Source organism: Stegastes partitus, unplaced genomic scaffold, assembly GCF_000690725.1.
Source record: "Stegastes partitus isolate 25-593 unplaced genomic scaffold, Stegastes_partitus-1.0.2 Scaffold1579, whole genome shotgun sequence".
Classification (NCBI taxonomy): domain Eukaryota; kingdom Metazoa; phylum Chordata; class Actinopteri; family Pomacentridae; genus Stegastes; species Stegastes partitus.
In genome coordinates, this window is record NW_007579310.1 from 18,864 (window position 1) to 78,644 (window position 59,781).

Sequence of the window (59,781 nt, forward strand, 5' to 3'; positions counted from 1 at the left end):
ATAAAGTTTGCATTAAGTGTCTATCTCTGGTGCTACTGTTGATTATTTTCAGAACGCTGATGATAGCAATCTCTGGTATAATCAAATTGATCCAGTCAAAGCTGTTACAATTGTTGTCATGTTATTGTCACCTACTGTGATGGTCAATTTGACTCTGTCCTGCCTTTGTATTTCTGTATGCCTCGAAATACAGGGAAGATACATACATTTATACAGTCTACGCTATACTGAGAAGACAGCGGTGAGGACTGAATATAGTCAGAGCTCCATCTAGTGGACAAATGGTGCAATGACAGCATTCTGTGTCTGTAGCACTGACACTTAACAGCATTTACAGTTTTATGAGAAAACAACTGGATGGCATGCCAGAACATCACAAACATTTAATAATCTATTCATTGTGCCATTATCAACATTTTCTAAAAATTTCATAAAAATCTGTTCATAACTTTTCTTGCTAACGATCAAACAGATAAACGCCGGCTAAAAGATAACCTCCTTAGCGCAGGTAAAAATATACTATAGTCATTAAGAAAGAAGGACTGCCCCACTGTCGTATCCCCCCACCAGTCCACATCTGTCCAGATTTGACCTTTGACCCTTTGGAGACAAAATGTCGTGACTTCATTTGTTCATGCTATCAGACATATGTGTGAGGTGTTGGTTTTGTCCCCAAGTTCAGTTGAATCTGAGAAACTATTGACACATTTGCATCTGAAATCCTAGCAAATTTCAGGTTTCATGAGAAATGTATTGAAATATTTTGTACAATCCTCACAGTTCAAAGGCACGGCTCATCCAGGATTTGAAACTGGGACCTCCTGCACCTTAAACAAGAATCTTCCCCCTAGACCAACAAACCATTTATGTACAGCTGTTCACATCTATGATTCTGTCCAAAGAACTGTGATTAAACTTTAAACTGGCAATGTGGCGACTTGGGGCTCCACATTTTGTCAAGTCCAACAGCTCTCTCCAGTGGTGAAAAGGTTTATCTTGCTTTTTTCAGAAGCTGCAGTTTAAACAGGTTTAGTTTGAGAATATTAGTATATTAAGTGAAATGAAGGGAAAAAGAACAAGATATTTCACAGAAATATCTACCTATCTATCTATCTATCTATCTATCTATCTATCTATCTATGAGGCCAGTGCCAATTGTTGATGTCAGCATTGGTTATTCATGTCATATCTTTGGCCATCCAGATTTGACTTGTGAACTTTTGGATATAAAATGTTGTCACTTCTGTACACCAATGACTGTACCTGCTCACATCCCTCTGTGAAGCTCCTGAAGTTCTCAGACGATACCACTGTTATTGGGCTCATCCAGGACGGATGTCACAACAACTTGGAGCTGAACACGCTCAAAACAATGGAGACAGTGGACTTTAGGAGGAACTTCCCTGCATCCCTCCCCCTCACCATCCTGAACAGCACTATTGCTACTGTGGAGTCCTTCAGGTTCCTGGGCACGACCATCTCCCAGGTCCTGAGATGGGAGATCCACATAGACTTTGTGGCGAAGAAGGCGCAACAAAGACTGTACTTCCTCCGTCAGCTGAGGAAGTCCAACCTGCCACAGGAGCTGCTGGAAGTTCTACTCAGCAGTCATTAAATCTGTCCTGTGCTCATCTTTAACTGTCTGGTTCGGTTCTGCTTTTTTCTTTTTGTTTTTTGTAAATGATTTTAGATACTAGATATTGTAGTGTGATGCACGTGACAGCAGTTGGTGTCATCTTCGGTCACTCATGTCATATTTTCAATTACCTTGAACCCTGTGGACTAAAAGCAGGGCTCATTCAGGATTTGAAGCCAGGACCTCTCACACCCAAAGTGAGAATCATACTCCTAGACCAACAAGCCAGTATTTACAGATGGAATGACATCCATGTTTTATACGACCTCCAGGTTATGTTACAAGCGGACAGATGAGTGATGTGGCAGAGTGGAGGCCAGGACCTGATCAACTGAACAACACCTACCAGTGGTCAAGAGCGGAAACACATCCTAAACAAAAAACACTATTATACTATGAACAATTATCTTGTCTTACATCTAAAGCCAGAGGTGTGTATTTTTGCAAACAATTTTTGTAATTTGTGCTAATTTACCAATTTGAGGCACTTGCTTGAGAGAGTTAATTGCCATAATTATTCACTATAGGCTTGTGTTTATGCTTAGAAATTGATCATTAATAGAAAAATCTATACATAAAGGCTGCTTGCACGTATCTGTGATAAACCATATCAGCCTTATTTGTACTGATTTAATAGATTTAATTTCTTGAGCTTGTACACTTAGCATTGTTTATAATACACACATACATTTTTACCAGCTTGTAATTTTTTTTTTAAATCCCTATTGTGAGACACCCACATTTTCATTTATGTTGATACAGGCCGTTTTTTTTACGTACACGCTTCCTCCCTGCCATCATGTGTTGCGTACGAGTCACCGTGAGGGTCAAACTTATCAACAGGTTTTCTTCGCAGTGCGCATGCGTGAGGTAGCTTTGCGGCTAGGTAACTAGCATTAGCTCCTGCAAAGTTTGGGGTTTGTAACTACCTTTAGAAGATGGCAACAGAAGCAAAACGAGTCAAGGTTACAGCGCTTTTCAGATTTAACCGAAACACATTGTTTGTGTTGATTTAGCTGTTTGAATCTGTGTGTTTTGCGTTTACAGTAGCCACACTGTACAGCGTGGCTAACGTTAGCTGCTACCGGTGCACGTTGTGTTTACTGTGTAGCAACATTAGCTCAGCTTCAGCTACTTTATCTAATCTATTCCCCGTGGTTAGTGAGTTTTTAGCTGTAGGTGCCATTGGTGTTATTCCTCTTGTATTAGCCGTTTATTCACTCAAAGTGTAAATAATTTTTAAATATCATGATTCGTGTCATGACAGAGTTGACTAAAGCCTGTGCTGTCATTAGATCACACCTTCAGTGATTGTAGTAACAGCCTGGGTTGTTACCACAGCTGACTCAACACACACCATTGTAAGAATGTTGTAAACCATGTAGGCTCTCAAACAGGTTTGACATCCCTGAATACTTTGTTAATGAGCAATAATAGACAAAAGCTCTCTTGTAATTGTAAACATGTGGTTCAGTAGAGGCAGTAATAGTAACAGGTAAAGCATGCCTGATCATATGATTTATGTTATTTTCCATGTGATCATGTTGTTGACAGGTGGATGATGGTGCAGAGCTCACCCCCCTGCAGAGCTTTCTACAGTGGTGTGACAGAGTGGGTCTGGTGCTGAGCAGTAAGGTACAATGAGACAACCTGCAGTTACTTCACACACTTGGAAAGTATGCAGCATGGGTCGGCCAAGGTGTTACCACTGATTATTGTTGTCAAGCAGACCAATAACTGATACACATCTGGAGTAAAAATGAAACTGTCAAATTGTTGAATGCTTTTGTTTTTTATACTTTACATATGCTTTCTTAAAAGAGACTTTTCAGTATTTATCCTCCATTGCTGTTATACTGTTAATCATGATACGCGACCAGTCAGGTAGTCCTGCAGAGGGACATTGCTCAAGATCAAGAATGATGATTACAGATAGATAGAGAGAGGCAGCTGCTTTACAGCCAAAGGAGCACATTTTTTAATTTATTTATTTTTATTGGCAGTAGGTTAAAGGAAATAATGACGCTGCTGATTGGGAAAATGGCTTATCATTTGTGGAAGAGGTCAGTCTTTGAGGACCAGGATGTCATCTTGGGCTTTGAGAAACACTGATGGACATTTTTCACTATTTTCTGACATTTTTTTGTCTAACTAATTAATCGAGAAAATATTCAACAGATTAATAATCAACAATGGCAATAGTTGCTAGTTGCAGTCTTAGTCATCAGTACTTATTAAAAGTTTTGGAGTGATATTCACTTCCTACATTTAGTTAAATTGATCCTATTCTCCAATCTATTGGCAAGGAAGTTCAGACTGGATGTTTTCATCGGCAGGTGTATGTGAGTAAAGAAGGGACAGCGGCTGAGTATGGGATGCTGGCGAAGGACAACATAGAAGAAGGAGAGGTTTTATTCACCATCCCCAGATCAGCTCTTCTCCACCAGGGAACAACGAAGGTTTCTGCTTTGCTGGAAAAAGGTGAGAGTTAAAATTACAAAGAAGTTTCCAAAAGATCGCAGCTGCCTGTATCACCCTTCTCACTTCCTCCTTTTTCCTCCACAGAGAAATCATCTCTGGAGAGCTCTTCTGGCTGGGTTCCCCTGCTGCTGTCTCTTCTGTATGAGTACACTACGTCCCAGTCCCACTGGAAACCCTACCTCTCTCTGTGGACCAACTTCAAGACGCTGGACCATCCCATGTTCTGGTGGGAAGCCTTTTACAGCTCTCATCCTAGAAATCAATGAACTGCATTCTTCAGTGTAATTTTCTGTTCATCCATTCAGGCCTAAAGAGGAGAGAGAGAGACTGTTGAGGGGAACCGGTGTTCCAGAGGCGGTGGACACAGACTTGAACAACATCCAGCGGGAATACACAGACGTGGTCTTGCCTTTCATGATCAGACATCCTGACCTGTGGAACCCCAACACACACACCCTGGAGCTCTACACAAAGCTGGTGGCCTTCGTCATGGCCTACAGGTTAGCATGCATGAGAGGAATACATCAGTATTCCATTCCATGCTCCGCTACACTACCCTCATTCTGTTTTTCTTCCTCTCTTTAGTTTTCAAGAGCCGCAGGAAGAGGAAGACGACGAAGAGGATGAGGAAGAGGAGCAGGCCCCCAACCCTCCGATGATGGTTCCCATGGCCGACATGCTCAACCACGTGTCCAATCACAATGCCAATCTGGAGTTTACACCGGTGAGGAGATACATCAGCTTTAATAGCGATAAACTTTTTATTGTTTCAAACATTTAATCTGTGAAAACACACAGCTGAGAAGTGAGGAAGTCATTTTTTGTAGAAATAAAAAAAAAAATGAGCTCATATTTACTTGTTTTAACTTGACCTCATGTTTTTGTATATTCTCTTCTACATTCAATCTTTTCCAGGACAGCTTGAAGATGGTTTGCGTGCGTCCTGTTCGCAAAGGCGACGAGGTGTTTAACACCTACGGACAGATGGCCAACTGGCAGCTGCTTCACATGTACGGCTTCACCGAGCCATATCCGAGCAACAGCAATGACACTGCTGACATCCCCGTCACCAACCTGTACGAAGTCGTCACACAAGGTGATCGACAACGTGACAGATTGTTCACGTGTTCAGACACGACCAGAGAGTGTCCAGAAGAGAAACAAGAATAGCTAGTTGGGTTTAAGCTCCTGTGTTAGAGAGTTTATATGTCAGCCATGTGTAGACGTCAAGGTTATACTAGAAGCTGCACCACAGCTCCTTAAAAATAGATCACATGTCAGCGCTGCGGCAGCTGTGGTGAAATGAACTGTCACAACTTTCTGATACCAGCAAACATTGTTGATTAATTCAGTGCTTTTTAGTCATCTGGCTCACTAGCTGTAGCTGTCAGTAAGTCTTCCATTGCATGTCTCACAGCTTCCTCCTTTTTTCGCTATCTATGTGTTATAGTTATCAAAATCCTCGAGTTTGAAAAACAGCAACCTACCACACTGAAAATTTCAACTTTTGAAGAAGATTAACAGTCAGGCAACCAAACTCCTTTTTTCAGTGAAATGACAGTAATTGCCTCCCTGCGTGCAAATATTCCACTAAAACAACTCCAGCAACCTGTAATTTGGGGCGACACTGTTGCAGAGGGTTAAAAATTGGGCTCGTCCGGGATTTGAACCCGGGACCTCTCGCACCCAAAGCGAGAATCATACCCCTAGACCAACGAGCCAACATGTCTATGCCAAGTGACATTCCTGTTTTGTACAACTAGACAGTCTGGTGATGTGGCAGGGTGGAGGGAGGCCTGGAGTTTAGTGGCCAAACAGCACCCACTAGTGGTCATTTGGAGAAAAACACCTCAAACACAGAGGAAGAACATTTTATGAACAATTATCAAATATTACATAAACGATTTGTATTACTACAAACATTATTTGTAAGGTTGATGTTTAGCATTTGTGCTAATCCACTGATTTTATTAACATAACAGAATGATAATGAGATGCAGCACAGTGACACACTTCTAGCAAAGTCATTACGTTGAAGACCTGCTCACTGCGATCATTGTTTCCTGTGACTTAATGACCATAAACACAGTGATTGCAAAAGAATAGTCTCCTGTTCACTAATGAAACTTGACAAACTAATGTTACAAGTTTCCTGGATGTAGCTCGTGTGTGGATCAGAACTATTAAATATTGTAAAAATCTGAATATGGCAAGTGCAACACCCAAATCACAGGAGCTGCATTTTTTTTGATAGAAGTAAAATATGTCACAACATATCATTATAAATGACGCATTGTGGTGCTACAGAGGGCCCTGGGCCTATAAATCTGACTCTCCAGATGTAAGGGAATGTGCAAGTGAAAAAAGATTCTTATTAAAATCTTGACTTACCACAATATCAGTCAAAATTAGCACAATGTGATTTTTTTATTTTTTTTTGCATATTGTTCAGCCCTACTGTGGATAATTAGAACCGATGGCGAAAACAATTTGCAACTAATTGGTGAGAGGGTGAAATCTGATAGTCAATTCTGTATCCCAAACTACTCTGCAGGTGTCTACAGTGGAATTCTGCTGCATCAGCTATAAATCAAAACTTTACAGATGATAGAGACAGTTTGAGGGATTACAGAGAAGGTCTGAGAATGCAGTACGCTGAATGCATTTTTGTAAAGGAAGCATCTTTCTACTCAATTCATCACTTTTAGAAACTGTCAAGTCAGACTATCAGCTGCTGTTTTGCCACACTGAATGTGATTGCCAGTGTTTACAGGTTTGTTTGCTAAATTAGTTAAAAGAAAAAGACTTGCAGACGATCAACAGTGTTGCTGTTGATGGTACGTTACAGCTATGTCCTATAAGTCTTACTGTAGTTGTCAGTTGCATTTCTCGGGGTTGATTTCTTGCGTTATTGACGTTGACAAGAGATTTCAATCAAAGAGTACAACCTCTTCAGATTAACGTCACATTGTTTTTGTTGTCAACCGTTGTTGCAGACATTGCCCTTTAATTCCTTAGCTTTGATTCTGCTCGCAGGTATTCAGTCTGATTTGTACCGGCAGCTGAAGGAGGAGCAGTGGGAGACGCTGTGTGAGATGATGCAGGAGAAAGCGGCCTTTATCTTCGGTAAACAGGGCTGCCTTACAGACACAGAGCTGCATACTGCGCTCAAGGTGAGAGACAACACCACTAATTAGGGTACATGTGTGCACGTGTATATTGACCAAAGCCAGGAAACAGACATTAAAGAGCACATAGTAGAGATGTACGATTGGCTGAAATCTTGTGCGTCTCAGGTGCTGTGCATGTCGCAGGAAGAGTTCTCAGACTTCAAAGACAACGAAGGATGGGAGGAAGATGATGAGGACGACGAGAAGATCTCCCAGGCTTTCTCCAACGAGGGTCTTCCTGAGTTAAAGGCCCCGTGGAAGTGGTTGATTCATGAGGCGGCACGTCTGACTCTGAGGTCCTACGGAGACGAGGAGGGGAAGCTGGAAGACAACATGGTGGACGGCGACCGGGCACTGATGGAGGACAAGGCAGCTGCTGCAGGACTGAGCTGCAGGCAGTGGAGAGCACTGCAGGTTCGCTACGGACAGAAGAGCATCCTGCACAGACTGATGGAGCTCACCAAGTCATGAGTCTGCCTGCAACAAAGACTGTTTCTTCATCCTTTGTTTCTTAAAACACACATTAAATAAATATTTTTCTTGAAGATGGGTTTTTGTTTTGCACCGCTGTTGATAATATTAAGTGCTGACATTTGAAGTGTTTTTACCTGCATATGAAAATAGGTGTAGCTATGACAAGCTTTATTATCTGCAATAGTCTGCTGCCAGCTTTGTGCTAAACATTTAGGCCCGGTTTCCTGCACAGGGATTAAGCCCTAGTTCTAGATTAAATCACGTTGTAAACCAGGATTTGCTGAAATGGCTTTCTGAGACATGGATTAAAATAGTCTCAGAGTTGTCCCAGTCTTGAGTTAAATAATCTCCTTTCTTGAAGAGAGACCAGAGCTAATCAAGGTCTAAATCAAGATTTAAATTAAACCTGGCCAGAGGCAGGTTACTTTTTCATTTGAGTTATATTTATAAAAAACTGCAGTCCATGCGTTCCTTTTTTTGGTTTCTGTTGTTGAATCATGATGTTTGTCTTCAGTTATGGGGTACTTTGAAATAACTAACTTTAAAAGTGTCTTTTTGCTTTCACTGTTTTTTGAACACTTTTTTTCTTTCTCCATTCTGGTTCAGGGATCAAACTGCAGTTATACACACACACTGCTAAAATGTATATTGGAATATTCCACCCAGGTTTGTAGAGCACCCTCACCTTTGCACCATGTGCACATTGTTAATCTGATTCGGCTCCCAAAACATGACCTGAGTTGCCCTTGATTACCTTAGTCTGAGACTCTGTAGGCTCGAACTAGTAAACCTGAATTTAAATAACACCTCAGAAAGCAACTGGATAAGTGGGACTAACTCAAACCGGATTAATTTAGTCCTGGTTTTATTTAAGCCCTAAACGCGAAACCGGGCCATAAAGTATTCAGGTGCAGGATACAAACCACCCAGAGCACAGATGCACCCACATTCATCTGCCTTCAGACTACGACACAAACATCTACAAAACTCAGCCAGTGTTTGGAACTTTTAAAAACTGAATCTGCTTTAAGACAGATGCTGAATGGAGACAGCTTAATGCAGTGTAAAAGAGGGGAAACGACGACATTTTCCTAGATATGCAAACAACTGGTTAGCATCGAATGAAATCTTTAGCAGAAGTCATTTGCACATTATATGCATATGTTGTTTTTTCAAAAAGGCCATATTGTTTACATTTACAGGTTTCTAACTTTATTTGGGGGCTTATATGCTTTAATGTTCAAAAACACATTGTCCTCATACTGTACATTGCTGCAGCACCTCTTCTCACCTTCTTTTTGACAAGCCCAGTCTGCTCTGATTGGTCGAAAGCGAGCTAAATTTGATTACGTGCTGCAAGCCCAAATCTTTCAGACTGAAAAATGCCGGGGGTTTTCATGATGCCAGTGTGTCTGATGGCTTCCCTTGATTGTATTTTTTGCTCCTGACGCTGAAGCTGCCAAACGAGAAGCCCTTCATTTAACAGCATCGGTCTTATACAACACAAGCTGTATCACCCGTCAAAGCAAATCAAGACTCGTGAAGGTACAGCACTTCTGTCACTTCACTTGACAAAAGCGTAGCATACACCCGTTTCCTCACTTCTTCCAAAGCCTCTTCCATCCTCAAAGCGCATATGAGAAACTGGAAGATCCTCCCTGATGAAATGATTTTTGGGCGAGAGGATGTGAAGAAACATAAGTTACCCTAATTAACAGAAGAAGCTCTAGTGAAGGAATAATGCTCATTTTTGGAAGGCGTACCAAACTAGCTGCGAGGCAAGTAGTGGAAGAAAGGCCTGGGCTTAAAACACAGTATTACAGGCAGGCAAAGAACAGTGATGTCTGTGGGAGAGAATAACTCATTCTGGGATGGACCCTGCAGACCTTTTACATGTACAAAGAAACCCCTATATAACACACCAAAACAAGGAAGTTTTAACTAGTGTAAACATTGGCTGTTGTCACATCGAAGAGCCTCAAATAGTTTCAAAACTACTACTGACTTGTACATAAAACACATTACTAATCACACATTCTCATGTTTCAAAATTAGGTTTTCAGGCATTCAATAGTTTATAAGCAGCACCTTTACCTAGAGTGACAAAAACTAGCAGTAAAATATTTTTTAGTATTAACTCAGTTTTTATAAACATCAAGGCTTATAAAACCAAGGCCTACCATGTGGTACACTACTGCCCTTGTAGTGCTGAAAGAACACAGATGCAGTTGCAGTTTGAATGCTTTATTTCCTGTATGTATGCATACTGCAGTTAAGTAGCAAGAACTAAAGGCAAACTAGAAAGGACTACAAAATACAACACATGGACCAATACATTTACAAAACATTCAAAATGTTACAAAATGGGCTGTATTGGTCCTTCTATTGTTGTTCTTCAATTTGGATCTTTATACAAATTGTCAAGATTCGATGTTACCATCACTTTGCACAATTTTACAAGTGCCAGGGAGAGACTTCCAGAGCCAGTTTCAAATGGAGAAACCATCAGCAAACCGTCTCCACCAACACACCGACACACCATGAGTAGACCCCCACCCCCACCTGGGAGACTTAACTATATCTTTCTGTCCCACTCAGGGATAAAAAGGAATCAAATGAAAGTAGCAGGCAGCTTTTTTTCTTCAATCATCTACCATTCAGCCTCTGAAAGCCAAAAAAAAAAAAAAAAAAAAAGTCAGAAAAAAAAAGGATTTGTGTGGGAGGGAAGCAAACCAAGGACTTTGGTAGTGAGTGAAAATATGTTTAGATGTCTTTACATGTCAGGGTACATTTTATTTGACATGTGCATTGCTCTCCACTTGTCTACTCCCCTGTTCTCCCTTTTTTTTTTTTTTCAATATTTACATCAAAGCATCAAAAAAGTATATTAAACAGCACGTCCCAATCTGTTCTCTCCATCTCAATTCCGCCCCCAAAGGGATAAACAAAAATCTAACTCCTTAGATCCGTGAGCAGTAGTCCTTTCATCCACATTTCAAATGACTGTGGTTGCCAGTTTATCCAGTGCCAACAGTAAAGAGGGAGGTTGTGTGTATTTGTGTGGTGGGGGGTGGGTCAAGGCCACGGCATCTCTCCCAAGGGCTACAAGCTGGCTGGTGCACAGGCTAGCTGGCACCGGTGCCCTCCATCACCTGCTGGGCCTGCTTCTGTCCCATGCAGCACTGGGCTACCGACTGGAACAGCCTGAGGACACACGGGAAGGAGAGACGTCAATGTCACGGACATGACTTGGTTTTCTTATCATGACTATGATCGAAATCAAGTCCAACAGGGAACCTACTTTTCAATCTCAGGGGCACAGTGCACAAAGTCGTGGCTCCAGAACTTGAAGGCGGGATTCTTGATCAGCTCGATGAAGGTGATGAGGAGTCCCCATGGGTGAGGCCTGTTCACTATCAGCCTTTCCAACAGGACCCTAGGAGATGAGAAGACAGTTTTAACTAACAGAACTTGGAGCTGTCTTCATCTAATAGTCGCCCAGACCTCAGATCAGACTGTCTCACCTGGTGATCTGCTCCTGGATGGCCTCGGTGTTGGCCTCAGCGAACAGATAAAGCATGGTGCAGCTGAAGTAGTGAGTGTGGCTGTTGGGGTAGCGCAGCTGATTGGCGATCGCGTTCAAGAACAAGTACCGCCCTGGGAAGACATGAGGCCAGAAACCTGATCAGTGTTCTGTTTTTGTTTAGTGCAGATGTTGTGCATCTAAACTGCTTTTCTGTGTCGCCCATAAACATGCAACACAACGGGGTCAACAGGCTTTTATCTGGCTCTACAGAACATGTTGCGATCAAGTAACACTCGTTAAATGCACCTCCAAACCACATACAAGTCACGACAGCTCCTGCTATGTCTATAGAAGGCATGGGTTGCTGGCCACATGTTTTTTTTTTTGTACTGGCTGACTTGGAAAAAAATCCTCTGCAGAAACCTTTGCTCATTCTGTCTGACAGAAACAGATGCGGTTTTTATGCTCCCCTACCTTCAGTGTCCAGGTCCACAGCCAGGTTCTGGAAGATGTCCATGTGTGCAGAGTGGGTGATGGTGCTCATGGACGGGGTGCTGCCCTTGTTGTGGATGTGAGCAATCGCCTGTGTGCCTACATACAACACCAGAGCATTGATCAGCTGGATGTTGTAGCGGTTTCCTGGTTCATTAGACACCTGGGAGACAAAAACAGATAAAGTTAACAACTAACTTAAACCAAATGCATCTATTGAATGCATCTATTGAATGATAAACACATCCAAAAGATTTATTCATACTCCTCCATTTAGTCTAACCTGCAAAAATAGATTGATTGCCTTCCTTTTCAGTGCGAGAGCATCAGGCAAAAAGTGGACAGAAATCTTTTGGATACAACTATGACCTTAACAGAAATGGAAACTGGTCTTACCTGCAGGTTACTGCGCAGCTCGGACAGGAAAGTGACAGGCGAGCGTGTCTTCAGATACGAGTCCAGATCCTTCTTGAACTGGGAAGGCATAACGCCTGTGAAGTTGGTGAGGATACGAGGAGCAATGTTGATCTCGCTCAGCATGTCGACCTGCAGAAGGGGTGTTGATAGAAGACAGATATATTACATGATTTGTCTGTCTTCAAAGACAGTGTCACTCACACCAAACACACTCTGAAGCACGGTTCACTCAGTGTGTGTGTGCGTATTCTTACCTTCAGGTTGGGGGTGAATGGGTCAGGAAGCCTCATGTTGCGTGGGAAGGCACTGAGGATGAGGTTGCGGAGCTGGATGCAGTTGGGTGGGATAACATCACAGAAGCCATAATGGTAATCACACAGGAACTCTGGGAAGTCGTGCAGCAGGACCAGGAGCACTCGCAGTGTGCCCTGAACAGTCAATAAGAACAAACGGCAAGGGAGCAAACATTAGCTTCGGATTTTGAAATCAAAGCAATTCACAGCAAACATTTAGACAGAAACTAAAGAGCATATAATCCGCTCTGACACACAAGCAGACAAGATGTGCACTTTTTCTTGTATTCCCTTTTCATTTCTAAGGCTAGTGACATGATATTGCCACTGGTCTCTCACTGTCAGACGAAAGAAAAGATCACAGTGCATCTGAATTTTAAATCCCTTCACCTAGTTCAGTTGTAAACATTTTCAGTCACTAACAAAACAAATTATTATACACCAATGTTTAATGGAAAATGGTTTGAATAATAAACACTATTTAGAGAATCACCTTATAGAGGATTTGCATAGGTTTGTTGAGCTCTACATTCCTCAGGAATGGGGCCAGGTACTTGAAGAGATCAATCAGCAGCTGTGCGTACATGGGCCAGCCCTGGAAGACAACATCAGTCTATTAACCAAAGTCCATAAATATGATGAACAGCACCAGCATTTGTCTACGAACAATAGTAGACTACAGTTATTTATAGTATTTAAAAATATTCCTATTCCTGAGTACCTTCTGCTGCGGTGTGTGTGCTAGCATCCTGGCAATGAAGATGCGATGGGAGATGAGTTCCAGCCAGGCGTACACGAAGCCAGGTGCTTTGGTGGGTCTCAGAATGTGAAAGGTGTTGCTGCAGATAAATCATACCAACAAAAACATTTAAAACCTGCTCAAGCTCAACCTTCTCTTTTCTACAAACTGAACACAGCTCCCTAAAAGAAGGAGACCATTTGGACTAAATAATGTGTCCTACCAGAAGGCAGTGAGCGTCTGGAAGTTAATGGTCTCGAGGACATGTTCGGGGGCATTGAGCTCCAACAGTAGCATGATGAAAATGCGGTGGTACGGCAGCTGCTGAAATTCTGTCTGACGAACATCGTGGTCCTGGATCAACACGCCAACTACAATACCAAGCACCTGGAAGAACAAAGGAGGGTGCAATCAGTATTAAAATGCTGGTAACGTCTTTGTCATTGATCCTCGATGTAAGAAGCATCCTTCAACAGATGTTATCATCTGTCAAGAATACAACTGAGTAAAGATGCTCTAAAAACATCTCAGTTACACTTGAACTAGTATGGACAACAAGACTATCACATCACGATATGGTAGGAAAACATCATAAATCACTGTTGATACTAGACAGGAGTAATATATCATAAAATAAAGATATAATTTTTTAAAAAGTTAAATTGTAGGCTCTACAAATTATAATTCCGGAATTTTTGATATTGGGCTATCTAAATAAAACAAACAAAACAAATCTGACTAATATTTTAATGTCTTGCTGCTGTACCTTATTGAGGAGGTTGATTTTTGTCACTGTGTTGGTGGCCTCCCCAGAGTGCTTCACCAGCAGGGCTATGAGCCTCACAAAGGCATCCAGGTTGTGGTAACACTTGGCTCTGATGATGGCTGCACTGGCTGCTGGGTTGTGCTGCTGTTCAGCTTGTGCCCGATAGCTGATCTCCACACACATTTCTGTGCACAGCCGGAAGAACCGTGTGATCAGGTCATCCGTCTTCAGGATGCCCTGCTGGTGCATCTGGAGAAAAAGAAAGAGAAACATGAGAAACAAGAATACTTATGATTTTTGATCATTTGCACTGAACTGATAAATGAGTTTTAACCTGGCCAACGAAGGCAGAGAATGCTTTGGTGCTATCCCTGCCGGCAGCAGCTGAGTGATACAGGTTAACCCATTCCCTAAGGAGGTATTCTGCCTTCTCCCTCAGGCCGGGAGGATCATCATATTCTGAAGCCTGTGAAATCCCAGAGTGCATCATGAAGTTGGGTCCACCGTGTGCCCGGTCAATCATGGCTTCATAGTTGGAGCGAACAACGTCCATCAGCTGGGGAAGCCTGGGGATGAGGAGACAACGAGTGCAGAGAGTCAGATTGACCAACATGGCTGCAGACAGCAGCAGAGTTATTGCAGAGTTACAGCCACTCAAAATGCCAGAAAATTTGTTATGTACTCCATACACTCCATCCTGTATGGCTCAAGAAATCCAGTCAAACGTTGCAAACCAGGATGTACGGGGGGGTTGTGGTGTAGTGGTGCCAATAATCAATTATGATTCTATCTGCACCAGGTAAAGGTCAGTGGTGCAGATAACCATAATGGAGTCTCAGCACTTTAACTAAGACCCTGAACTATCACTGTCATTGACCAAAGTTTCTTGCTATCGTCTCTCAGAACTAGTTCTGAAGACATGCTGTTGTGTGTAACAACAAGCACAATGCTGCACATTGTCAGACAATCTCACTATGGACACAACAAAAGTACTGCACTGGGTTATACACATGTAAAGTGCTACAAATCAACTTAAAATCTTGAAAGTAAAACTAAACTTTAAAAAAAAACACAAACCAAAAAAAACAAGCAGGACCTCTACACAGATGGTCAATCAATATGTTAAGGGGTGGCTGAATGTCAGATTGTCTGTCTCAACATGTTTGTAGACTTTTCCGTTCTGATGTCAGAAAGGTGGCAGGGTTGAAAAGTATTGTTGTAGTTCTTTACCCCTCAGGTGCGTTGGCTCTGGAGTGTGCACAGGTCCTCATCAAAGTCTCAATTGTGTGGAAGAGGTCAGCTTCTGTGACATGGCTCACACTGCGTTCATCTACAAGCAGCAGCTTCACTAACTGCATGGCAAACGCAACTGCCATGTAGTGCAGTCCATTTTCCATTGACTGTAACAAAACAAAAATACACTTATTGACTGACTGCAACTGAAATTCTACTTGATCAGACAAAATGACTTAAGGGAACTTTTGCAGAATGAAGAGCGTCTATGTTGATCAATTACTGTTTGTATAAACAGCTGGATTATCAAAAATGGATGTGATGAAAAAAATCAGTGTTGAACAGGAAAAAGAAGACTCAACCACACATCACAGTAATAAGCTACAATATAAGAAAATAAACCTGTAAATGACTAAGTGAAAGCGTGTACCTGTGCCAGGTGCAGGTCATACTGCTGCATATTCACAAGATGGTTCCTGATCAGAAGCTCCACTGCTTCTACGTTGTATTTATACTCGTCACGGCACTCAATCAGACACCTGTAAACAAACAAAGCAAGCATGTTAGACACACCAAATAGGTCTAAATGTCCATGGGCAGCAATGCATAAACCAAATCAATTAAATGTTTATATTAACAAAAGACAGAAACATGAGTATTAAATGTGTCCTTACCTCGTAATCTGCTTATTGCACCACTGTGGTCCATAGGCACGTCCATCCTGCAGGGCTTTAAGCACCAGCAGGTGGCACTCTCTGTAGCGAAGCAGCAAGTCAGCATCAGCCCCACTAGTGGCATCCAGAAGACCTTCCACAGCCTGGAAAAACAGAGAAACCCCACATTAGACCAAGATTCTGTAACTCTCACAATATTTCAAAAGACTAGAAGCCTGACCAGTATGGCTATCTGATGTTTACTGGTAAAGGTTAAATGCCCTACCTTCTGCAGCAGGCCCAGTGCAGCGATGCCATCTCTGGAGTTCCTGGCCAAAGCCACAGCTTCCAGCAGGCTCCGCAGGGCCTGGGTCAGAGGGTTCATAGCGAGGGCTGGAGGGATGGCATGAAGATGCTGCTCCAAGTCTGCCATGCACTTATCGTAGATCTGAGCAACATCATCTGTGGCCCATGCCTGTTGCTGATATACAGATGGAAACAAAGTTTATTGGTTAAAAACTGCAACACAAACTTCTTGGCATTATCTTGGTAACCAAAATTCATTTGAGTCATAGTTGGCTGTTTGTGTGCCTTATACACTGGATATTAAAAATACAGATCAGAGAAATAATGTTGGTCAATCTTTCTTCTTTTGGTCAAGACTGGCAAAAATGAGAAAATAAGAATTTATAATTATTTGACTATTAAGCACTGTGACACCTGTTAATGTTACCCCTGTTTTCAGTGAATAAGTTTTGGTTTTGGGGAGTCACAGGAGGAAATAAATTTACCTTCATGGGTTGAGCCAAGAAGCCAGTTGGCTGAGAGAGGTCGTTGCTCGGTAAGAAACCTGGAACGTTCCTAGCAAACTCCTCATATACAGCCAGTTGCTTAGGGTCCACTCCTCCCACCTGAAACACAAACATGCATTTTATTACTCAAGAGACAAAACAGACAGTTGACAATGGAAAACTGCACTGATTGTTATCTAATTGGACAAATTGATCAGATGCAGCAACTGAGGCAAGAGTAAATCATGAATTGTTCTATGCTGCACCTAGTCATCATAGAAGTCTTTTTTCAGTTACTTTCATGACTGAATGTCACAGTGATCATACCTTGAGTCTGATCTGCTCAGGCATACGTTCAGCCTGGTAAGTCAGAACAACAGGATCACAATAGCGACGTCCTTCTTGGCGTGCATGCTTCCTCAGCTCAAACTCCTGGAAGAGTAGAGACCCAATTAAGAAATTAGCCAGGAAAAATATAAACGACATTCGGATGCGAATTAAGACAAATTATACATTTTACAATTTGCAAGAGCAGTCTTCATATTAATCAGAGGTATACCAGTATCATGTATAGTCACCATGCTGATAAATATCGAAAGAACTCAATCCAGTAATATACCTATCTCTGCACTATTTGTAATTAGCAGAAAAACTTCTCTGGCTACATTTATCCAAGTACTCTGCTTTGGGAATGGCACCAATAATCATTTCTGTAATTAGTAACTGCCCTCTGCAACACTCAATTAAAGTGGCTCATCTGTTTGAACATGTTTCATGATTAGGTGACACTAGTCACAGAGTTCATCCATGAGAAATACATTTGTATTTACAGTTCATTCAAGTCTCACCGTAGCTAGTCTTTTGTCCATTTCAGGGCCAGCCTTCTCAACAGCAGTTTTCTGAATGAAGCAGCAAGCCAATTCACAGTTGTCTTGAGCAATCCTAGCTGCAGCCTCTTCCATCATTTCCCTCTGCTGGGGAGTTGGCGCCTGAAGGAAATAACAGATTAAGTTAGAAAAGGAAGCAGGATATGTGGCATCAGACAAACAGAAGAAAGGATGGGTGCGTGAAGAAAGAATGGAGAAGTGCTTTGATGTACTTTCTTCACACTACTTCAATGACAGAACTCTCTTTGCTGGTGTGTCTTATATCTTAATTAATACTAGTCATTAAAGACAAGCTCTTATGTTGACATCAAGCTTACCCTAAGTGCAGCAGCAAAGCTGTTCTTAAGATTGGTGGCAATGCTCATGAGCAGGGGCTCACGGCAGGTGATCATGGCCATGCCAGCAGTCAGGTTTCTCATCATATGGTGGGCAGCTACACGCATGCGGGACTCCTCCGAATCCAGGGCAAAGTCCTTCCTGATGATCTGTTCACAAGTTGTCATGGCAATTTTAATAGACCGATCCACCACAGGATGCACCAGCTCCTGGACTGCCCGCTCCACTGACTGCCGCACACATTGCTTCAGCTGAGGATGAGCCTGCAGCAGTGGGATCTGAAGAGAAAATACAGAGGAAGCATGAGCGAAAACATCAGAAGGAAAAATAAAAAGGAAAAAAAAGAATAAAGCACATTTCAACAGGAGATGATGATGGTTGACAGGTTACATTGTAAATGTAAATATAAATTTTGTCATCTGCTTTAGTCACTGAGGTCCCGAGGCAATGTCTCAATAGCAAGAGTGCAGAGGATGCATGTGCCACTTGTTTTGTGTAACATGATGTATGTACTGCATTACACATCTTTGGAAATGTTCGTGTTAAGCAGTTGCAGTTCTTATTTTCCCTTCTCCATGTTGTGCTGCCACACACAATAAACAAAAGGAGCTCTTGTTCTTGTTGGCAGGAGGTCACCATCATGTCTACTGTGCATGTGTGGAACGCCTCCATGTTCGCATACCCCCGGCCACATTATTTATAGAACCATGTGCACGTCCACAGCTGTCTCCAGACACTGAAACCATGAACTGGCCTTTATACTTACGTTGACATTTATATTGATGTGTGGTGCCAGGCCTGCCAAGGCATACACATTGATGTCGTGGTAACTGAACTGTGGAGTGGGAGGCCCGGTTGTTGTGCAAGTGGTGGTGGTGGCTGCCGGGGTTGAGGGAGGAGCTGCAAATGGAACAAAGTCTCCTGTTGGTCACAAAACGCTAGTTTGATTAAAATCACAAGAAAAGGCAGATTATGCAGACAAAATTATGAATGAGCAGCATACAAACAACAAAAACAACTACTAACATAAACAAAGAACAAAAGAAAGTCATGACATGACAAAACAGGGGCAGGTGATGTCATTAAAATTATTACTATAATCATCATCAGTATTTTTAAGATTCTGGTATTTAAAATTATGTACTATACGTTAAAAAATACATCTAATTAGGATTAACTCTTCATCCAATTGAGTCAAGTAATTGTATTTCATCAGTCATCTAGGAAAGGTAAGGCATTACTACAGTTTTGTTTTCACATAAGAAATAAATATTCAGACACATGACTCTACACATATCTCTACAAAACAATCAGTACTTGTTAATATTTTTAGCTTTCAACCAATTATCCATGTTTAATCTGAATCATAGCAGAAAGCTCATTACTTTAATATTTCACATGCAGGTTTAAATTAATGAATAATAAAATAAAATGACAAATGTGAAACAACTACCTGTGGTAGAGACTGGTAGCATTTCCTCTGGAGGCTTTGCCTCTTTCTTTGGTGCAGACAGCTGCTCCTCCAGGCTCTTTAGCTTGTCCTTGTCCTTCAGCAGGTTTCCTGGCTTCAGGTCATTGATGTCCAGAGACAAGTTCTTACACAGAACTTCAATCTCAAACTTTAAATTCAACTGCAGCAAACAAGAAGAGAACATGAGCAAGATCTCACAGATATTTACTGATACCTTTTCATTTTATTTTTTAGTTTGTTGCTTTGTAGTTATTGGCAAATATAATAATATTACTAGATATTAAGTGACAAAATGAGGGTGCATAGAGCATTAATGCTTACAGTCTTTACATATATTAAACATAGCCAAGTTACATTAACAAGTTAAATACTATAATGTAGCTGGGCTGGTCTTTACACTCTGCTCCAAGAACAGCTTGTGTTTCCAAGCTTCTCACAATGAAGAGTAATCTATTACCTTGAGGTCATGTTCCTGATGCAGCTCTGCAAGAACATTCATGATGGCCATGGTCCAAGGATTCTGGGGCCTAAAAACCTGCAGCATCAAGGACAAACAGGATGAAAAATCCAGGAACATCACACAGTGGAATGAGATATGTTTTGGCCTCGTCTCAAGTAGAAAAATACAGATTTTTTTGTCTGGAGTATACTGGGCACTCTAGGATTTTTATTTTTTTTTTAAATAGCCGACAGGAGTAAAGTAATTTTTTGTAATGTCAAAAAGGTGGAGAACTCCCTAAGTCTACACCTGTGTTGCTTACCATGCTACGTAGACTAGACTCCAAAACTTTGGCCACAAAGGGAACCACATAAAGTAGCTCCTGCTGCCCTTTCACATAGGCTTCCAGTAGCAGAGACTTGACTTCCAGATCCTGAAAAAGGAGAAAGTATTTAGCTCTGAAGCAGACAGGAGAAACTCCTCTTAATTTTAGAACAAAACTGACAAACGTGTTACAAAGTCTTACTGTATAGAGGATAGGCTTGTTTTTGGCCAGTGTAATCATGCCCAACCAGTGGCCCAGGTTCTTCAGCAGGGAGCGATCAGAGAAATTGGCAGCTGCCTTGTCTGAGGTCAAAAGCACCTGAAAGAAACAACAGGTGGAAGGGGAGTGTTAGTATTTTGCAAATTCTGACTATGCTGTGTCTGTGCTAAGTAAGAAAACATAAACCAATTTATCAAGCATAGCGGCGTGTAATCCAAAGACATGCAGTTAATGCAGAGACTCAAATGAAAAATAACCAAACCTATCGCCTAATATGAACTGGATATAGTAATGTTGGATGACCCATATGTGTAACAGATAATGTATTTTTTTACATGAGACAAGTTTTTGGCAAGCAAAACACTTCAGGATATCAACTCAACAGTTGTCATTTAAGATAAAAGAATGAAATGCTTGTGCTTTTGAAGTCCAAAAACTGTCAAGTGAACAAGTTCTCCCCCAAAAATTCTACCTTTATATTCCTGTAGGTTTCATTGAGGACCATCTTGACAAACTCTGGGTTTTTGAGAGTGTCCAAAAAGTTCGAGTAGAGACTGTGGAAGTTGGGCTCAATGCTGACACGCTTCATCACCAGGTACTGAGACACCCAGGGCATGAACTCCTCTTTCACCGTCTCTTTCAACTCCTCAACCTGAGAAAAAGCAAGCACCACTTTTAAAACAACACATCTCGTAATATTTAGTTTCTTTACATTTAGTCAAGTTTTGTCCATTTCCTTCTACCTTCTGTGTCATGTTGGACTGAGAAAGGTTATTGAAGATAAAAGCAATCTTCTCCTGGACATTCTCTGGAGGCTCTACAATCCGTTCAGTTTGGTCAGTGGCCACTAGCAGAGTGTCGATGTTGGTAGTGTTTATGGAGGGCTGCAGGTAAGAACAAAGAAGGTTATGTACTGTATAGAGCTGTCCACACACAGAAAAACAAGCAGTTCTGGTCACTGACTGGACATCACATAGTGTTTGGTCATCAGTCAAATCAAACTCACAGGCACATCCTTCTTGAAGCTGCTTGGTGTCGGTCTTGTGATGGTGGTGGTCTTTGCTGCTGTGGTTGTCGTCGTGGTGGTGGTGACGAGGGTGCTGGGCTGACCAGGCTGGGGGGCTTTGAGGCCTGCAGGCGGCTGCGACTGGGTCTGCGCTTGAACTTGTGCCAGTGCCAGGCTGCCAGGTGTTGTGATGGAGCCCTGCATCTTCACCGGAGGGTCCCGTGACTGTTGGCCATACTCGATATACTGCACACACAGGATATTTAAAGGTGCAGAGCGACAGATTTAATTTATCTGAATGTGAGAAGCCTTCTCCGTAGTCAGAGACTTGACAAAATAAGACTATGAATGGTGAACAATAAATTAAGGAAACCTGATTACCTCTTGTAAATGGTGGGGGAATTGCAAGAAGTGAGCAATTGAAGCCAGGTGTTGACAATATTGAGGGTAGTCCTTTAGTCTAGAAATTTAAAAAATACATCAGCTTCACATAAGATGACTGCTACGTTAATACTTATTTTGCCAAAGGAAATATTTCAATACCTGTTTTTGAATCTATCTAGGGCAGCAATTCCAAAGTAATACATTTTGGATCCATATGGTTTTCTTAAGGCTTCAAGAACATATCGGAGGGCCAAGCCAAGGGCCATGTAGGTGACAAGACCCTTCTCGATAATGCCGCCAAAAAGGCAGGCAGTGATGTGCAGCTCCTTGTCTGGGTATTGGGGGAAGAATCTGTATTCTTCAAACAAGTTTCGAAGCATGCAATTGAACACCTCTCGCTCCCGCTTGATGGTTGAATCCTTGAACCTTTGCAGCATCTCCAGCACCTGGATGGAGGCAATAACGTAGTGGAAGTTGAGTAACGTTGAAAGCAGTTAAAACATTAAAAATGTAGAGGCCTCAAACTAATCAACCAATACAATTCATATTTATTTGAGCAAGAAACAATTAAAACCATGTCACGACTTACTTCATCCACAGACATAGTTGGGTGAGGTGGGTGGTTGTAGATGCGCTGGAAGTAACTATTTGCTTCGTCGTCTATCTCCTTACTAAAGTGCTGGTTTGCCTCGGGCCACACCTGAGAAAGGTCAGCTGTAAGAGTAAAAAATCATTATTTTTTTATTCTTTTATTCATTGTTGTAATTCAATGCTGGTGGTACACGGGGCAAGTAATTCAAAAAGCTGCAAAAATCATTGTGTCATCAAGTGATACACATCAGGCATCAAAAAGGTGTCTTCTGAGTATTTTTTTTTTTTCACCCAAAACAAAGCTTTTTTCCAAACAGCTTTCCAAACGTCTAAATCTGAAAACTCTACTGGTGTTTTACTGTGTACAAGGAAAACAGAGAAGTTGCAAAGCAATGACCTACGTCAACCCAGTTGAGGGCTGTGTGACAGTGACAATAAGATAATAATTCTTAGTGACCTCACTTTTACTCTGATGGTTTATTTGAAATGTTAATATAGCCAAAAAACACAGCAGAGCTGTTTTCATTACCATGGATTTAAGTTTTGTTGAGGGTGATGAAAAACAGACTTGCCTGTTGCAATCTTTCAAAAAATGATCTGGAAGCACTGATGTGGTGAAAAGTCACATTTGAAGATATAGATGGCTTATTGCATGCAGTCAGGTTAGACCACTTTTTGATGCTGAAAAAGTACACCAATTACAATAAAGTGTGGCTGTCAGCATAAGCAGACAAGGTATGGAAGACTGATCTGTATTTCCTCTATGATTAACAGCGTTGAGTTTTGTCACATGAATGACAAAGAAAATCAATTTAAAAATTGGATGAGTCTTTAAAATGCTCATGGCAAGAACTTGGAAACCGTATTGGTGTGGTACACCAAGGTGCATTTTAAATAAATCAAAACCAAATGAATTAATGAAAAATATGATTATTGTCAGTGTAGAGGAAATACAGTGCTGAGCAGCGCAGGGCGGGGCTCTCAGTCACACCACTACCACCACCACTTACAGGCCTTCATCTTACTCTGCTGAAAGGTCGGCGGGTTCAGGCCTGGTGTGCTCATCTTCCTGGTGCCAAAAGGGTCAGTGTTTACTGTTGCCATCCCCAGACTTGAGCCAATGCCAGAGCCGATGCCTGAGCCCAAGGGACCTGTAAGTAACACAACACTTCAATCACTTTGATCAACACTCACTTTACATTTTGACCTGCTGCGCTTTGTACTCTGAACTTGGTCCAGTTCAATATGATAAATATTGAGTGACCAAACAGGGTGTTCTGCCCAATTGAATTCTTCCAGAATGTTTTCCTGGTCACACAATATTTACATAAGCATTTAGTATAACTACAAGTAAACCTTCTGGTCTTATTTTGCACTGATGACAAAGAACAGAGACAAAACGCATTGATGGTGCAAGTATGGCTTGTTGATTTGGTGTGAGCATGTTTGTATGAAAGGAAAATAATCAAATAGCATAGTACCAGAGTCCATACCAGGGAGCTGCGAGGTGAGGCTGCCAATGCCCCCAAAGGGTGTGCTGGGGTTAGGGTTGGACAGTGGTGGAAAGGCCTTTGCTGGGGACTGGGGATTACTAAAAGCTGAACTCAGTGAGGTTGGGAAACCTTGCATGCTCTGAGTGTGGGAGGTGGCTGTGCCCCCCAGGTTTAAGGAACCCATGCCAGTCAATGGGTCCATCTGGAGAATAGCAGGAGGAAAAAATATAAAGAGAGCAAGGTAGACAATTAGGTAGAGTCAGTCCTACAAATACAAGGTGCTTTGCAGCATCATTAAAAGTCTAAATTATGACAGCACTGTTAAAATAAGTCACTACATATGCAGTTAAGTAAGTTGAGGTATACAGATTAACTTTGCTGACATTAATTTAAAGTATGAGGAAGCATTTCCTAATTTGCCTACAGAGGTATGATGTGGCTTTCACATGAAGATACCTGTACAGGAGAGATGGCATCCAGACTGCTGGTGCTTGGGGCGCGTCCCTTTGGCATAACCCCAGGTGGTGGCTGCCGGGCTTTATTCATTACATTGCTGCAATTGGCAACCATGGTCAGGATGGTCTCTGACAATTCCTGGGACACACTCCTAAGGGAAAAGTTTAAAAAGCATCACTTTGTGGAATGGTAATAATGGTGTCTGTCCCAGTTTAACTATTTATGAACTACACATTGTCAAGATTGGCAGTCTTAAATGGCCAAATCGCCATCACATACAACCATTTCAACTGTCACTCGACATTCATTCAAAAGCTCAAAAGTCATTTAAAAGTACAGAGCAAATTAGCAGTACAGTAATGAAGATCACACAAGGAATCCACTCACCCAGCACAGGACTGCAAGCAGGCCAGCATGGTGGCTAAAGTTTCTGGGGGCAGCTGGGCGCTTTTGGGCTGGTCCTTGTCAGGGGCCAGACCCCCCATAATGGATGGGCAGCGCCTCTTCAGGAATGTCACACATGCCTGAATGAAAGGTTCCTGACACAAGAACAAAAATAATAATAAAATCATTGTAGAATGCAGTGTTCTTAGGGTAATATGCTCAAAATAAAACTGGCAAAAACAAGACAACATCCATCAATAACTGCATCTAGATCAAATGAAAGACTTACCCCATGCTCTCTTATTTTGTCAGTCAGCCATTTATCAAGTTTGAGGTATTCACGGCGAGAGGCAAGTGCAGCAAGGTCAATAACAAAGGCAAATGGAGTACCATTCAGCAGCATCGATAGAGACTGGAGAAAAGAAAAACATTAGCATAAAAAGATTATACCTATTTTGAAGACAAAGCGCATTCCATAATCTACCTTTATTAATATTTATTACTAACATTCTAAGTTTTTAAAAACTTATTAGCATTTCAAAGATGTTTGACTACACAATTCAGATTGTACAGGTCAATAGCGCTCGCAATTGCTACAAATTCACAGTGCGTTGATTCTTTAAAAATAGATAACTTTATTTTTAAAAGGTTTTTGTTATAATTTAACACCCTCATATTTAAAAAAAAAAAAACGCCAAAGGAGATACAGTATGTCCCTGTAGCTTCTAGATTGATTCATTGTCAGTAAATCAATAAAAAAAAAAAAATAATAATAATAAAAAACATGTCAGGGACAACATTGGTCAGTCAATGAATTTCAACAAACCTTCAAGTCCTGGGCCACGTCCAGGATGCGAGATAGCTTGGCCTGGTCATACTGCTCCCCTCTCATGTACCACTCAGCCATAGAATGCATAATTAGCTGACGAATGGAAGGAGACTGTCCCTGGAGAAGAAAAACAAAAAACATGCTTTGAAAGAATACTGTTTTTTGAGTATGTCATCAAGGGGAAAAAAAAAAAACTAAACTTATTGACGAAACAAATAAAATTCAGAGTACCAAATCAAAGAAGGCAAAATATGATCTCTGGCCTTGAAATAAGCAAACAACACAAACCTGTCCATGCCAGGCATAGTGCAGGATAATGGCTGAGTTGGGGTGGTTGCCCAGAAAGATGGGCATTAGGGTAGAGATGAGCTCATGGCGCAGTGTGTGCCAGGAGGTGGAGATCTGCAGTAATGCCAGCACCAACATGTCTGGGCAGTGCTTGATTGGGAAGCTGAACAGCTGCTTCACTTGTTCGTATTGGCCCACCTCAGACAGCCTAAGCAGACTCTCCACCAGGTCCAGACTTTTCCTGTGAGGAGTTACAGACACTCAATCAAATACATCCAAGCATCTGCAAGGTTTCCTGTGAGTGACAGAGCCTCTTACAGCGAGTCAATACTTCAGAACATTCAGGTCAATCTTTGTCTCTACTATAACAGGCCATGCCTAACGTACATACAATGCATACTATTATCACATGATATATGAAAAGAATCAAGCATTATTCCAAATGAGCAGTTGAATGACATGCATGGCAACAGCAATTAAATATTGAGAGTTTAAAGAACAAAGCAGGTACATTTCAAAACTTAAAACCAGTGCCAAAAAAAAAAAAGCTTCAAAAGAAAAAACTTCTACAAAGCAGTCAAGCTAAAATCTCCTTACCATGTTGCAATCTCCCTGTTGTCATCCTCTGGTGGGGCCTTAAGGATGTCAATGGCCACAGTGTGACAAGGGAAGTCAGCAAAGCAGAACACTTCTGGGTTCATCAGCGAGTGCTGAATGAATGACAACTGGAAAAAGGAAAGACACAGCCAACCTTAACCACTCACACTGCACTGTGTGCACAGAAATCAATTCCCATTTGACACTGCAATTAATTTACCACTTTTATTTGACCGCCATAATTCCTTTCAAACTTGCCACTATACTTTAACACTTGAGAAATACTATAAACCTGTTAGAGCAGACATTTGTCTGTTACCTGTCCCTCAGCGTGTTTCCATGGTCGATAGATGAGATCAACAGGGAAGACTTCCATGCCCAGCCCCCTCTGGATCCCATACACCACGATGTGCAGGCCTTTGCTGTCCCGGATTATAAAGCCTGGGTGGTCCAGTTCATATGTCACCTCTTTGAAGTTTAGGTTGGGATTCTGGGGTACAAACACAAACAAAAACAAACACTGAAACCTCAGTAGCTTTGAACATACATTTAATGTCAGGTTTATGACAGACTACCAAACAGAAAAACTTATGTACTGATGCATAAAATGAAAAATGTGATCCAAAAGTGAAGGGCACAAGCTTACAGTACTCTTTAATACTCTGGTAGTATTAAGGCATTGTGGATTAGATTCATAAGCAGTGTAGGTACAATGCTATTGAATTCTGAGTGATCCCTAAAGTGGAGTTAGCATGCACCAATGTGGCTGAAATTGCACAAATCATTCAAATGCATTCATTTGTATTTGTGTCGCTCAGTTTACATGGAGAAAAGCTGATAGCTCACTTACCACTTCTTTGACAATGTCAATGAGAACCTCAACATTCCACGTATGTGCCTGCGAACCATCGTTCTTGTCCTTGCCATCACTCCAGATACCACTTCCTGGAGCAGAGATGGACTATGGGAGAAAACACAAACACACAGAAACTTAAAGGTCTACTGTATGAGAAGTTAAGAATCCAGGAGCCAAGTCAAGGCAGTCAATATCTTAAATATCAAAATTCTTTAATCATTTCCAGCACATGGTCGTGATGAACAAGTTGTCTGCTACACTGCATACCATCATGTGGTACAAAAAAAGTTAATGCAGCAGATGTTGGTAACAAAACTGACCCTCCATCTTATATGAATTTTTTCTTTTTCATAAAAATAAATAAATCCAGAGTAAGCAGGACTAGCTCTACTTGATCAAGTTTGCACCTCTTGGCTTGTGGAAAGTCAGTGTGAACACAACAGGAGTACAACAGCAATAAACTAAAATGTTTTATTTCGTTCTTATCCAGTAAACCAAACTAAAGAAGTCAAGGTGTCTCACCTGTAGTGGAATGCCATCGGTTAGTCCAGAGTGGGTGCGAGCCATCATGCCAAGGACTCTGGCTACCTGGCTGGCTGTCACCTCTCTCACCCCATATTGGAGGATTATGTTTCTGCACTCATCCAGACTGAGGAGACAAATGGGACAAACGGGTTGTTGACTGTGATCCAACATGTTGAAATTTTAAACATCAATTCTGCTAGGTCAGAGACAAGTCAGTCAGAAAATTGAATTCTTTGATGTTGAAAATGACACAAATTCAGATTTGTGAAATAAATGCTTTAAATTAATTCTGTATTCAGTGTCTCAGTCACTTCTTATGCATGCAGCAGCAGCACCCTGGTGCCAAATGTTGCCTAGTATGAAAATAATTTGCATAGCCTTTCAAGTAATTATTTGGAATTTACTAACATTACATTAAAAAATGATTGCAGACACAGGGGCATTTTAAAAATCTAGTTGAATGAGTTAGTTGTTGATACAACTTAAAAGAAATCAGAAATTCACCTTGCACAGAAGCCATAGCCAACTTCTTGAATGAATTCTGCAAGAGAACTCTCCATTATGGTCTTAGCTAACTCCCCCGAGTCTGGTAGGATCCTGTCCATGAGAATGTCCCGTTTTTCAGGGTACAGCAGTGGTGCGAGCACCACAGGGCAGCGCTCCTGGGGGAAATCTGTGAAACACGCAAACAAATGTGGCAAATTGACATTTAAAAGAGTCATAACCTTAAAATTCAGTCTGACAAACCATTTATGTTCAATTATAGATATTTATATGATTCACTATCAGATCCAGACAGCTGCAACAAATTTTAACCAATCCTCCATACCTCGGCAAAGTGTCTTGAGGAAGGCGTCAATCTGCTCTTGCCCTACCCCACTGGCTCCCTTCTGGCCAAACAGTAGATGGGAGAGCAGTAGGTGTAACACCTCTATGGCAATGTCTTGGAAGCCACCTTCCTGGTTTCCTCCGAGATCCGCGTCAACGTATGATCGCAGGAGGTCTGGAAGTTTCTGCTTGATGAACTGCGCAGCTGAGAAACAGTCAAAAACAAACTAGTTAAGCCAGCAGAGGCAAACATTTCTGCAAATGTGTCTATGCTAATGAGGCAGCATCGAAAGCCCAATTACACTGTTCTTTGCACACACAAAGGGACATTGCCAATATTATTACAAAAAAAACCCCACATCAGATCATTTACACAAACACCTCTTTTCTCTATGACCAAGACTAAGCAATCTTTATCACGATATGATGAAAAGAAGCACTCACTTAATTAAAGGGACACCAAATATAATTGTGAAACGCAACTATAAATTAATACACCTGCAACTGACAATTTATGTTTCCCAAGCCAACCACAATCGTAAACACAATGTTAATTATAGGCTTCTTCTTTTTTTTAAAGCAGCATTTAACTGTTAGCAATACTCCGCATTTATACAGACAAGCTTTGCTGTAGTTTCTATTGTAGGTGCAGACTATTCAGACATTTAAACTACTTTAGATATATTAGCACATGTGCAATGATGTTCTCAAGAGTCTGTGGGATATTTATATAATATGCATATTACAGCCAATGCTCAAAACTAAATATTTCCACTATAAAAGCTTAGAACTCACCATTTTATCTTTACAAATCCCAGATTTATGGCAAATATGGAAAGCGTTTACATACATTTTAGTACTTTTTAATGTAACATGTGTACTGCTACTTATACAGGATTTCACATCAGGTTTGGTACAGATTTAAATATGTGAGGCTCTATGAAAATAACTTACCAAAACCACGAAGGTCTGCGTTGCTGGAATTGAGCAAAGCAAGGCCAAATATCACCTGGAAAACGAATGAATAATTTTAAAATACATTCTAACATGTTTTCCCATATTAGATTGACATGAATGAAGCCTTGTGCAGAGCTGGCTTACCTCTTGAACCTTGCTGAGCTTAAGAACTTTACTGAGTTGAGTGAATAAGTGGGCCGATGGCTTCAAACTCTGAAAGACAATTTAAGTCAAACACATTACTGAAGAGAAAATGTAATGCCTTCAGTTTTCTTTTTTTTTATTCAAAAAGATGATACTTGCATTAAAAAAAAATGTAGCATCTGCTGCTTACCTTCTGGTAATGCAGGGGATTGTCGATGGCGTAGCACAGAGTAGAGATAAAGTTTGGCTTTGATATCAGCGACACACACTCCTGGATCAGAAACTGTGTCTTGGGCAAGTTGAAAAGCAAAATATACCGAGAAGAAGTGGAGAGTAAAGAGAGCAGAAGCAGGTGAAGTTTAAATTACGACTATAACTCAAGCATAAATATGAAACAAAAAGCAGTAGAAAATTAGTGACTACTAAATTGTGAAAAATATACAAAGTAAGCAAAGGGGTTTATGACATATTGGTTTCCCACCAACACCGTTTTGACATGTGCACGCAAACAAAGGGAAGAAAACACATGACATCACACAGATCTACGTCAGCAGGACTTAAGGAGTTACTCCTGAGCAAATGATGGCTGCAAAATTATCAATATCCCAGGAGGTAACCGCTTTCAGTGCAGAGAACATGGCTGTATGCATCTAGTGATTTACAAGCACAGATTTATCTTAAGAACAGAAATTAAGCTTCTCTTTCAGGTTAAACAGAGTTTGACTGACCCACCTATAAAAGTTTCCAAATGCTGCTCAATACACAAACAACATCCTAAAGTAGGAATCAGCTGTGCAAGGTGTGTGTGGTTTCAACGAGTGCACTACTATTTGGAAGGATTTTAGGAACAGCCAACCAAAATAAAGAAGCTCCTAATTTGCCGGGTCAATTTATCAGATTTCGTGATGATCTTACTATTTATGGCATGACTTCAGCTGAGCTAATGAGAAATGTTTGTATTTGTCAGGCTCTCTGATCAGTGCTCAGCTAAGCATGAAGTGAATCTTAAACAGAGAAGAATTTCTGTGCTCTATGACAGCTACCAGTAGTGGTAAACTCGACCTCAGCTGAACTGAGCTGAGAAAATGTTCTGATATTGCAGGAACTGTTGCAACAACATATTTCCAGTTCCTAGCATGTTTTGCTGGAGGGGGGTACTTTCCCATTCATTGCCAAGGGCAGTTTTTAGGAAATGGCTCAGTTTAATATCAAATATCAATGATAAATTTACAAAACTGGTGGGAGATACGAAACAAAGATGTTCTTATTACCACAATCTTCCTATTCATTTAAAATAAACGTTTGTTACTACTGGGTTTCCCGAAGACTAGACCAGCTGTAGTAGTCCAATCCTGTCTTGAGTGTATCTCCTGTGAAAGGAGATGTGAAACTACAGCAGTATGAAAAACAGATGCAACTGCCCTAAATTGTTGCAAACACGTTTATTTCTTTCTCATTTTACTGCGGTACTGCACCACTAAATGAAACAATGATGTATTCAAGATTCAACATTCTATCAATGCAAATATATGTGTACCATTCTGTGTAGCTGAATGTTACACAGAATGAGCATCTCATCTTATACCATTGTAATTCTAAAAAGTTGTGTTTCTTAATCTTTAAAGTAATGTGTTTTCTGCCACCTTGATGGGTACACATCATTGATAGTAAGTGGGAAACCTAAATACATTTATCTTCCAAGAACATTGGGAAAATTTCATCTTCAGTTTCTAATTTGTGAGTAAATATTAGCCAAATTACTAACAAATACTGGCCAGGAAAAGACCTGTCTCCATATATATAGAAAAAAAAATGCAACAACACCACTAAGATACAAGAAAAAAAAACAATCTATATTGTTAATGTTTCTAATCAAAAATTACCTGGTGAAAGTCCTTGCCACTGCTTTTACCATCGCCACTGAAATCCACATGGGAGAAGAGACAGCGTAATAGATGCCTGTCTGCCTCAGGACCGTGACGATTTACAATCTGGGAGAGGACATGAAAAATATCAGAACATTTGGCCAAAAGATATTTTAAGACCCTTTACACAAAAACTTCATGACTACATGTAGCCCTCTATATTGCAACAATGCACAATTTGTGTCAAAACTATTGGAGCCCACAAAAGTGTTTCTAAGTCAATTTATAAATAGGTTTGTCCATGTGAAATATCAGAACACCAAACAAACAGTGACATGTCTTCTTTTCTGTCTCATCTTTCACTCAGCAAACAGCAAAACAGTGTGTGTAACAGCAAACATTTAGTAAGGTCTCATACAGAAGCTGACCAAATCAGTTTTTCTTGAAAGTGAGTTGATGAAAGGTGGTTTTCACTTTACTGCCTCATACTCTCTGTCCATCAATGGGTTGTCTGAGGACTCTGTATACATTGAAACACTACGCTATGTTGTGAAGTGTATAAACTGTCAAGGCTGTCACAGCAAAAGCTCAATTTTGGGTCAAGAAAAGCACTGTTTTAGTCTGAGTGAAAGGTTGAAACAGAGAAAAACATGTATTTACAAATGTAACTGGTGAAATGTTCAAGTTCCAAGGAATCTGCTGGCAGATGGGAAAACACATTTGACGTCATTGCCATCACTTACATGCTGTATTTCTTGCTGGCTGGCTCGGTAGTTTTTCTTTGTTAAATTGTCCACCAGATAGCTGATTTGAGACAAAGCCAGCGAGAGCGAGTCAAGATTCATTGCTGGTTGGGGCGGAAGCAGGCGGCCGAGCACGGCGCAAAATCACCATTATTCCCCTTTAGTCACTTCAGTGATAGGTTACTTCTGCTCCCCCCCCCCAAAAGGCGTGAAAGATGTTGGCTTCCAAATGAGTGTTCCGATCAGTGGCTCCCAATGCTAGTAGGTAGAGTCCTTCAGTTTAAAATCAAGTTCAGCATCTGTAATGAAAGGACAATGCATATAAAATTAACGTTGAACAAATACATAAATGGTTATGCAATGGAAACTGAGAGGAATTTTCTTGAGCGCTGCACTAAACTTGGGAGTGTAGTTTGCTTGACTATAGGGCAATATTTACTATCCACTGACAACACAAACTACTTTGACAGGCTTTGAGGCCTACTTCGATGACAGACGCTAAAGTGCAATTAAATATACTTTAACGTCTGCTGCTCGGCCATTTATTTAGTAGTACATTACCGAAACTACGATCAAAGCGAGTTTCAGCTACGTAGTTTGGTACAATATCCTCACTGAGATATTGCAGGGTTACATAAACTTATCGTGCCTGTGGACTGTACTAGGCCTCACTAATATCTCGCACACAGATACAAAGCGCGTTTAGTCACTCGTCGAAACGGCCAACAAAGTGAGTTGCATTAAAAGAACAAAACCGTGAATTTTTATTGAAAAATAAACAAAAATGGATTTTTAGTAAACACTGAAACAAAGCCCAAGCTAGCATAAGTTAGCAACTCTTGACAGTTAAACACTCTCAAGCAATATACACGATACTGAGCGTTAACCGGAGTCATAATTTTAACAGAAATCTTAATGATATTTGATTCAGTTAACGTTTGCTCATGGGTTTATAGCAAACGTTACCTTTCAGGGACCAGACTCTGTGGTAAGTTGGATAACCAAGCTAACTACTTCAGCTAACATCACCATGACGCTGATAAACACTTGCTAGGAAGAAGTTTAAGTTACCGTTAGCCAACATGTTTACCGAATGATGTTAGCGAGCTTTAACATTAACCGTTAAATTCATAGCACGCAATCGTTTACTATGCCAAACGTTAGACCTATGTTCTACATTTATAACTCAGCTTATCTGTATAACCTGACCGTAGTCAATATCTAACATTAACCTATGTGAAATGTTACCAACTCCCTGTAGGCTACGAGCTAATGCTAATAAATTAGCATGTACGAGAAGCTAACGTTAGCCGCATGAGCCCGTTTCAAGCTGAGGAGTATGTAATGGGGGAAAAACAATTAAAATTGCACATTTTCTCATTCTTTCTTATACGCATGACTACCTAATCATATACTAAGGCTTTAAAGCCCACTTTTTGCCGTGAGTCTGAAGGCCGTGAGTATTGCGGATGGATTTTCCGCGATCGTGGCAAGTAACGTTAGCATTAACCTTGCTAGCTTATTTCTTCGGGCTCCGACTAGTCTGTGGAATCGCTAACACTACAGTTACAAACGCTAACTATCTCGGAACAACGCTTAAACCTTACACTGAGCTAATGTTAATATTGTCTCCTGCATCACTTTAACCAATACAGTAACAGAAAAGTACACATACTGCACGTAAAGCGTTGCTAAACTGAAGAATTGTTACTTTCTCGATGTGACCAATATGACAGCTGCTTCTCAGCAAATAGACCGCCCCCGCGCTGGTGGCTAACGGCCATCCTCCGTGTTTGTATCGCTACTTCTGCGGTCTGCGTAAACCTGTCGACGATTGTTTTTCTGAATGCGTTAAAAGTCTCACCGTGCTCCCAAGAAAGTAAATTCAGATCCTCATCCCTTCTTGTCTCACACAACAAACTTGGACGAAATGGAAGGGTTGCTGTGCCTTCTGTCCAGCTTGATTTTCAAAATAAAATGGCGACTGTCACCGCCGCGGCGCGCTCACGTTGCGAGACGGGTGCGTGAGATTATTCGCGCGACACACAAGGCACCCGCTGATGGACACCTGGTTCCTCGCAGATTCCCATCTATTATTACTGTTTTTGTGTTTATAATCCCAGATGAGGGCACACAAAGAAAATCACTCATGTTTTCTGGTTTCTTTATGTAAACGCTGCTTTTTGGTTTCATATTGAGGGAACAATACCTAATGGAAATTCATCCCACTGGAATGTACAGCTGTTCTGGCATCTGTATTAACACGTGGAGGAGGCTTTAAGGGGTAGCTTTTATATACGCCATGCGTTATTTTTTTATTATCTAGATCCCTGTAAAGTAGGCCTGCTGCTTCCATGTAAAACAATTGTATAGAATAGAATAGAAAAATACTTTATTTATCCCAGGCCTGGGAAATTACTGAAAACACCAATCACAACAGAAAAGGGCTAAAGTGAAATACTATTTAAAAAATGGAAAATAAAAAATAAATTGAAATTAAAATAAAATAAAATAACTGTACAAAATGTGCAAATTGAAAAAACAGTGCAAAGACAAAGGATTGTACAGAGCAGAGAGCTGAGAATGCTCTGTGCCAGACAGAGGTGAGGTGTTGTACAGGGTTATTGCTCTGGGCAGGAAAGATTTCCTGGACTGGTCCTTGTGACAGCGGAGCTGAATCAGTCTGTTTGGGAAGGAGCTCCGCTGCCTGTCCAGAAGGGGGTGGAGAGGGTGGTCGGGGTTATCCAGAATAGATAACAGTTTGCTCAGAGTCCTCCTCTCCACCACCGCTTCCATGGTGCCGATTACGGAGCCAGCCTTCCTGATCAGTTTGTTCAGTCTGTTGGTGTCTCCGGCTCCGATGCTGCCTCCCCAGCAGACTACAGCAGAGAACACTGCACTGGCAACAACAGACAAAGATAAAAAATGTTCAACATCTTGCTGCACACGCCGAAGGATCTCAGCTTCCTCAGGAAGCAGAGTCTGCTCATCCCCTTCTTGCATACAGCCTCGGTGTTGATCTTCATATGTTTCCTACCTATGTTTTCTCTAAAATCTTGTGAAAATGACTCAGATTATGTAATTTAGGTTTTCAAATTGAGGATGTGGAATTTGAAAGACAGACATACCGAGTGAAGGTATCTCACATAAGATCATACACACCCTGGACCTGGTCATAACCCATGGCCTGTCCATTGGTGTGTCCTCTGTTGTGGACCTGGCTGTGTCTGACCACTGCTGTGTGTTTTTTTTAACATCACCAGTTTTAACCAGAGGGAGGCCCCGTTGAGAACAGTGAGGAAATGCTACCTAACTTCTGGAGTGGCTGCAAATTTTATTGAGATTTTCCAGAGCACTCCTGCTGAAATTTTACCTGCACGCTGTGATTTTATCTGAGATCATTTAAACAGTAGAATGAAGTCAACCCTGGACTCAGTTGCTCCACTCGTAACCAAAATAACAATAAGAAAACCTACACCCCTGTGGAGAAACACTGACAAAATCATTACATTAAAAAGAAACTGCAGGAGTGCTGAGAGGAGATGGAGGAAATCTAAATTAACAGAACATTATGAGATTTTACCTCAACAACTCAAAACCTACAATCACGCAATCAAACAGGTAAGAACTTCCCATTCCTCAAAACTCATCACAGACCATAAAGACAATCCCTGGTTCCTCTTCTCTACTTTTGATATCTTAACTGGCACTAATTTTAATAAAGCTTTTAAAATGCCAACAGACGCTCTTTGCGAGAATTTTGCAGACCACTTCAGAACCAAAATCAAGGACATCAGATCCAGCCTTTTATCCCAACAAGTTTTACCTGTTAACACACCTGGACTGTTGTCCTTGCCTGAGGAAACACTGGAGAGTTTTGTCCTGGTTGATGCAAGGACACTTGGTCGAGTTTTCTCCCAAGTAAACCCAACAACCTGCTTTTTAGACCCAATTCCCACACCACTTTTAAAATCTTTTTATGGATTTTTTGAGGAACGGATTTTAAACATCATGAATTGCTCTCTTCAGATGGGTGTAGATATACATATATATATATATGTATGTATGTATGTATGAATGAATCGTCTATGAGTCTATTGTTTCAGGTTCAGCAGGCAGACAGCCTGAGGGAAGAAGCTCCTCCTCATCCTCTCTGTGTTTGCCACCCTGACGGCAGCAGAGGGAACAGTCTGTGGCTGGGGTAGGTGGGCTCACTCCCAATCTTCCTGCCTTTAACCTGCATCGTTTGGTGTAAATGTCCTGCAGGTTGGGGAGGGTGGTTCTGATGGTGCACTCAGCTGAGCGGCCCACCCTCCTCAGGGCCAAGAAGTCCTGCTGGGTGCTGCTGCCCATCCAGGTGGTGATACTCACAGCCAAAACACTCTCAATGGTGCAGGTGTAATAGTTCCTAAGAACCTTGAGAGGGAGCTTGAAGTCCTTCAGGCGTCTGAGGAGGTAGAGACGCTGTCAAGCCTTCACCAGGGTGTTGATGTGACAGGACCACGTCAGGTCCTGCGTGATGTTAACACCCAGGTATTTGAAGCTCTCCACTCTCTCCACCGCTGTCCTGCTGATCCTGAGTGGGTGGTATGCCCTCTGCTGCTTCTTGCTGTAGTCCACAATCAGCTCTTTGGTCTTGCTGACGTTCAGGAGGAGGCTGTTGTCTCTGCACCAGTCCTCCAGGTGGGTGATCTCCATCAAATAGTCCTTCTCGTTGTTGTTGTTAAAATAGGTTTTTATCATCGTAAGAACATAGCCAGAGTCCGCCCGCTTCTCTCTCAGGCCAGCACAGAGGTGCTAATGCATGCTTTTATTTCCTGCCGTTTAGGTTATGGTAATGCCCTGGTCTCTGGTTTTCCCAGAAAGAGCATTTTAAATCTCCTATTATTACAAAACCCAGTCGCTCGCGTGCTGACGAGGACCAGAGGGCGGCCCACATTACATCTGTTTTAAAGTCGCTGCATTGGCTCCCCGTCCGCTTCAGGATCAATTTTAAGGTTCTTTGACTAGTTTTTGAATGCCTTAACACCCAGTTATTTATCTGAACTGCTTTTATCATAATCGATCCTTGCGGATCCTGAGGTCCTCCGGCAGCAGCCACTGAGTGCTGGCCCCTTCAGTGGTCATGGTCTGCAACTCCTCCCGGTGTGGACGGCCCAAATGGTAGCGTTTCCCACAATCCCTCAGTGCATTGCCATGCTTCCTTTAGTCTCGTGGTGAGAGTGTGTGTGTATGTGTCTGTGTGTGTGTCTGTGCGTGTGTGTGTGTGTGTGTGTGTGTCTGTGCATGTGTGTGTGTGTGACTGCATGTGCCATATGTGTATGTGTATGCATGGAGGGTGGGATGGATGGGTTTTCTTTTTTTAATATTCTTAAATGCTGTAATGTTTTTAAATGATGTAATGTTTTTAAATGCTATGTTGTTTTTAAATGCTGTAAAGCACTTTGTGTTGCTGTAGTGCATGAAAAGTACTACATAAATAAAATTTGATTTGATTTGATCAGTGTTTCACGTGTCAAGAAGCAGAGGCATCTCAACTGCTGGGACTAGACTATATGAAGAAGGCCTTTGTGGTTAAATTGCTGCAAAAAAAAAACTGCTACAGTGGGAGATCAATAAGAAGAACAGAATTGCTCTGGGCAAGAGCAACATGAGGAATAGATGTAAATATGTGCTTTGGTCCAAATTTTATATTTTTTCTTGTGAGACATGGAAATCTGCATCTGTGGTTCCCTCCATAAGACCTGGAGGAGGAGGTGTGATTGTGTCCTTGTGTTTTTATGGTGACACTGTTGGTCATTTATTCCGAATTCAAGGCAACACTTCACCAGCATGGCTACCACAACATTCTGTAATGACGCACTATCCCATCTGGTTGGAGCTTAGCGGGACCATGATTTGTTTTTGAGCAGAAACACAACTCCGGGCTCTGTAATAGCTGTCTGACCAAGAAGCAGGGCAATGGCCTCCACAATCACTTTACCTAAACCTAACTGAAATGCTTTGGGGTGAGTTAGACCAGTCAGAAAAGCAATCAATAAGTGCTCAGACTGTTGACGAAACTCCAGGTGACAACCTCACGAAGCTGGCTGAGGGTGAATGAAGGGTGTCAACATCACATAATTATATGTTATATGTGTTATTTCATAGTTCTGATACTATCAGTATTGATGTACAACATAGAAAATAGTAAAATCTATGAGAAGTCCTTGAATCAGGATGTGGATCCAAACTGTTGTCTGGTACTGGTGAACAAACTCCTTGGTGTATTCCTTTCCTGCAGTTGCTCTTGTACACTTGCCAGAGTGAGAGAGCTCAGTCTGGCACTAACCTGAAAAGTGACCCAGTGGCTAAAACTGCAGTCGCTGGCAGAAAAGTATCCGTTCTATCTGTCTGCAGACAACGTTACAGACTCCCACTGCACTCAGGCAAATTGTGAAATTAAAAACACCCATGTACAAATCATACACGTGGAGCTGTGTTCTTAATTGGTTTTCTTGTCATATTCTAGACACCATCCTGCTGTCCCTCCTGGTTTGATACCATCCCAAAATCTGGCTGACATTCTTACGTCATCATAGGTGGCATGTTGCTCTTGTGAGAGTATTTTTAAACCTTCAAGTATAAGGATCCAAAAAGACTGCCTTGCTTAGTTTACACAAGACTCAAGACAAGCTCACTGTTTTGGACCGGTCTTTTATTTCCAGTGCTTTTATCCTGATAGGAGGGAGATACCACAGGTTTCCACGGGAAACAAGGTGGCGTCTATGTATAGACTTCAAAGTCTATACTCATTATTGAGAAAAATGTACTTTGAGCTTTAATAAGGGAAAATAAAAACCAATGTTTTCTTTTTCTATGCACTGATCAGCCACACCACTGAGAAGTGAAGTGAATAGCAATTATCATCTCCTTACAATGGCACCTATCAAAGGGTAGCACATATTAGACAGCAAGTGAACAGTAAGTTCTTGAAGTTGATGTGTTGGAAGCACGAAAAATGGGCAGTGTCAAGATCTGAGCAACTTAGAGAGGCGGCCAGTTGTGATGGTAAGACAGCTGGGTCAGAGCATCTCCACATTGTGTGATGTGTTCTCAGTGTGCAATATTTACTAACCGTGATCCAAGGAAGGACAACTAGTGAACCAGTGACAGGGGGCCCAAAGTTTATTCATGCGTAAGTCTAATTCCACAGATGACCTACTGTAGCACAAATTCCTGAAAACTTTCATGCTGGCTGTGGTAGGGAGGTGTCAAATCATCGCAGTTGTTAAGTGTGGTGTCCAAAGCACATGGTTATGTAAAGGCAGCAGAACTGGACCATGGAGCAATGCAAGAAAGTGACTCTGATCAAAGTATGTTTTCTTTAAAGTTGCGTGGATAGGTGTATGCATTGTTTAGCAGGGGATGAGATGTCAGTCGGAGTTACTATGTTAAGCCGGTGTGATGCTCTGGGCAACGTTCTGCTGGGAAACTTGGGTACATCCATCCACCCATTTTCTTCCACTTATCCAGGATCAGGTCTGAGAGGCAGCTGGTGAAGCAGGTTATTCTAGATCTCCCTCTACCCAGTAACACTTTCCAGTTCTTCCCAGGAGATTCCAAGGCGTTCCCAGTGCCATATAAGATATATAATCTCTCCATTGAGTCGACACCAGGGTCTCCTCCCAGTTGGACATACTTGGAAAACATCCAATGGAAGTCGCCCAGGAGGCATCCTCGTCAGATGCCAGAACCACCTCAGCTGGCAACTTGCAAAGGAGCAGCGACTCTACTCTGAACTCCCTCCTTAGCTCCTGACAATCATGTCGATGCTACTTTGACACATACCACCTACTTAAACTTTATACACAACACACACACACCCCTTCATAGCAACAGTGTCCCTGATGGCAGTGGCCTCTTTCAGCAGGATAATATGATACCTGTCACTTTGCAAACATTGCTTAGAAATGGTTTGAGGAGCTTAAAGAAGAGTTGAAGAGGTTGAATTGGTCTCCAAATTCCCGAGATCACTGCTGGGGCATGCTGCCAAAACAAGTCAAATAAACTTAAAGGATCAGCTGTTAGCCTCTTGATACTACAGGACACATTCAGAGGTTTTGTGGAGTTTATATCTCATGGGTCAGAGCTGTTATGCTGGCATAAGGGGGGGCTACACAACATAGGCAAGTGTTTTTTTTTTTTTTAATGTTGTGACTGATTGGTGTTGGTATAATTGGCATTTTTTACCTTTATTGGACAATGGCAGTGTAAGACACCGACAGGAAATGAAAGAGGCATGAAACAAAGGTGCCCTATTTATCCAGAGATGTTGTAATTGTATAATATCTGCCTTCGCCATTATGCTTCTTGGTATCCAAAACTAGAATGTATAAATAATCAGGAGCCATGATTAAAGCTATACCTAAACCTGACCCGGACAAAATGGGGGAAATGAGCTGCATCAGGACGACTGACAATTGATTTTATCATCATCAGCTAAGTCTGATCTCACTTTGCAATGACCTGCCAGCAGATATAAGATCAGCTCTCCATCACTCAAATCATGCACACATTGGTGCTGAAAAGCTTCTTGTTTCCACCACAGACAAATATTTCATACCTCATGGGTGGCAGTAGAAATGTGTAGCACATAGCTCAATCCCACAGCTGATAATATCATTATGTACAGACATTTTCAATGTTAAGTGAAAAAAAAGTAAATTTTTATTCATTTTATTTTCTTGGAATGATCCCATGAGGCCGTTTACATAATGATGTGTAGTATAATGTAAAGGTGCCTGAGAAAGAATTCAGACCCCTTAACACTTTCCAGACAGAATTGTTTGTAATTTAATTGACACTCAATAACCTATAATGACAACACAAAGACATGTTTTTTTGAAGTTTTTTCAAAATTCAAATACTGGAACCTCTCAGGGGAATGCAATGAAATGTGCAAATGATGATTACGAGAAGAGAGGAACTAGTAGTCTTACTAACTTTTCTGTTGCTGTGGCTAAAGCTGGTTTTATTAGTCTGATGGTGTGTATGATGATTATTTGAGAGGAGATGTATTCATTCATTTATTTATTTTATTTTTAATTTTGTAAAATGTTGAGTTGCTTATCTTTCTATTCCTTGAGCAATTATTTAACCAATGCAAGAAAAGACCGCATACAGACTTTGAAAATGTGTGCTTTTATTTATATTTAGATTATCTAGTAACTTCAACTGTCAGATACATGCAATACATACAATATTGACCCCTGAAATGTAGTGTAGTAGTGATGGAAAGTTTCAAAGGTGAGAATAGTCGATTCTATTTTATTTTATTTAACCTCCCACTCTGTCCTCCAGCAGGGGGCGGTAGGGCATCCGTGAGCCGGCTGGTCCGAGCCGTTACCGCCAGAAGAAGAACTCCTCCTCCTTCTTCTCCACCAGTGTAGGCAGGTATTTAGTAACGCTGGTGGAGGAACACCGGGACATCAGTATTGTTTACCCCTCCTTGCCGTTATAAACTGAGTAATACGGTGCAAGAAAAACATGTCGTCTTGGGCGAAATCACCCGCGGGTGGTCGGCGGAATTCAGGCAACCCGAATGGAAGGTAAGTCTCTTCGCTAACGTTAGCATTAGTAGCTAGCATGCTAGGTAGCAGCTGCAGCACATAACAAAACAGTGACTTCTAGCAGTAGGTAAGTCTCCTCCTCGCAGGGTAATTTAAATTAACCCTTGGTCTGGTTAATAACTACATTTTCCCCGTGTTTTGCAGTGCTCAACAGCTGCGTCTGTTTCGGAGAACAGCTCCTTACCCCACCAGAGAGGAGAGGGCCGAAGATCTGAAAGCTGCCCTGGACAGGTACTTGTGTCTCGGCCACAGCCACCGTTTCATCACATGACTCTGTATATCTATAGCTCTGCCTTCAGGGAGCGAGAACTCCAAAAAACAAACAAACAAAACAACAACAGTGAACCTACTGATAGATTATAATGCAGCTACAACTGGGCAGCTTTATTAGCAGTTATTGACTGTGCAGCTACCCTCTTCAAGCCCTTAATATACATGAATATCATTATTATCAACAGTGAAACAATGGAATGATGTGTGGGACTTGTTTGGAGTAGGTTTGTACATTTTGCATTAAAATATTTGCACTCAGGGCTACAAACTGAGTGGAAAAAGGAAGAAGAAAAATATTTCAGAACAATCAAATAACAGAGTAGTTACAGTCTACCACGTGGAGGTCTCAGTCTACTATATAATAATTGAATTTCATAGTGTTGTTTGTGTTATGTGTCACATTTAAATCCAACAGGTAATTTATGATCCCTCCACTACAATCAGAGCAATTCCATTCGTTGCTTACTGTCAGTTCAGTAGCCAACTATTCTGTTAGTTGTGCAGTTGCTTTCAGTAATAAAAAAAAGTCGAATTTCTCTGTTTCTGGCTTCTTGAGTTTGAATATTTTCAAGTTTCTTTGCTTTTCTGTGATAGTAAACTAGATGTATTTGGGTTGGGAACAAAGCAAAACCTATGGTGGCGTCCGTCATCTTGAGCTTTGGGAAACACTGATTGACATTTTTCTCAATTTTTAGGACAATTTAAAGACTAAACAATAAAATATTAATGGAGAATATTGACAAAAATAATAGTTGCAGCCCTACAAGAAATGTAAAATGCCACTTTTGGTTTGTGTAGACCAATTTATGCTGTGCTACAAAAGAAATGGGGCAAAATGTCTATTTGTTAGTCCAGTGTTGCGGCCAAACTAAAACGACACAAGTGTTAATAACTTGCCTTAGTTGGTATTTGTTTTAATGCGGGTCACAGTAAGTTGTTGCACCTGCTAGATTAGATCAAATGACACTTGCTTCTTGGTCATCCATGTCACACCCGAGTATATCAGAATTTCAGATCTGAATGTTGTAACGCTGCAGATGTTCTGTTATACCTGAAAAAACACATAAATGAAAACTTTGCAACAGTAAACCCTTTTTGGGTGTTAATACAGTAACCAGCGAGCACCGCCTATAGATGTTTATAACGTCATCTATCATATCAGGTCATCATATAGGATGACACAGAGAACAAAAGCCATGTATATGCTTCCCCCCACAGAAGTGTAACACCTATTTTCTCTGCTTTTCTTTCAGTTATGAAGAATTAGAACAAATGCAAAACTACACTGGAAATGTAAAGTTTGAGGGGCTCAAGAATCAGACAAATGGTGAGACTCCTTCTTTATGTTGTAAACTAGAACATTGAACTTCAGTTCTGGCAAAAAGTGTCCATGTGAACGTGCATACTTTGTGTTTGAGTCAGTAAACTGCTGATTTAACATTCACACAGCATCATTTTTTTTCAATTTAACATTCCCCTCTTACTTTTATCTCCTACTCTCTCTCCGTTTACCTCACTTCAATTCTCTTCCAACATCATCCTCAACCTCCCAGCCAAGCTCGAAGGCAACACTCCAGCAGACAGACGCAAAACCCTCTATCAGAAGTTCTACAGACAGGTGCAGGAGGACAGGAAGCCGGCCGACTGCGTTGTTCTCTCTGTAACCAACCAGTGCCTGTGAGTACAAAGATCCAAACCACAAGCAGCTGAGATGCAATATTGGGAGACTTTTGCACGCAGGATTTGATAGTTCCTATTTGGCTGTCGATCAGTGAGACAGATTAAAGATGTCGTTTAATTTTCCATTTATTGAGAGGGGTCAGCCAAGAACATTTGGCTCACACTCCCTTTCTGTTGAGACTTATCTGTAATGACTTACCCCTGGCTGATCATGATCCTCTGCCTTTATTGCATTTTATGATGGATAGAGCTTTCAAGCCCCAGCTAAATGCAAGAGCTTGATGTTTTTCATGGGTGATATCCAATATCATTTTCTGATCCACGTCTAGACAAAGCTTAGATAATATCACCACATTATGAGTTTGTGTTGATAAGATCATCTGTGACACAGTGTGGCCCTTCCTCTATTGTTTTTCAGAACAATGTGCAGCACAAAAAAAAAGTTGCTCCAATGTGGGGATTTTTTATTTAATTTTTTTAAAGCTGACAGTTATTTGTTCTCTCTACTCTGTCATAATTAAAACCAGGATCGGTGATGAAGTCAGTCCAGTGAGTCATAAATACAGAATACCTTTTTAGAAAGCGATGAGCGATTTTACACCTGTGCCTCATTTTCTTAATGTTCCCATTTTGATGATTGCATATTAAATGTATTCTTTTTTTTTTATCATCACCTGATCAGGGACTGCATAGTTACCGTGTTTCAGTTGACTGTGATGCATTTGATTATTCCTTACCTTTGCTCCCACACATCGTAGTTAGTCTGCAGTCCTCTGCTGCAGATTTCACTGTTTTGGATTTAAAATTTTACATACATCGAAATTCAGTTTCTTTCTCAGGCCGCTGAAAATCAGTGTGTTGTACCTTCAAAAGTCAGTTGGTTTTGGTCTTTTCGTGTAGAATATTGTTATTATTTCATACACTATACTGGAGTATAGATCCAGCACAATGAAAAACATAATTTTCCTTATAGATTGCACTGCAGTTTGGAAGTCTTATGTCCTTTTAAGTCTTTTTTTTTAACATGCCAGACATCTGGAATAAACTTAAGCTTGGTCACCTGCTATGTAGATGACAGGAATATTTTCAGTATTTTCTATTGTAAATGAGAGGTTTGTTAGATTGGACTGCTGAAGGTAACAAGTTGTGCGCATTTGAGCGCAGTGCTCCCATGAAAAAGTCGACTGTGAAGCGGTAAATCATCAGGTTTTCAAACAGTTGACAAGCTCAGTTTGCCTTATGTGCTGTGCTGAATGAGGATGCTGGTTCAATTTAGTTTGATTTATGATCACTGATGAGCAGGTTCCTGTTTCTCTCCATCTGAAAGCTGTGTGTCTGACTCATGTCGTTGTCCTTCAGCGTCATTAAAGCTAATCTGAGACAACATGCCTGCAAACATCTTGCTAAGTCGCTGGAGAATATTTTACTAAAGTAGAAAGGTGACTAAAATGGCAGATTTGTCTTTTTTCCAGTTTGTTTCATGTGAATTTTTCTTACAGCGCCAGATTTGTCTGAAAAAACATGCGTATCTGCTCGTCATGCTAGCTCTTAAAGAAACCAGAAACAACGGACTTTACAACTATCAATCATCAAGGTTATATGTACATTTTTGCACATGAAAAACACATAATCCAAGCCCCTTTTTAAATGCAGTTTAAAGTAAAATTTTATTTTTCTCCTCACACCTAAAAACACACACACACCTTTTCACCAAAGAATTAATATTACGTCTTATTTAAACTTCTTTTCACACTTTTCACATATCTAATAAAGAATCAAGTACCGGATCATACATTCTCTCCATATAACTTTCTTTTGTATATTTTATAACCTGCCTTTGATACATACATGCTACCCACATACTTTTTTGTGATGAATTAAAAGCATGAAAACCTCCATGCGCTGCACAACGCAACATCAAAAATCCTCCATGCACAACATGTTTCTGCACAAATAGCAACAAGTATGGCTGCTTTGTCTGCATTCATGTGACAGTTACAGCATCAAGGCAAACAGACTAAGTTGGAGGTACTGATGGTATTGACACTGCAGCACTGCTGATTATATAAGTGTGCAACAGGACAGTTATCAGCACACAACCTTCATATCTAAACAACAAACTGTTCACCATGGTGGTGCTTGGTAGCCACCCATTGTCGAGAAATTGTGCCAATCTTTTGGTTTTGGTTTAAAAAATCCAGATTAAAGTAGGACAGATGTTTATATTGTAGTTTTATTCTGGTAATGTTACTACTTTTGCATATCACGTATTCATTTAAAGCTTATTAGTGAATGGCTAATATTAATGTACATTTGTCCATGACTCCGAACACCACCATTAAACACAGGGGTCTCAAAAACACAAACTGCTGTAACCAATCACTCAGTGTACATTTATTTTAGGACATTCACCATTAGGGTTCTTCTTCAAATTAAAACAATTATACAAAAGCATGTCAACAAAGTTTTGTGTTGAAGTGTATTGGTCTGAATTTTGACACCAAGATTGTCAGTTTTACTGCAAATGTGCATCAATTCTGAATGTCAGTTATCAGTCTCTTTGATTACTAGTAATCTGTATTAGTATCAACCCTGAAAACATATGAAGATCGACCCTTGGCCACAATTCTTCACATGCAAATTCAGACTAATTCACTCAAGCTCTCCACATGAACAAGCCCCTCATTTTTACCTGATGCATTACCTAAACACATCCTACAACATTAAACACATCTACAGTAGATCTCTAAACTTGTGTCCGTGCCACCAAAAACTTCAGGAAAGATGACTTGCAATGTTTTTGTTCGTAAAGCACATTTAAAATAAGAAATAACCCTCTGCTCCCCTCAGAGATGGAGCTCAGGCTTTCTCTGTTTGCCAGTTGAGTCACTTAATATAGAAATGTCAAGTTAACAAAGTGTTTCTCTTCCTCTCAAAGGGATTACCCCAAATCGCTAAGCCAGTGCTTGCAGGAGCGCGGCCTGTCAGTGGAAATGCTCTACCTTCAAGCGGAATCGGGCCTGACCCGGGCCCTGCAGGATGTCCGAGCAGATGGCTCCCCGTTATGTATTCTGGTGGAGCAGACAAACGTAGCTCTGTCCTCCTGCACGGTTATCATATTCTCAGAATCCCTCAAAAGTAAGTCCGTACCCCTCGTGTTCCTTCAAGCTTGCCCAGAGCACCTCAGTTTACAGCCCTCCATCCCTTTTCTAGGCTCAGCTCAACTGGTTGACGCGGTTTATGTAGATTCTGCAACATCTTGAACTCACAATCTGTGTAACACCAAATACAAACAAGAACTACTCCCTTTGAAACGCCAACATGAAAGTTATATAAAGCTACAAGTTTCCATTCAACTGTTGAGGCTAAAACATGAACATAAATGATTTCAAAATCCCCCAAAGTCCATCACATCTACACAATATGCCATGCTCACATTATTAGCAGTCTCTTGGTAAACTGTCCATTGGCTGCCACCTGGAGACACTTTGCATAACATTACATAATATTACAAACTGAACAAAATTCCAAAAAAGCAAAAGAAAACTATTATTTATTACAACTTGTGTTCCATTTTTGGGTCATCAGTTTTATTAGTTTACATTGTAGCTAATGTAATGAAATCTGAGAAGAAAGAGGCAAATGGTTTAAAAAAAGTAACAAACCCTGGTTAGTTAATCCTATTTGGACGACCGAATACATGCTGCAGTATAATCATGACCCAGAATATCTGTTGTAAAGGGTTTAAACCTTGACCTTCATCCTTTGTAGTGCTGCCATGCAGCTCTTTTGTGCTAATCTGGGAAACAACCATTTGTATGATTATGTGACTGGCCCTGGTTTGTGCCTGTTTTTAGTGATGTCATTGCATTCCCAGAGTATGTTTTGGCATCTGCTGGCCTTTAAGTGCTTCTGGTCTTCTAAACACAGCGGTTGCTGATTATTAGTTTGTTTACGAAGGCAGACCAGTGGGCTTATCATCATGAAGGAGCCATGCGTGGCTGCAGACCGACCGGAGTGTGTCAGGTTTCACGAGGCATGTGCTGGTTCTGCATGCCACACAGCAGTTGCATAACTAAAGATTTGCAGGCGCTTGTGTGCAGCGCTGATGCAAGAAGCATGTCGCTGACTTTACAAACAGAACAGATGGCCCAAGCTGCTAAAATACAACTCAAGTTGTAATATAGATTAGTTTTCCTCTCAGTTAATTCTACTAAGAACGACATTTTACGCAACTGACGTTGTGAAATAGCATCTGTACATTACATACATTGTTTTATTGCACAAACAAATCTGCATAATACAAATTCTTAATATGCATGATATAAAATGAGAATATCAAAACTGTGCAAATTTATGTAGTTGCTCCATGATGATGCAACATGTAGCTCACAACAAAAGTGCCCAAGAAACATTTAAACGAAACCTAATAATATATGTCCATAAAAACCGATATAATAATGAGGTTCTTTATTGCACCAGAAAATGTAAATGCACAAGTCATTTCATTCGTTATACTTTAACGTCATATTTCTGAATTCACATTTTTGAGAGAAATTAGTGCTTCCTCGTCATTTATTTTCTGTCCAGGTACATGCTCAATGCAGTGCAACAAAAATTACAGATGAATGCACTCATTACAAAAATTGCATGTCCCTCATCACCACCTCTCCTCCAACAAACCAGCACTCACATTAAAAAGTATTACCTGCCAAAGTTTTTAAAAAATCCGCTGAATTTGCTGACCCATCAAATATAAACAAAATCCATCTTAAGACGACCTGAGAGAACTGTAAGAACCCCACAGATTTCACTGTTGTTTCCTTGGATTACAGTTACTTCACCTCTGTCTCCCCCCCTTGAGCTTCCTGACACCTCACCGTTAACATTCCCATTCCCTCCTCAGTCCATCGCAACATGCCCAAAGACCAGGCCATGGACTTTGTTCAGGCAGAATACAAGCGTGGACTCTCCAAAGAACGCCCGCAGAGGGACCCTGCAGATACAGCAGCGCAGGCGTCACAGCTGCTGGATGACTTTCTGGATCGGGAAAAGATTGCGCGCCACACCGTTCCCTCCGAAACACGACAGCTCCTCATGCTGTTAGCCGACGGGGTGCACCTGTACCCCGAGGAGCTGGAGACCATCTCAGACTACGTTCATGCCCGCCAGGACCACATACAAGGTGAAACACTGATTTCGCAGCAGGACCTGCAGGAGCTGCGCCCAGTGCTGCGTCTGCATTACTGATTGCAGCTTAACTTCTTATGATCTCAGCTGCTGTTCTGTCTTTTCTGTCTGGTTCATTTTTTTCTTCCTCTGTCTCTCTTCAGCCTCCAACACTGAGGGCGAGCGAGGGAACATGTTACCTCCAGGTTTGGGAAAACCACCTCCACTGCTCCCTACTCCACCTGGACCTCCTCCACCTCAGTCTGGATCTGGCGGGCCCATGGTGGACCTCCCCCCGCCTCCACCTGTACCCCTCTTACCTTCACCAGGTTAGGACCACTGCCTGGACTATGTACCTACATATCTGAAAGCTTGACGGATATACAAGCCTAACATCCTCATTTTCTTTGATTTGATTAAACAGTACAATATAAAATACATTTTCCTGCGAGGGAGCCACATGAGTTTTGCTTTTATTATCTAAGACAAATGGCACATTTGTTTTACGAGGCAGGTGTGTACACTTTAAAAAGTAATTCAAGGGACCTATTCCCACCACTTACTGTTGCAAGATAAAAACAAATCTAATTTACTGATTTAGATAAATTATTTAGGTTGCAAACGTTATTTGATGAGTTGGGTGGACATAATTATGTTAGTCATTGCATCAACTAAATTTTTTGGCCAATTTAAACTCAGATTTCTGCATTAGTTGATTGGAAACTAAAATTCAAGTTGAGGTAACTTAATGGAATTGGCTTTATAATGTAATTTGTATATATTTTTTTAAATTCATGATGTCAAGTCAATTGCAGATGTTTAACACCGATAATTAAAAATTGCTTTAATTGTAGAGGAAAAGCTAATTTTCACTGAATCTACAAAGTTTGTTGGTTGAACCTGATTTTCATAACTCGAAAAGATTGATGCAATCTGTTAATTTGTTTTATTAAGCCTGAAAGATATATAAATTTATATAAAACTTTTGGATAAGCCGATGTTTCCTGTAAGATATTTGTCTCACGCGACACTCTTCAGCTACCTTTAAGGAAGAAAGCCCTCCAGTCTGAGACAGGAGGGTGTCGCTTTTGGAACTAAATGCTCTTGTTTTGAATGTGTGAAGCATAAATGCAGTTCTTTTTTCCCCCCAACTTTTAGTGTTCCCTATTTGCCACATCTACTTTAGTGTCTTTATGATGTGTATAAACATCTCGCATGCGTACATACACATCCTCTAATCTGCAGTGGGTACAACTAGAAGTGGTTCTTCTCATTTCATCCTCATGATGTTCCATAATGGCACCTTTCTTTTTAGGCTCTTATCCTAAAACCAAACCTCCTCCGCTGCTGTCTTTACATCGGCTTCCTGGTCCATCATTAGGGGCTCCACTCCTTCGTGGTCCGATGTCCTCGCACATCCCGTTCGGTGGTCCCGGCATGTCTCGCGGGCCTCTACTCCACCACCCTCCACCTCCGTTCCACCCAGGCGCCAGAGGTCCTCACGGGCCCAGAGCGGCTCCCCCATCTCTGAAGAGCTCTCGTCCTCCGCTTCTGTCCTCCCCAGGTAGATCAGCAACGATTTTATTTTTAGCCGACATCTGTTTGAATTTCTGTTATGTGGGTCCCAGTGTTACTCCTTTAACCTGTTAATGTTGTGGCTGATCAGTTTATATAATGTATTTATAATTTAACTTTTGTTTCTTTCTCGTCTTTCCATCTTCTCAGGTGGCCTTCTCCCACGACCGATCGGCCCCCATCATTAAGAAACCACAGAGACTCTCTCACACTGTAAAAACACGCAGGTTACAAGCTGTGTTTTGAACATTTCAGCTAACTTTAGCCGAAGACTCCTGACCTTTTGCCCAGGGTTCGTCTGCTGACATTTTTTAATAATAAAACTAGTAAACCACCTTTAGTTGGAAGATAAAAAATGGTAGTTGCTGTTAGATATTATTGTGGATGGACTGATGGAAGATGGTATGTGATATTCTGATTGACAATTTTTAAGTATGTTTTTCAAGATCCCTCCAGCATCATTGCCCCCTCCCCTTTTTTTTTTTCGTTGTAATGTTTTGTAAATCCAGTTCTCCTCTTCAAACTGTAATGTTGGTACAGTGACGAGCTGCACAGGAGAGACATCGATCAGTTGGCTTGTTTAGCCGAATGCACAGAGACACCCAACACAACAGATGGCAGCTGGTTTACATTTAAAGCAGCAAGAAGTCAAGAGGTATCGGTGGAAACGCAACAGGACTAGTGATGTTCCTAGCAGCTCATTTCTCTGTCGAAATTTAAATTTCGACTAGCCGACTCGTCTAAAAGTAAGAAAACTGCGGCTATGCTCCAGTCTGGCTTTGTTTATCTGTTCACCATTAATTTTCAGAAGCCTTTAACAAAGTTGAATGGAAGCACATCTCGCACAGTCACTGCTGATGACAGACAGAGTTTATCTTTTCCGACTGAGCAGATCGCAACGTCTGTGGGTAAGTTTCCAAACGTTAGCAGTGCAAACACTAGCAGCCTTTTTTCCCCTCGCAGGTTAAACGCTAACATGCCTGTGCTGAATGTGGTTACGCTTTGCTACAGTCGAGCGCTTGCACACCAGTATTTTCTTGCACTACGTTTCATTTTCTAGATCAAAATACTTCCAAGTGGCGCTGATCTGTCCTATTTTCCACCTTGTTAACATCTGCTTGAAGACGAGGGGGGGGCTGCTGTCTGTTGGGGCTGCAAAGATCTAAGACGCACCAGTTCATCAGCATTGTGTAATAATGAGGTTAACCGACCAGTATTTCTGGTGCTGCCTAGTGAAGATAGCAACTGTTTAGTCGACTAATGGCACACATCCCTTAGTAGGACCTTCTATTCTCCTGTGTGTAATCGCAGGTCGTTTTCCTGCTGTTTGTTGGTTTGTTTTTTTTTCAAGATGGTGCTTCTAATTTCACAAGATTCTCTGCTGAGGAGAATTTCAACAACCAACTAATAGCTTGTTTTTCCAAGCTGCATTCTCAAATTTCACGTTATTTATATTTAGATGTATTTTTTTTGCCACAAGTAATCAGTCTGAAGATCTTTGTGTGACGGCTCTCGATCTACAGTTGCATGTACGACTTTTCAGCTTTTACAGAAAATCATCTTCTTTACATTAACATATTTTCACAAGTATTTCTTTAAATTGATTTTTGGTCGAGTGAGAATCATGACGAGGTAATTGCCATGTATATTATGTTTTCAGCAAATGTAACCCACCCTCCCTCTACCAACATCCTGACCTGAGATTTTTTCTTTTTTTTTTTAAATGACTGTTTTCATAAAAGCACAAGAGGAAGCTTAAGATGCTTCCAAGAATAACTTAAAGGAATCATAAATCAAGTGAACGCATATTGGATTTTCTTATCAGCAGGACGTCTTAACACAGAACATGTAAGAAATCTCCATCGCAAAATGTCTGGCTGAGCACGCTGTGTTGTCATTAAACTCGCTGTTCAAATTGAATTTTCATTTTAAATATGTCTGATGCAGTCAGCGTGGAGGAAGTGCAGAAAAAAAAAAACTAAATGTTTGACATGTAATGGAGCAACTGCATTCATTGTTGTTATTCAGGGAAAATGTATAGGTTTATTCCAGAGCAAACAGTTTTGTATTATAATTTACTTTTTTTCCCCCCATAATTGTTTTTGACCTGTGAAACAAAAAAACCTTTCATAACACTTAAATGTCGTATTCTGTTTTAATACTTCAGATAAAGCAGAAATCCAGTTGTGAAGTCACCTCTCTGTTACAGGAAATCAACAGAGCTTCTGATTGCTAAAAAGGGATTTGAAGATGTTTCCTGCAGCACTTGTCTGGTTTAGGAAGACATCTGCTTGTGCGACGCATCGGACTACGCAGCAAACTTCAAACTTTGAACCTGCCCTTCATTTTTCCCCCCCGTTTTGTAGATAATGTTTAAGTCCTGTACTCTTTATTGTTTTTTTTTTTTTGTTGAATATATTGTAAATATTCGACCACTCGATGATCTGGATTAGTTTTCTTTGGCGTGCAGCAGTGTTGATGTTCAACAGGTATGAAGGGGGGAATCTTGATTATATTTTCAAAGAAAACGTCTATAAATGTTTTAATATTTTGATGGATTCGATGAGCCTTTTTGATGTTTTTTCTTTTGTTCAAAAGAGAATTAAACATTAAGAAATTAAAGATGCATTGGTAAGTGTACACTTCCTTTTTCCACATGAACTGATGTCAGATCGCACTGAATCATTGTGGAGCTGATGATTTCTTCACAAAAGATAGTTACGATAACGTCTCTTCAGCGTTATCTAACTGAGGCAGAAATATGGAAGCAAACTTGTTGCATATTCCACTGTCAAATCCATACTTAGTAGAAACGCCTCTGGCAGCAGGTTAATCATTGAGTTTGAGAAAAGAGGTTTGCATCAGGTGCAGCGAAGCCCGAATGTCAAATTCTGGTTTCTAGTGAATTTTTATTTGACCGTAGGGTTTTTTTTTGGTTAGAAAGGACTTAAAGAAGCAAGAAAATATGGTAAGACATTGTGTTAGAGGTTAGTGAGACGATAAATATGAACTATTTGTACATTAGTTTACATGTTTTAAGACGTACAGAGGTAAAGTTGTTGCTCATGTTTGAGAAAATGTGTATTACTGTACTGTAGAGCATTTTTATTAACTGTAAAGTGAGAACAGCTGATGCAGTGGTTTTCTAGTCAATTGCAAGTCATGACTAAAACCACAGATCTTAGCAAACTTGCTATTCGGGTCCTTTACTGAGAGTTAGTTGCTCCTCACAACATGGAAAAAAGGCTATTAAACCAAATCTAAGTGTTTAAGTGCCGGTGGCCACAGTGCAAGGCCCAACTTCCACACTATAAAACATCTCAAGGGAGTGGTAGGAGGCCAAAAGTGACCCCTGCACAAGCAAGAATGGTAACAAGAAGAATCCAAGGATCACCACCAAGGCCATCCTGGTGAATCTGAGCAGTTCTAGTAGCAACACCTCAAAGCAGACACTAAACAAGGCTGGTGTCCATGGATGGATCCACTCCAAGACTTCACAGAAGCTCACATTGATGACAAAATCACCAACCTCATGATCAAGCATGGTTCTGGGATTATAATGCTTTGGGGGTATTTTTCAACCAATGGGGTCAGACCACAAACAGCATCACAAGAAAAGAAGACGACATAAAGATTGTGGATTCTGCAGGAAAACTCAGCCGTGTGGAGCATCAGACCTTCCAACAGGATGATGATCCAACACAGACAGTTTCAAGTTCGTATGTTGTGGAGCGGCCCAGCGACAGTCCAGCCCTGAATCCATTAAAGAATCTGTGGAGGGAACCGAAGCCTTCACACACCACGGCGCAGTTACACCATTTAAACTCTAGATGGCGACACACACCTGTTTTGTTGTTTAAATCGTTCAACATGAGGACAGAATTTCAGTTGTCCACACATGGAAATAAGAAAGTTTGTATCTCCACCTCCTCTGCTTATCGTCTTATTTAGGTCAGTCTTTGAGCGTTTATTTGCAGCTTCTGAGATTTGACTGGATTATCCACAGTCAAAAAAAAAAAGTAATAAAAATGGACTCAAATAGCACTAAAATATATTTAGAACAGCGATAACGTTTCCGTAATACTTACACCACAGGAAGGTTATGTCTCAGTTTACAAGTAGGGATTTATTTATCTATTTAAATCTAACTTTTTAAAAGTAAAGGCTATATGATAAATATATTTCCTCTATTATTACTATTTTTTTTGCATTAATCAGTGGATGTCATACTAGTGTTCTAAGTCCATTCTACATGTATGTGTTTTTCCTCATTTCTCATGTTGTGAGGCTACAAATCTGTTCATGAAGCCACATTTTGGGGTTGTGGCTTCTACTTGAGGACTTGGTTTCATGTTAGGTTTAGGAAAAAAACTTCATCAAATGCTACCGTTTGTGATCAATATTTTTCATCATCAGCGTGATGTTTACATTCATAAACAATCTGGAATCAAATAAAGAAAATACTTTAAAATAAAAAGTTTACTTTGACAAGTCTTTAACTTTCAAAGCTTAAATTAGCAACATATTACATTTTGTCCAGCGTTGGCTAAACCTTTGTATCTCACCAGTTCAGTTTTTTTCCCCATTTAGACAACAGTGACCATGTTCACCTCTTGGCGTCTGGTTTGACAGTTATCTAAGTTATGAGCAGCACATCGCAAATCTTGTGCAATCATGTTTTTATCAGCTTAGAAATAGTTTTAAAATACAGTCCATCTTAACAGGGCTGCAGGGTGGCACAGTTGGTAGCCTCGCAGCAAGAAGGTCGCCGGTTTGCGTCCCAGTGGGGGCACCAGGATCTTTCTGCGTGGAGTTTGCATGTTCTCCCCATGCAGCGTGGGTTCTCTCCAGGTTCTCCGGCTTCCTCCCACAAAGTCCATAAACATGTTGAGGTTAATTGGTGATTCTAAATTGTCTGTAGGTGTGAATGTGAGTGTGCTTGGTTGTCTGTCTCTAAGTGTAGCCCTGTGATAGACTGGTGACCTGTCCAGGGTGTCTCCTGCCTTCACCCTGAGTCAGCTGGGATAGACTCCAGCCCCCCATGACCCTAGTGAGGATTAAGTGGTGTATAGATAATGGATAAGAATCTATCTTAACTTTTTAAAGACACAGAAACCATTTAACACGCTTTTAACCCATTACACCTGGATTTTTTTTAACCTACCTGAATCAAAAATCTATCAATCAACTCCAGACTTTACAAAATCCAGCTTTAAATCACACATCACTTCTGTTTCAGTCTCTTTATACCAGCCAGCGAAATGTTTTAGATTTAGTTAAAATATTAAGGCCCTCCATCGCATCTCTTTCCAGCTTCACCTCTGACCTCGTAGTATTATAGACACCAGTATAAACTATGTGTGGGCACTGTGCAATACACAACATTGTTCTTTTATACTGTTCATGTGTATTCATAATTATATTCATTGCTGTAGTTATTTTTAGCCATTTACTTTTTAATCTCAGCACTTTGTTGTTTTATAAGAGGGTATGTAGTCTTATTTATACTACAATAAGCCAATGCAACATCATTCCGTTTTAACCATTGTGTATAGCTTGAATGATAATTAAGTTGATCTAACTCTAAGTTTATGGCCTGTGAGATCTCTGGGCAGAAGTCTTTGTTGGTTACCGGGTCCCGGCTGAAAACTACAGTGATTTGCCCGAGGAAATCAGGTCGGTTCAGTAAGTGCCTTTCCTCTGCCTTTTCCTTTCATCTAACTCATCTTTTATTATTTCTATTAATAATATCTTCACCTTTTCCGACACAAAATTGTGTTTTTACATGTCTTTTAAAATCTGATGATCCTCTGACTTGTCTGTTTTATTTTGCTGTGTAGCACTTTGTAACTTGGGTTTTGAACATTGCTCGATAAATTAATATTATTATTATTATGTGCTACTCGAAATTTCAACTTGTCCAGGGTTTTATTGACAGAATCAGGTTGTAAAGAGTTTTTAAAAATCTTTTATTTTAAATGATTTGCAGACTACTATTTTTATCATTGCAGGTGTGTTTTTTTCCCATCATGCATTTCAAAATGTCCCTATTATCTGTGTGAAAGCAGTCAGTAAGTTCTCCTTCGAAACCTGCTGTATAAGTAAAGTGCATTATCGTTGTTATTATCAGTGATATTATACGTTAAAGTGGGAGACTGGTACAAAAGCACAGAGGGTGAATGTGGCTGAATGCGTCTGGTTTTCTCCTCATGGTGCCTCCTCCTCCACTCCTCCAGCTGTGGAAACGCTGCTGCGAGGAGCCCATCAACTCAGGAAGTAATGGACAACTGTCTTCACCTCATTACACCAGCCTACACACACGCTCTGATTGGACACTGTGTGTTTGTGTGTGTGTGTGTGTGTGTTTGGAAGCAGCATACGGTTGGTGTTCGAGGATCTTAAATTCATAATTTCAGAGTCTTACTGAAGTATTTTTCTTGCTTTTACAGAAATGTCTTCGCGAGAAAATTTCTATTTCATTTGCCAGGCGCTGTTTGTCCTCTCTGCTGCTTTCTGCTTAACTCACAGTCATAGAAAACTTGGGATACTTTATATTATTTATCGCAGTGAACATCATTTGAGCTTTGATTTGTGAAGTTTGTAGTTCAGTGCAGAATTTTCAAAATACAAGCATCAACATACAATAACTTTGACAGAACCTCAATCCCTCGCTGCACCTTGCTGTGTGTTCAGATGAACCAGAGGTGATCAAAGTAGTCTGACCTTTAACTACAGTGTGGAAATATTCCGCTACAAGTAAATCCATGCATTGGCAATGCTAAAAAAGTAATAAATAAAAGCATGAAATTAAAAGCGCTAACTTTGCAGAATAAGTCATTTTAAAGTCAGAAGTATGTATACTATATGAATTGATTATAATTAATAAATGAGCTGATAAAACAGGACATAATTATAAATTCTGTAACACTGCTGGGTAACTTTTTATAGTCTGATCTTGATCTATAGTTATACATGATAATTTATTTATTTATTTTTATATCAATTTACTTATGTTGATTAAGGAAAACACAGAAATCAGGCAAAGTGAGTTTTTTCTCAATTAAAACGACTTTGAAAAATAAATGTGCCATTAAATTGTAATACAATACAATAAGGAACTACAGGAACTGAGAAAAGAAATATATTTCAAATGATTTATTTCAGATTTTTGTGGGATTTTAAATGAACTGAAAATTAAAAACATGCACTAGAAACAACAGGGATGCTTGAAATTGTAGTTGGAAATGATCAAGTATTTGAGTAAATGTATTTAGTTACTTTCCAAAAATGATCCAGAGGTAACATTGAATATTAATATAGACCAAAATATACATATATGTAGTTGAACGCATGTGTGAGTAAGTATTAAATGACTTTTGCTACTGTAATGCAAGGTGACGCAGTGGTTAGCACTGTTGCCTCACAGCAAGAAGGTCACTGGTTCGCGTCCCAGTGGGAACACTGGGATCTTTCTGCGTGGAGTTTGCATGTTCTCCCCGTGCAGTGTGGATTCTCTCTGGGTTCTCCGGCTTCCTCCCACACAGTCCAAAAACATGTTGAGGTTAATTGGTGATTCTAAATTGTCCGTAGGTGTGAATGTGAGTGTGCTTGGTTGTCTGTCTCTAAGTGTAGCCCTGTGATAGACTGGTGACCTGTCCAGGGTGTCCCCTGCCTTCACCTTGAGTCAGCTGGGATAGACTCCAGCCCCCCACGACCCTAATGAGGATTTAGCGGTGTATAGATGATGGATAGATGGATTATAATTCAAATCACATGATCTCATTTTCTTTCTTTTGTTGACACATTTATTGTGATTAATATGCAATAAATGCGTGACATAATCCTGTGCTCTTCAGGGCTTCAGTAAAAACCTGCAACATTTGAAAAAATCAAGCTGTTCATATATATGCGGCTTTAAACTTTTGTCTTTTCAGATCATTGTCATTTATATTTACCTGCACATTCGGGGATTGAAGAAGCCTCTTAAATGAGGTGAAACATCTTCAAGAACCTAAAAGAGAAGTGCCGCTGCTTTTTGCTAAAGCTCCCAGGAGTTCCATGACCTGGATGACTGAGAATCTACACAGACGTATGACCCAACTGATGTTTCTTAACAACACATGCTCCAAGTGTTTCTAAAAAAGGTTTTTATAAATACATCCCAATTAAAAACGTATATTTGGGCCACTTGCTGGTGACATAAACAACTTCACTGAAACAAGCATTTAACACGTTTTATAAACTGGTGTTCAAAGAAAGTGCATCAGCTGTGAAAATTGCAGTTAACCTTAATTATATGAGAATATTTCTGTCAGATTGCATCAGATAAGACAGACACGTGTAGGTGATGATGTACTGTTGCATCAGCTGTTATTTCCAGCTACGATGGCGGTTCTACTAAAGCTGCAGTCATTCCTTGCGTGTGTCCTGATGACGCCTGGTGAACTTTTCAATTTTGTTTTCCATTTAAAAAGGATAAACTGAAGCAACTTGATGGTTTCTGATAACATTTTAGCCATAAAGGTCGTGTTTACTAAAGCTGTAAAGGTTGTAAACGCTCATTTTGGAATATTTTAAGAGCATCTGTCTAATATTACTTCGCTTTCCCTTCGATATTATTGTTATATGATATTTAGTTTTTATTGCTATGTGCGATTCCCCTTATTCATGTAACAAATCAATTCAAAATAGGTTTGAAATGTGAAATTCCTATGTGATGAACTTTAGTTTTTATTAATTAAAAACAGAATACTGCTGAATACCTTTTTGGTGGGAATAAATCTTAGCCAAAAAGCCGAAAGGATTTTATTATTTATACTCATCAGCCGTACCAGCCTTTGAAATGTGTTTCCTTTACAAAAAAAACAACATAAAGTTAATCTTGGGATGCTTGTACATATATTTGCCACAATAAAAGTCATTTTTGGCGTCTCTGTAAATGAGCCACCAGTACTTTTATGTTGAATATCCTATTTGTGATATCAGCTCTAAACTTTTTCAATTTCAGAACTCATTTGTATTTATTTGCAGATTCAGGAATATGAACGAACTTTGCTGAAACAAGTCAAACGCTGCCTTTGTCACTTCTGTGCTGTTGATTTTGGTTGAGTTTTCATCACTAAATTACAAAGACATTTTCTGACATGCCATAATTTGTTCCGTTAATGCTACCTGAGGAC

General features: G+C 40.6%; 3 protein-coding genes and 1 non-coding gene across 13 annotated transcripts; 2 read left to right on the forward strand and 2 right to left on the reverse strand.

Moving 5' to 3' along the window:
• The first annotated feature begins 2,505 nt into the window (after positions 1-2,505).
• setd6 (SET domain containing 6, protein lysine methyltransferase) lies at positions 2,506-7,837 on the forward strand. The gene is made up of 9 exons (XM_008300714.1): positions 2,506-2,601; positions 3,191-3,271; positions 3,973-4,117; positions 4,202-4,343; positions 4,423-4,617; positions 4,703-4,841; positions 5,033-5,213; positions 7,154-7,290; positions 7,414-7,837. Exons 1-9 carry the CDS (start codon positions 2,575-2,577, stop codon positions 7,756-7,758), a joined length of 1,392 nt encoding a protein of 463 aa, XP_008298936.1. The 5' UTR covers positions 2,506-2,574; the 3' UTR covers positions 7,759-7,837.
• Positions 5,767-5,838, reverse strand: trnap-ugg (transfer RNA proline (anticodon UGG)). The gene has a single exon. It is a non-coding gene; the product is annotated as a tRNA-Pro (tRNA).
• Positions 7,838-9,989: 2,152 nt separating the features above from the next.
• cnot1 (CCR4-NOT transcription complex, subunit 1) lies at positions 9,990-34,263 on the reverse strand. Of its 9 annotated transcripts, none has more exons than XM_008300724.1 (49): positions 34,159-34,263; positions 32,295-32,593; positions 31,570-31,677; positions 29,877-29,969; positions 29,687-29,755; positions 29,540-29,594; positions 28,587-28,790; positions 28,262-28,430; positions 27,755-27,881; positions 27,227-27,337; positions 26,696-26,866; positions 26,377-26,504; positions 25,780-26,020; positions 25,489-25,608; positions 24,952-25,074; positions 24,666-24,817; positions 24,279-24,429; positions 23,823-24,024; positions 23,355-23,480; positions 22,328-22,452; positions 21,898-22,184; positions 21,736-21,814; positions 21,355-21,600; positions 21,092-21,232; positions 20,821-21,000; positions 20,331-20,447; positions 20,127-20,237; positions 19,823-19,900; positions 19,348-19,525; positions 18,661-18,794; positions 17,876-18,172; positions 17,520-17,660; positions 16,999-17,103; positions 16,672-16,791; positions 16,167-16,361; positions 15,902-16,044; positions 15,658-15,766; positions 15,225-15,394; positions 14,329-14,560; positions 13,995-14,243; positions 13,452-13,615; positions 13,211-13,328; positions 12,983-13,084; positions 12,451-12,624; positions 12,176-12,325; positions 11,762-11,942; positions 11,286-11,418; positions 11,063-11,197; positions 9,990-10,965 (listed from the first exon to the last, which is right to left on the reverse strand). In XM_008300724.1, exons 2-49 carry the CDS (start codon positions 32,394-32,396, stop codon positions 10,887-10,889), a joined length of 7,125 nt encoding a protein of 2,374 aa, XP_008298946.1. In that variant the 5' UTR covers positions 32,397-32,593; positions 34,159-34,263; the 3' UTR covers positions 9,990-10,886. The 9 variants fall into 9 exon arrangements, with proteins under 9 accessions (XP_008298946.1, XP_008298938.1, XP_008298945.1 ...); XM_008300716.1 differs by having other exon boundaries at positions 18,661-18,815; positions 21,355-21,609; positions 23,811-24,024; XM_008300723.1 differs by having other exon boundaries at positions 29,877-29,975.
• Positions 34,264-41,702: 7,439 nt separating this feature from the next.
• Positions 41,703-53,227, forward strand: LOC103371405 (nuclear receptor coactivator 5). 2 transcript variants are annotated; one of them, XM_008300725.1, is made up of 9 exons: positions 41,703-41,884; positions 42,050-42,136; positions 43,432-43,505; positions 43,732-43,855; positions 46,797-46,996; positions 48,765-49,043; positions 49,192-49,356; positions 50,343-50,591; positions 50,753-53,227. In XM_008300725.1, the coding sequence occupies exons 1-9, from the start codon at positions 41,823-41,825 to the stop codon at positions 50,788-50,790; spliced, it is 1,278 nt and encodes a 425-aa protein (XP_008298947.1). In that variant the 5' UTR covers positions 41,703-41,822; the 3' UTR covers positions 50,791-53,227. The 2 variants fall into 2 exon arrangements, with proteins under 2 accessions (XP_008298947.1, XP_008298948.1); XM_008300726.1 differs by having other exon boundaries at positions 50,409-50,591.
• The last annotated feature ends 6,554 nt before the right edge of the window (positions 53,228-59,781 follow it).

Coding starts and splice junctions, on each gene's coding strand:
- cnot1 (XM_008300715.1), bottom strand. CDS start 32,396: ATGAATCTTGACTCGCTCTCGCTGGCTTTGTCTCAAATCAGCTATCTG. Junction 26,867..27,226: donor TTGACATTGTCAAAGAAGTG/GTAAGTGAGCTA, acceptor TTTGTACCCCAG/AATCCCAACCTAAACTTCAA. Junction 15,395..15,657: donor ATGACCTGCACCTGGCACAG/GTACACGCTTTC, acceptor GTTTTGTTACAG/TCAATGGAAAATGGACTGCA.
- setd6 (XM_008300714.1), top strand. CDS start 2,575: ATGGCAACAGAAGCAAAACGAGTCAAG. Junction 4,118..4,201: donor TTCTGCTTTGCTGGAAAAAG/GTGAGAGTTAAA, acceptor TTTCCTCCACAG/AGAAATCATCTCTGGAGAGC. Junction 4,344..4,422: donor CTGGACCATCCCATGTTCTG/GTGGGAAGCCTT, acceptor TCATCCATTCAG/GCCTAAAGAGGAGAGAGAGA.
- LOC103371405 (XM_008300725.1), top strand. CDS start 41,823: ATGTCGTCTTGGGCGAAATCACCCGCGGGTGGTCGGCGGAATTCAGGC. Junction 43,856..46,796: donor TCTGTAACCAACCAGTGCCT/GTGAGTACAAAG, acceptor TTCCTCTCAAAG/GGATTACCCCAAATCGCTAA. Junction 49,044..49,191: donor CCGCCAGGACCACATACAAG/GTGAAACACTGA, acceptor GTCTCTCTTCAG/CCTCCAACACTGAGGGCGAG.